Here is a 72,089-nt window from a genome sequence, read left to right as displayed (position 1 = left end):
CTGTGTCTGTTTAAAGGAGCAGTGTCTCTGTGTCTGTTTACAGGGTCAGTGCCTCTGAGTCTGTTTGAAGGGGCAGTGTCTCTGTGTCTGTTTAAAGGGACAGTGTCTCTATGTCTGTTTAAAGGGAGATTGTCTCTGTTTAAAGTGGCAGTGTCTCTGTGTCTGTTTAAAGGGAAAGTGTCTCTGTGTCTGTTTAAAGGGACAGTGTCTCTGTGTCTGTTTAAAGGGATAATAATGTCTCTGTGTCTGTTTAAATGAGCAGTGTCTGAGTCTGTTTAAAGAGGCAGTGTCTCTGTGTCTGTTTAAAGCGGCAGTGTCTCTGTGTCTGTTTAAAGGGGCAGTGTCTCTGTGTCTGTTTAAAGGGACAGTGTCTCTATGTCTGTTTAAAGGGATAATAATGTCTCTGTGTCTGTTTAAATGAGCAGTGTCTGGGTCTGTTTAAAGGGGCAGTGTCTCTGTGTCTGTTTAAAGGGGCAGTGTCTCTGTTTAAACTGTAGTGTCGCTGTGTCTGTTGAAAGGGGCAGTGTCTCTGAGTCTGTTTAAAGGCCCAGTGTCTCTGTGTCTGTTTAAAGGGACAGTGTCTCTTTGCCTGTTTAAAGGGGTATTGTCTCTGCTTAAACGGTAGTTTTGCTGATTCTGTTTAAAGGCCCAGTGTCACTGTGTCTGTTTAAAGGCCCAGTGTCTCTATGTCTGTTTAAAGGGGCAGTTTCTCTGTCACTGTTTAAAGGAGCAGTGTCTCTGTGTCTGTTTAAAGGGGCAGTGTTTCTGTGTCTGTTTAAAGGCCCAGTGTCTCTATGTCTGTTTAAAGGGGCAGTTTCTCTGTCACTGTTTAAAGGAGCAGTGTCTCTGTGTCTGTTTAAAGCGGCGGTGTCTCTGTGTCTGTTTAAAGGGAAAGTGTCTCTGTGTCTGTTTAAAGGGACAGTGTCTCTATGTCTGTTTAAAGGGATAATAATGTCTCTGTGTCTGTTTAAAGGGGCAGTGTCTCTGTGTCTGTTTAAAGCGGCAGTGTCTCTGTGTCTGTTTAAAGGGGCAGTGTCTCTGTTTAAACTGTAGTGTCGCTGTGTCTGTTGAAAGGGGCAGTGTCTCTGAGTCTGTTTAAAGGCCCAGTGTCTCTGTGTCTGTTTAAAGGGACAGTGTCTCTTTGTCTGTTTAAAGGGGCATTGTCTCTGCTTAAACGGTAGTTTTGCTGATTCTGTTTAAAGGCCCAGTGTCTCTATGTCTGTTTAAAGGGACAGCGTCTCTTTGTCTGTTGAATGTGGCATTGTCTCTGCTTAAACGGTAGTGTCACTTTGTGTGTTTAAAGGGGCAGTGTCTCTGTGTCTGTTTACAGGGTCAGTGTCTCCGAGTCTGTTTAAAGGGGCATTGTCTCTGTGTCTGTTTAAAGGAGCAGTGTCTCTCTGCCCGTTTAAAGGGGATGTGTCTCTGCTTCTGTTTAAAGGGACAGTGTCTCTGTTTAAAGGGACAGTGTCTCCGTATCTATTTAAAGGAAGATTGTGTCTGTGTTTGTTTAAAGGGACAATATCACTCTGTCTGTTTTAAGGGGCAGTGTCTCTGTTTAAACTGTAGTGTTGCTGTGTCTGTTGAAAGGGGCAGTGTCTCTGTGTCTGTTTAAAGGGGCATTGTCTCTGCTTGAACGGTATAGTCGCTGATTCTGTTTAAAGGGGCAGTGTCTCTGTGTCTGTTTAAAGACCCAGTGTCTATATGTCTGTTTAAAGGGGCAGTTTCTCTGCATCTGTTTAAACCGGCAGTGTCTCTGTTTAAAGGGGCAGTGTCTCTGTCTGTTTTAAGGGGCAGTGTCTCTGTTTAAACTGTAGTGTCGCTGTGTCTGTTGAAAGGGGTAGTGTCTCTCAGTCTGTTTAAAGGGGCATTGTCTCTGTGTCTGTTTAAAGGGGCAGTGTGTCTGTTTAAAGGGGCAGTGTCTTTGCCTTTTTAAAGGGGCAGTGTCTCTGTGTCTGTTTTAACGGGCAGTCTCTGAGTCTGTTTAAAGGGGCAGTGTCTCTTTCTGTTTTAAGGGGCAGTGTCTCTGTTTAAACTGTAGTGTTTCTGTGTCTGTTTAAAGGGACAGTGTCTCTGTTTAAACTGTAGTGTCACTGTGTCTGTTGAAAGGGGCACTGTCTCTGTGTCTGTTTAAAGGGACAATGTCACTCTGTCTGTTTAAAGGAAACATACATAGAAACATACATAGAAGATAGGAGCAGGAGTAGGCCATTCGGCCCTTCGAGACTGCTCCACCATTCAATGAGATCATGGCTGATCATCCAATTTCAGTATCCTGTCCCTGCCTTCTCCCCATATCCCTTGATCCCTTTAGCCTCAAGAAATATATCCAACTCTTTCTTGAATATATTTAATGAACTGGCCTTCACCGCCCTCTGTGGCAGAGAATTCCACAGGTTCACCACTCTCTGGGTGAAGACATTCCTCCTCATTTCAGTTCTAAATGGCTTACCCCTTATCCTTAGACTATGACCCCTGGTTCTGGACTCCCCGGCCATCAGAAACATCCTTCCTGCATCTAGTCTGTCCAGACCTGACAGAATTTTATAGGTTTCGATGAGATCCCCTCTCAATCTTCTAAACTCCAGTGAGTATAAGCCCAATCGAAACAATCTCTCCTCATACGTCATTCCTGCCATCCCAGGTATCAGCCTGGTGAATCTTTGCTGCATTCCGTCCATGGCAAGAACGTTCTTCCTCAGGTAAGTTGACCAAAACTGCACACAATACTCAAGGTGCGGTTTCACCAAGGCCCTGTACAACTGTAGCAAGACATCCTTGTTCCTGTACTCGAACCCTCTTGCTACGAAGGCCAACATACCATTTGCCTTCTTAACCGCCTGCTGCACCTGCATGCTTACCTTCAGCGACTGGTGCACAATAACACCCAGGTCTCTTTGCACTTCCCCTTCTCTCAATCTATTGCCATTCAAATAATAATCTGCCTTCCTGTTTTTGCCACCAAAGTGGATAACCTCACATTTATCCACATTATAGTGCATTTGCCATGTTTCTGCCCAATCACCCAATCTGTCCAGAAACATGGCAAATGCACTTTAATGTGGGTAAATGTGAGGTTATCCACTTTGGTGGCAAAAGCAGGAAGGCAGATTATTATTTGAATGGAGTGTCTCTGTCTGTTTAAAGGGCAGTGTCCCTGTTTATACGGTAGTGCCACTGTGTCTGTTTAAAGGAGCAGCCTCTCTGTCTGTTTAAAGGGGCAGTATCTGTCTGTTTAAAGGGAGATTGTCTCTGTTTAAAGGGGCAGTGTCTGTCTGTTTAAAGGGAAAGTGTTTCTGTGTCTGTTTAAACAGGTAGTGTCTGAGTCTGGTTAAAGGGACAGTGTCTCTATTGATGTGCCTCAATAATTCCGAGACTCGAAGTTAGCAGAACAAAAACAAGACTTTTATTAACTTAGAAAGTAACACGTAAGAGAGAGAGATGTCTTCCTTCTGGAGACTGAGGCCAGACTGAAGCTAGCTTACAAACGGGGCCAGGTATGGGCGGAGCCCTACACACAGCACATTCCAGTATACAATACAGCACATTCCAGTACACAATACAATGAGGTCTGGGGGAAGGGAAATGACACTGAAACCGATCTCAGTCACAGGCAGTGGTGAATGGAATATTTCATCACATTCACCCCTTCTATAGATTTAGTCTGTTCGGGGGTTTGATAGTCCTCTGCGACCGACGTGGCTGTTGCGGTGCCGCGGGTGTCGGCTGGGTGTCCCCGGTAGCCTCCTGGGTCTCTGCCGGGGGTGCCGCCAGGGTTGTTGGAGGGGTAGTTGGTGGGGGTGCCGTTGGTCGGTGTTCTTCCGGGGGTGATGAAAGAGTAGTGGGTGGGTAAGAGTTGCTGTGATCGTCGTTGCCGCTATTGCCGTGGTTGTTGTCGATGCCGGCTGGGGCGACGTCTTTTATGGACACGGTGTCCTCCCTTCCGTCGGCGTGCCGGACATATGCGTATTGGGGGTTGGCGTGGAGTAGGTGTACTGGCTCCACGAGAGGGTCCGTCTTGTGGCCCCTCACATGCCTTCGCACGAGTACCGGACCTGGGGTGGAGAGCCATGACGGCATGGATACGCCTGAGGTGGATTTCCGGGGAAAGACAAACATTCGTTCATGAGGCGTGGTATTAGTGGCCGTACACAACAGCGACCGTATCGAATGGAGCACATCCGAGAGGACTTCCTGCCAGCGGGAGATAGGGAGGCCCTTGGTCCTTAGAGCTAGAGTGACTGCTTTCCATACTGTCTCGTTCTCTCGCTCCACTTGGCCGTTACCCCGGGGGTTGTAGCTGGTGGTACGGCTCGTGGCGATCCCCTTGGACAGCATGTACTGGCATAGCTCTTCACTCATGAAGGACGCCCCCCTATCCGTATGGATGTAGCTCGGCATACTGAACAGGCAGAACAGGCTGTTGAGGCATTTAATGACCGTGGCGCTGGTCATGTCTGGGCAGGGGAAGGCGAATGGGAACCAGGAGCATTCGTCCACAATGTTCAGGAAGTAAACATTGCGGTCGACGGACGGGAGGGGGCCCTTGAAATCTAAGCTGAGCCGCTCAAAGGGCCGTGTAGCTTTGATTAAGTGGGCTCTATCTGGGCGGTAGAACCGAGGCTTGCACTCAGCGCAAGTGCGGCAGTTCCTGGTCAGGGACCGAACTTCCTCAATCGAGTAGGGTAAGTTACGGGACTTTATGAAGTGGAACAGCCGCGTGACCCCTGGGTGGCAGAGGTCGTTGTGGAGGGTCTGTAGCCGATCCCCGGTGGCGCTGGCACACATCCCTCGTGAGAGGGCATCAGGGGATTCGTTAAGGGCCCCTGGCCGGTAAATGATGTCGTACTCGAAGGTGGAGAGCTCGATCCGCCACCTAAGAATCTTATCATTTTTAATCTTCCCCCTCTGTTTATTATTGAACATAAACGCTACCGACCGCTGGTCGGTAAGTAGGGTGAAGCGTTTGCCGGCTAGGTAGTGGCGCCAGTGGTGCACTGCCTCCACGATGGCTTGGGCCTCCTTTTCCACGGAGGAGTGTCTGATCTCGGGCCCTTGGAGGGTCCTCGAGAAGAAAGCTACGGGCCGCCCCGCCTGGTTGAGGGTGGCTGCCAAGGCGAAGTCAGACGCATCACTTTCCACTTGAAATGGAGTGTTCTCGTCCACTGCCTGTAGCGTGGCCCGCTCAATATCCTGCTTAATGCTTTTGAAGGCGGCGTGGGCCTCAGCAGAGAGCGGGAAAGAGGATGCTTTCAAGAGGGGGCAGGCTTTGTCGGAGTAGTTGGGGACCCATTGGGAATAATAAGAAAATAACACCAGGCACCTTTTCAGGGCTTTGGGAGTGTTGGGCAGGGGCAGCTCCCGTAGGGGGCGCAATCGGTCGGGGTCTGGCCCGATTTCCCCATTCTCCACCACGCTGCCTAGTATGCAGAGGCGCGTGGTGTTGTAAACGCACTTGTCCTCGTTGTAGGTGAGGTTGAGTTTTTGTGCGGTTTTCAGGAACCTCTCGAGGTTCGAGTCGTGATCCTGCTGGTTGTGACCGCAGATGGTGACGTTGTCGAGGTAGGGGAAGGTTGCCTGCAAGTGGTGGTCATCGACCATGCGGTCCATCTCCCTCTGGAAGACCGAGACCCCATTCGTCACCCCAAAGGGGACTCTGAGGAATTGGTAGAGGCGTCCGTTCGCCTCGAAGGCGGTGTACGGGCGGTCCTCTGGTCTGATAGGGAGCTGGTGGTACGCTGACTTGAGGTCGATGGTGGAGAACACCCGGTATTGGGCGATTTGGTTCACCATTTCTGATATGCGGGGTAGCGGGTAGGCGTCTAGTAGGGTGTACCTGTTAATCGTTTGACTATAGTCGATCACCATCCGTTTCTTCTCGCTACCCCTTACTACTACCACTTGGGCGCGCCACGGGCTGTTGCTGCGTTCAATAATGCGCTCTTTCAGGAGCCTGTCTACCTCGGTCACGATAAACCGCCTGTCCTCCCAGCTGTACCTCCTGCTTTTGGTCGCTATTGGCCGGCAGTTAGGGGTAAGGTTCGCGAATAGCGAAGGCGGCTTTACCTTCAGGGTAGCCAGACCGCACACTGTGAGGGGCGGCTGGGACCCACCGTACTTGAGCGTGATGCTTTGGTGGTTGCACTGGAAATCCAGGCCCAAGATTACGCTCGCACATAGGTTCTTCATGATTAATACTTTAAAATTATCATATACAGTTCCGTTAACGCACAATTGTACCGTGCAGTAACCCAGAATGGTCGATGTCTGGGTTTTATCAGCCATAGAGATGGTACCCTGAGTAGGGACCACCTTTAGGGAGAGTTGTTGTGCCAGTTCTGGGTGGATAAAGCTCTCCGTGCTTCCACTGTCAATTAAGCATTTAACCCGGCACCCATTTACCTCGATGTCCACCATTGATCTGGATAGCGGGTGCGGCCTGGTCTGGTCCACTGTGACCGATGCCACTGTAGGGCCCTGATCGATACAAGATGGCGTCCACGCTGTCTGCTCACAAGATGGCGGACCCCACGAGGTCGGGCAAGATGGCGTCCAAGATGGCCGCTCCCACGGCGCACACGCGGCGGTGGCGGGTTTTCCGGCGGTTGGTTTTCCGGCGGGGTTCCCTCTGCACACCTTCCCGAAGTGCCCCTTCTTACCGCACTTAAAGCAGGTGGTGCCTTTCGCCGGGCACAGGTTTCTGGTGTGCTTTGGCTGCCCGCAGAAGTAGCAGTTGGGTCCCTGACGCGTCGCGGCTGTCGTAGGGCTTCTGGGGGGAGAGCGGGGCCCAGCCGGTGTCGGGCTGGGAAGATGCCTTCCAAGATGGCGGCGCCCTCGGTGCACACGTGGCGGTGTGGACGGCGCGGGCTGAAGAGTAGGCGTCCGAGTTTCTCTGGGCCACATCCAGGGATCGCGCGGTGTCCGCAGCCTGTTTCAGGTCCAACCCCGTTTTTTCCAGCAGTCTTTGCCGGATGTAAGTGAAGCTGAGGCCTGTGATGAAGGCATCGCGAACAAGCTCGTCAGTGTACACTGCGGCTTTTACATCTCGGCACTTGCAGTCTTTGCCAAGCATTTTCAGGGTGCTTCGGAACTCCTCCACCGATTCCCCAGGTCGCTGCGCGGGTAGCGAGCAGGTGCCTAGCATACACCTCATTCGTAGGCTGCTGGTAATGCGCCTTTAAGATGTCGCAGGCAGCCAGGTACGTCTCGGCGTCTTGGATGAGGGGGTTAACCCGGTGGCTTACCCAATTCCGCAGAATTCCGAGTCTCATCCTCGCAGCGTCCGTAGCGTCTTTGACGGCTGCGGAATTGTCCAGGAAGAATTCCATACACTCAAACCAGTGTCCGAAGCATGCTGAAGCGTCCGGAGCATGTTGATCCAAATCCAAACGTTCGGGTTTCAGGAGTTGATCCATAGTGTTGAAAAATAAGTTAATAAAATTGATGTGCCTCAATAATTCCGAGACTCGAAGTTAGCAGAACAAAAACAAGGCTTTTATTAACTTAGAAAGTAACACGTAAGAGAGAGAGATGTCTTCCTTCTGGAGACTGAGGCCAGACTGAAGCTAGCTTACAAACGGGGCCAGGTATGGGCGGAGCCCTACACACAGCACATTCCAGTATACAATACAGCACATTCCAGTACACAATACAATGAGGTCTGGGGGAAGGGAAATGACACTGAAACCGATCTCAGTCACAGGCAGTGGTGAATGGAATATTTCATCACACCTATATCTGTTTAAAGGGGCAGTGTCTCTGTGTCTGTTTCTAGGCCCAGTGACTCTGTGTCTGTTTAAAGGAGCTGTGTCTCTGTCTTTTTAAAGGGGCAGTCATAGAGTCATAGAGTCATAGAGTTTTACAGCACAGAAAGAGGCCTTTCGGCCCATCGTGTCTGCGCCGCCCATCCATCCCTGTCCAGTCTAATCCCATTTTCCAGCATTTGGTCCATAGCCTTGTATGCAATGGCATTTCAAGTGCTCATCCAAATGCTTCTTGAATGTTGTGAGGGTTCCTGCCTCCACCACCCTTTCAGGCAGTGAGTTCCACATTCCAACCACCCTCTGGGTGAAAAAGTTCCTCCTCAAATCCCCTCTAAACCTCCTGCCCCTTACCCTGAATCTATGCCCCCTTGTTATTGACCCCCCTACTAAGGGGAAAAATTCCTCTTTATCTACCCTATCTATGCCCCTCATTATTTTGTACACCTCAATCAGGTCCCCCCTCAGCCTTCTCTGCTCCAAGGAAAACAACCCCAGCCTGTCCAGCCTCTCTTCATAGCTGAGGCGCTCCATCCCAGGTAACATCCTGGTGAATCTTCTCTGCACCCTCTCCAAAGCAATCACATCCTTCCTATAGTGAGGCGACCAGAACTGCACACAGTACTCCAGCTGTGGCCTCACCAGCGTTTTGTACAGCTCCATCATAACCTCCCTGCTCTTATATTCTATGCCTCGGCTAATGAAGGCAAGTATCCCATATGCCTTTTTAACCACCTTATCTACCTGCTCCGCTGCCTTCAGGGATCTATGTACATGTACACCAAGGTCCCTCTGACCCTCTGTACTTCCTAGGGTCCTACCACTCATTGTGTATTCCCTTGCCTTATTTGTCCGTCCAAAATGCATCACCTCACACTTTTCAGGGTTAAATTCCATTTGCCACTTTTCCGCCCATCTGACCAACCCGTTTATATCGTCCTGTAGCCGGAGGCTTTCCTCCTCGCAATTTACCACCCCACCAATTTTCGTGTCATCTGCGAACTTACTGATCATACCTTTTACATTCTCATCCAAATCATTTATGTAGATCACAAACAGCAAGGGTCCCAGCACCGATCCCTGAGGTACCCCACTGGACACAGGCTTCCAGTCACAAAAGCAACCTTTGACCATCACCCTCTGCCTCCTGCCACTCAGCCAGTTTAGGATCCAACGCGCCAAGGCACCCTGGATCCCATGGGCTCTTACCTTCTTGACTAGTCTCCTATGCGGGACTTTGTCAAAAGCTTTACTGAAGTCCATGTAAACCACATCCACAGCATTTCCCTCATCCACCCCACTAGTCACCCCCTCGAAAAATTCGATCAGATTTGTTAGACATGATTTACCCTTGACAAAGCCATGCTGACTATCCCCGATTAATCCTTGCCTCTCCAGGTGGAGATTAATTTTGTCCCTCAGAATTTTTTCCAATAATTTCCCCACCACAGATGTTCGACTCACTGGCCTGTAATTCCCTGGTGTCTCTGTTTAAACTGCAGTGTTGCTGTGTCTGTTTAAAGGGGCAGTGTCTCTGAGTCTGTTTAAAGGCCCAGTGTCTCTGTGTCTGTTTAAAGGGACAGTGTCTCTTTGTCTGTTTAAAGGGGCATTGTCTCTGCTTAAACGGTAGTTTCGCTGATTCTGTTTAAAGGCCCAGTCTATGTCTGTTTAAAGGGGCAGTTTCTCTGTCTCTGTTTAAAGGGGAAGTGTCTCTGTGTCTGGTTAAAGGGACAGTGTCGCTGTGTTTATTTATAGGGACAATGTCTCTGTCTGTTTAAAGGGGCAGTGTCTGTGTCTGTTTAAAGGGGCAGTGTCTCTGTGTCTGCTTAAAGGAGCAGTGACTCTTTGCCTGTTTAAAGGGGAAGTATTTCTGTGTCTGTTTAAAGGAGCAGTGTCTCTGTGTCTGTTTAAAGGGATAGTGTCTCTGTGTCCGTTTACAGGGACAGTCTCTCTGTGTCTGTTTAAAGGAGCAGTGACTCTGTTTCTGTTTAAAGGAGCAGTGTCTCTCTGCCCGTTTAAAGGGGAAGTGTCACTGTGTCTGTTTAAAGGGCAGTGTCTCTGTGTCTGTTTAAAGGGGCAGTGTCTCTGTGTCTGTTTAAAGGCCCAGTGTCTCTATGACTGTTTGAAGGGGCAGTTTCTCTTTCTCTGTTTAAAGGGTGAGTGTCTCTGTTTAAAGGGGCAGTGTCTGAGTCTGTTTAAAGGGGCAGTGTCTCTGTCTGTTTTAAGGGGCAGTGTCTCTGTTTAAACTGTAGTGTCACCGTGTCTGTTGAAAGGGGCAGTTTCACTGTGTCTGTTTAAAGGGAGAGTGTCTCTTTGTTGAAAGAGGCATTGTCTCTGCTTAAACGGTAGTGTCGCTGTGTCTGTTCAAAGGGGCACTGTCTCTGTGTCTGTTTTAAGGGACAATGTCACTCTGTCTGTTTAAAGGGGCAGTGTCCCTGTTTATACGGTAGTTTCGCTGTGTCTGTTTAAAGGGGCAGTGTCTCTGTGTCTGTTTAAAGGGGCAGTGTGTCTGTTTAAAGTGTCACTGTCTCTGTTTAAAGGGGCAGTTTCTCTGTGTCTGTTTAAACAGGCAGTGTCTGAGTCTGTTTAAAGGGGCAGTGTCACTGTGTCTGTTTAAAGGAGCTGTGTCTCTGTCTGTTTTAAGGGGCAGCGTCTCTGTTTAAACTGTAGTGTCGCTGTGTCTGTTGAAAGCGGCAGTGTCTCTCTGTCTGTTTTAAGGGGCAGTGCCTCTGTTTAAACTGTATTGTCGCTGTGTCTATTTAAAGGAGCAGTGTCTCTGTGTCTGTTGAAAGGGGCAGTGTCTCTGAGTCTGTTTAAAGGGGCAGTGTCTCTTTCTGTTTTAAGGGGCAGTGTCTCTGTTTAAACTGCAGTGTCTCTGTGTCTGTTTAAAGGGGCAGTATCTCGGTGTCTGTTTAAAGGAGCAGTGAATCTGTGCCCGTTTAAAGGGGAAGTGTCTCTGTGTCTGTTTAAACGGCAATGTCTGAGACTATTTAAAGAGACAGTGCCTCTGTGTCTGTTTAAAGGGGCAGTGTCTCTGTGTCTGTTTAAAGGGGCAGTGTCTCTGTGTCTATTTAAAGGGACAGTGTCACTGTGTCTGTTTAAAGGGTCAGTGTCTCTGAGTCTGTTTAAAGGGGCAGTGTCTCTGTTTAAACTGTAGTGTCGCTGTGTCTGTTGAAAGGGGCAGTGTCTCTGTGTCTGTTTAAAGGGAGAGTGTCTCTTTGTCTGTTGAAATTGGCATTGTCTCTGCTTAAACGGTAGTGTCGCTGTGTCTGTTTAAAGGGGCACTGTCTCTGTGTCTGTTTAAAGGGACAATGTCACTCTGTCTGTTTAAAGGACCAGTGTCTCTGTCTGTTTAAAGGGCAGTGTCCCTGTTTATACGGTAGTGTCACTGTGTCTGTTTAAAGGAGCAGCCTCTCTGTGTCTTTTTAAAGGGAGATTGTCTCTGTTTAAAGGGGCAGTGTCTGTCTGTTTAAAGGGATATTGTCTCTGTTTAAAGGGGCAGTGTCTCTGTATCTGTTTCTAGGCCCAGTGACTCTGTGTCTGTGTAAAGGAGCTGTGTCTCTGTCTTTTTAAAGGGGCAGTGTCTCTGTTTAAACTGTAGTGTCGTTGTGTCTGTTGAAAGGGGCAGTGTCTTTGTGTCTTTTTAAAGGCCCAGTGTCTCTGTGTCTGTTTAAAGGGGCAGTGTATCTGTGTCTGTTTAAAGGGGCTGTGTCTCTGTCTGTTTAAAGGGGCAGTGTCTGTGTCTGTTTAAAGGGACAGTGTATCTGTGTCTGTTTACAGGGTCAGTGTCTCTGTGTCTGTTTAAACGGGCAGTGTATCTGTGTCTGTTTCAAGGGACATCTCTGAGACTGTTTAAAGGGCAGTGTCTCTGTTCAAACGGTAGTGTCGCTGTGGCTGTTTAAAGGGGCATTGTCCCTGTGGCTGTTTAAAGGCCCAGTCTTTCTGTGTCTGTGTAAAGGGACAGTGTCTCCGTTTCTATTTAAAGGGAGATTGTCTCTGTGTTTGTTTAAAGGGATAATATCACTCTGCCTGTTTAAAGGGGCAGTGTCTCTTTATACGGTATTGTCGCTGTGTCTGTTTAAATGGCATTGTCTCTGTGTCTGTTTAAAGGGGCCGTGTCTCTATCTGTTTAAAGGGGCAGTGTCACTGTGTCTGTTTAAAGGAGCTGTGTCTCTGTCTTTTTAAAGGTGCAGTGTCTCTCTGTCTGTTTTAAGGGGCAGTGTCTCTGTTTAATCTGTAGTGTCGCTGTGTCTGTTGAAAGGGTCAGTGTCTCTGAGTCTGTTTAAAGGGGCATTGTCTCTGCTTGAACGGTAGTGTTGCTGATTCTCTTTAAAGGGGCAGTGTCTCTGTGTCTGTTTAAAGGGGCAGTGTCACTGTTTAAAGGGAGATTATCTCTGTTTAAAGGGGCAGTGCATCTGTGTCTGTTTAAAGGCCCAGTGTCTCTATGTCTGTTTAAAGGGGCAGTTTCTCTGTCTCTGTTTAAAGGGTGAGTGTCTCTGTTTAAAGGGGCAGTGTCTCTGTGTCTATTTAAATGGGCAGTGTCTGAGTCTGCTTAAAGGGGCAGTGTCTGAGTCTGTTTTAAGGGGCATTGTCTCTGCTTAAACGGTAGTGTCGCTGTGTCTGTTTAAAGGGGCACTGTCTCTGTGTCTGTTTAACGGGACAATGTCACTCTGTCTGTTTAAAGGAGCAGTGTCTCTGTCTGTTTAAAGGGGCAGTGTCCCTGTTTATATGGTAGTTTCACTGTGACTGTTTAAAGGGGCATTGTCTCTGTGTCTGTTTAAAGGGGCAGTGTCTCTGTGTCTGTTTAAATGGGCAGTGTCTCTGTGTCTGTTTAAACGGGCAGCGTCTGAGTCTGTTTAAAGGGGCAGTGTCACTTTGTCTGTTTAATGGAGCTGTGTCTCTGTCTTTTTAAAGGGGCAGTGTCTCCCTGTCTGTTTTAAGGGACAGTGTCTCTGTTTAAACTGTAGTGTTGCTGTGTCTGTTGAAAGGGGCTGTATCTCTCTGTCTGTTTTAAGGGGCAGTGTCTCTGTTTAAACTGTATATGTCGCTGTGTCTGTTGAAAGGGGCAGTGTCTCTCAGTCTGTTTAAAGGAGCAGTGTCTCTGTGTCTGTTTAAAGGAGCAGTGGCTGGAAGTTTTCGGGACTGGAAGCCTGTGTCCAGTGGGATACCTCAAGGATCGGTGCTGGGTCCCTTGCTGTTTGTGGTCTACATTAATGATTTGGATGTGAATGTAAAAGGTATGATCAGTAAGTTCGCAGATGACACGAAAATTGGTGGGGTGGTAAATAGCGAGGAGGGTAGGCTCAGTGTGCAGGATGATATAAATGGGTTGGTTAGATGGGCGGAACAGTGGCAAATGGAATTTAACCTTGAAAAGTGTGAGGTGATGCATTTTGGAGGATCTAACAAGGTGGGAGAGCAATAGTGGTAGGGGATTGCTATTAAGGGCAAGAGGATAACTAGGGAAAGAGTAGGGCCCATTAGGGACCAAAGTGGCAATCTGTGTGTGGAGCCAGAAGATGTAGGTGGGGTTTTAAATGAACTTATTGCATCTGTGTTCACTATGGAGAAGGACGATGTGGACATAGAAATCGATCAGGAGGGCTGTGATATACTTGAACATATTAGCATCAAGAGGGAGGAGGTACTAGCGGTTTTAGTAGGCTTAAAAGTGGATAAAGCCCCAGGCCTGGGCGAGATGTATCCCAGGCTGCTGTGTGAGGCAATGGAGGAGATTGCAGGGGCTCTGACACAAATTTTCAAAACCTCTCTGGCCACAGGGGATGTGACAGAGGACTGGAGAACAGCTAACATAGTATCATTATTCAAGAAGGATAGTAGGGATAAACCAGGGAATTATAGGCCAGTGAGCCTAACACCAGTGGTAGGGAAATTATTGGAAAAAATTCTGAGGGACAGAATTAGTCTCCACTTGGAGAGGCAAGCATTAACCAGGGATAGTCAGCATGGCTTTGTCAAGGGAAGATCATGTCTGACTAATTTGATTGAATTTTTCGAGGGGGTGACTAGGTGTGTGGATGAGGGTAGTGCAGTGGATGTGGCATACATGGATTTCAGTAAGGCTTTTGATAAAATCCCACATAGGAGACTGGTCAAGAAGGTAAGAGCCGATGGGATCCAGGGTGCCTTGGCACATTGGATCCAAAACTGGCTTAGTGGCAGAAGGCAGAGGGTGATGGTCGAAGGTTGTTTTTGTGACTGGAAGCCTGTGTCCAGTGGGGTACCGCAGGGATCGGTGCTGGGTCCCTTGCTGTTTGTGGTCTACATTAATGATTTGGATGAGAATGTAAAAGGTATGATCAGTAAGTTTGCAGATGACACGAAAATTGGTGGGGTGTTAAATAGCGAGGAGGGTAGTCTCAGTGTGCAGGACGATATAGATGGGTTGGTCAGATGGGCAGAACAGTGGCAAATGGAATTTAACCCTGAAAAGTGTGAGGTGATGCATTTTGGAGGGACTAACAAGACAAGGGAATACACAATGAATGGTAAGACCCTAGGAAATACAGAGGATCAGAGGGACCTTGGTATGCCGTCCCTTGTAACAGGAGCAGAAACACCATCCCCTGTAACAAGTGCATTGACACCATCCCTTGTAACAGGGGCAGAGACAGAGTCCCTTCTAACAGGAGCAGAGACACCATCCCCTGGTACAGGAGCAGAGACACCGTCCCATGTAACATGAGCTAAGACACTGTCCCCTGTAACATCAGCTAAGACACTGTCTCTTGTAACAGGAGCTGAGACACCATCCCCTGTAACAGGAGCAGAGACACCATCCACTGTAACAGGAGCAGAGACACCATCCCTTGTAACAGGAGCAGAGAAACCATCCCTTATAACAGGAGCAGTGACACCGTCCCTTTTAACAGGAGCAGAGACACCATCTCTTGAAACAGGAGCAGTGACACCGTCCCTTGTAACAGGAAAAGAGACACCGTCCCTTGTAACAGGAGCAGATAGACTGTCCCTTGTAACAGGAGCAGACACACCGTCCCCTGTAACAGGTGCAGTGACACCAGCCCTTGTATCATGAGCTAAGACACCGTCCCATGTAGCAGGAGCAGAGACACTACCTCTTGTAACAGGAGCAGTGATTGCATCCCATGTAACAGGAGCAGAGACACTATCCCATGTAACAGGAGCAGAGACATTGTCCCTTATAACAGGAGCAGAGACACCGTCCCTTATAACAGGAGCAGTGACACCGTCCCTTGTAACAGTAACAGAGACACTGTCCCTGGTAACAGGAGCAGTAATTGCGTCCCATGTAACAGGAGCAGAGACATCGTCCGTTGTAACAGGTGAAGAGACGCCGTCCCCTGTAACAGGAGCAGAGACACCGTCCCCTGTAATAGGAGCAGAGACACGATCCCCTGTAACAGGAGCAGAGACACTGTCCCCTGTAATAGGAGCAGAGACACGATCCCCTGTAACAGGAGCAGAGACACCGTCCCCTGTAATAGGAGCAGAGACACGATCCCCTGTAACAGGAGCAGAGACACCGTCCCTTGTAACAGAAGCAGAGACACCGTCTCTTGTAGCAGCAGCAGAGACACCATGCCTTTTATCAGGAGCAGATACACTGTCCCATGTAACAGGAGTAGAGTCACCGTCCCTTGTAACAGGAGCAGAGACACCGTCTCTTGTATCAGGAGCAGATACACCATCCCATGTAACAGGAGCAGAGATACTGTCCCTTGTAACAGGAGCAGAGATGCTGTCCCTTAAAGCAGGAGCAGAGACACCATCCCTTGTAACAGGATCAGAGACACCGTCCCTTGTATCAGGAGCAGATACACCATCCCATGTAACAGGAGCAGAAATACTGTCCCTTGTAACAGGAGCAGAGACGCTGTCCCTTAAAGCAGGAGCAGAGACACCATCCCTTGTAACAGGAGCAGAGACACTGTCCCTTGTAACAGGAGCAAAGACACCGTCCCCTGTAAAAGGAGAATAGACACCATCCCCTTTAACAGGAGCAGAGACACCGTCCTGTGTAACAGGAGCAGAGACACCGTCCCTTGTAACAGGAGCAGAGACACCGTCCCCTGTAAAAGGAGAATAGACACCATCCCCTTTAACAGGAGCAGAGACACCGTCCCTTGTAACAGGAGCAGAGACACCATCTCTTGAAACAGGAGCAGAGACACCATCTCTTGAAACAGGAGCAGTGAAACCGTCCCTTGTAACAGTAACAGAGATACCGTCCCTTGTAACAGGAGCAGTGATTGCGTCCCATGTAACAGGAGCAGAGACACCGTCACTTGTATCATGAGCTAAGACAGCGTCCCATGTAACAGGAGCAGAGACACCGTCCCTTGTAACAGGAGCAGTGAAACCGTCCCTTGTAACAGTAACAGAGACACCGTCCCTTGTAACAGGAGCAGTGATTGCGTCCCATGTAACAGTGGCAGAGACACCGTCACTTGTATCATGAGCTAAGACACCATCCCATGTAACAGTAGCAGAGACACCATCCCTCGATACAGGAGCAGAGACATTGTCCCTTATAACAGGAACAGAGACACCGTCACATGTATCAGGAGCAGAGACACCGTCTCCTCTAACAGGAGCAGAGACACCGTCCCTTGTAACAGGAGCAAAGACACCATCCCTTGTAAAAGGAGAATAGACACCATCCCCTTTAACAGGAGCAGAGACACCATCCCTTGTAACAGGAGCAGAGACACCATCTCTTGAAACAGGAGCAGCGAAACCATCCCTTGTAACAGTAACAGAGACACCGTCCCTTGTAACAGGAGCAGTGATTGCGTCCCATGTAACAGGAGCAGAGACACCGTCCCTTGTAACTGGAGCAGAGAAACCGTCCCTTCTAACAGGAGCAGAGACACCATCCCCTGTAACAGGAGCAGAGACACCGTCACTTGTATCATGAGCTAAGACACCGTCCCTTGTAACAGGAGCAGAGACATTGGCCTAGAAATTCAGTATAGCCACTTTTGGGGCGGTAAAGTCGGGCGGCCGCTAAAGTTTGCGCCCGCCGGAAAGTGGAGGCCACTTCGCCGATATTCAGTAGCTTTGGCCAAGGAGTTTGCTCGAGCGCTAAAACTGGCGTTGCACGGCTATCTTTAGGCGCTAAGCCGGCGGTGCAGACTGATACCGCCGAGGCCGGGCGCAGCGCAGGTGTGGTCATGTTTTGATTGACAGCAGACACCCTGGCGCCGGCCAGCTCTTAAAGGGGGAAGGGTCGAGTTCGTCTGCTGCCACGCCCTGGATACTGCAGCCCTCCAGCTAGGCCTAAACACTGCTGCTGGAGAGAAATAGCGCCAGGAAGGATGCAGAGGGCCCGTGAGCGAGCGCAGCACTTCTCTGCCCATGATTTAAAGGTGCTGGTTAGGGCTTTGGAGAAGAGAAGCCATATCTTGTTCCCGGACAGTGGCAAGAAGCCTCCCAAGAGGGTGTACAGGAGAGCCTGGAGGGAAATCGCCCAGAGGGTCACAGCCACCTGCGATGTCCCCAGGACTGGTGTCCAATGCCGGAAAAAGTTCAATGACCTCACTTGGATTGTCAGGGTGAGTCCCCTTTCCAGTGTCCTCCTCATCCTTGCATGTGCACCTCACATTATGGGCAAAGGGACCTCAAAGGCCTAATGGCCAGCCCTCATCCAGCAGCTATGGCACTGGCATGAACATCAATTGCACTTTCTGCACTTTACACACTGGCCAAGCTATTCGACCATGGGAGGCAGTGCACACAACAACAGGGCACCACACTGTACTTAGCTTTTCGACCATGGGAGGCAGTGCACACAACAACAGGGCACCACACTGTACTTAGAGGCCGTCCTTTCTCTTGCTGGCCCAGAATCTGAAGAGCCGGACTGTCACCGGAGGAGGCCGTGGCCAGTTCCAGCAGCTCAGTGACCTGGAGGAGCGCGTGGGTCGACTCATGGGTGCCCGGGTGATTGGCCCCATTGCAATTGGAGATGCCGACCCTGTGCTGGGCCCCAATGGTAAGGACATGACCATTTGGACCTCTCTCGTTCCCCTTGCGCTTCAGATCTACATCCTTTGCCACTGTCCGACCAATGCGCAGGATGCCACCACTCATGCCTCCCTCGCTGATGCCCTGTCCTACTCTAAAGCTACTCTTGTGCCTTCCTGCTTTCAGCTGGTGAGGAGGAGGTCCCTGAAGCTGCGAGTGTCAGTCCCTCGGAAGAGGAGGATGAGGAGGAGCAAGAGGAAGGCGGCACATCGGGGGAACCCTCATCCGCGCCAGGGGATGGCAATGGAGGGGACACGTCTTCCCTGGAGGAGAGCCAGGGGGAAGTGTTGCAGGGGGGTGTAGCTCCTGTGCCCAGTGGCGCCCAGCCACGCGGGAAGGGTCGGGCAGCACGGCTGCCTTCTCCCCAGAGGGGGGAAGTGTTGCAGGGGAGTGTAGCTCCTGTGCCCAGTGGCGTCCAGCCACGCGGGAAGGGTCGAGCAGCACGGCTGCCTTCTCCCCAGAGGGGGGAAGTGTTGCAGGGGAGTGTAGCTCCTGTGCCCAGTGGCGTCCAGCCACGCGGGAAGGGTCGGGCAGCTCGGCTGCCTTCTCCCCAGAGGGGGGAAGTGTTGCAGGGGAGTGTAGTTGCTGGGCCCAGTGGCGTCCAGCCACGCGGGAAGGGTCGGCCAGCTCGTCGGCCTTCTCCCCAGAGGTAGAGTCCGGCCTCCAGTCCGGAGACGGTCCTCGCCCAGGAGGTGCGCCTCCTTGATCAAATGTCCGCGGACTCGGATCGCCGGCACACCGAGTTCATGGGGGTTGTGGCACGGTTGCCTGAGGCCATCGAGTCCCTGGCTCATAGTGTGTCCGATTTCGGGGCCTCACAGGCCAGGGGTTTTGAACAACTCGCGGCAGCACAGGCCAGGGGTCTTGAACAATTCGGGGCATCACAGGACGCGAGTCGGGCCGAATTCGGGGCATCACAGGACGCGAGTCGGGCCGAATTGACGGCAGCACAGGTCGCGAATCGGGACGAATTCAGGGCAGCACAGGACGCGAGTCGGGACGAATTCAGGGCAGCACAGGCAGCGAGTGGATAGTTGATCAGTGATGCCGTGCAGTCACTGGCTGGTCTGATGCGGGCACAGACCAGGGCAGTACGGGCACTCACTGCTGCCACACTCGCTGTGTCAGGCAGGCATCGCCAGGGCACCCGCCGCACTGCAGCAGCACAGCGGTCTGGCCTTCACCAGATTGCTGCGCTTGCTGCAGTGCCAGCCCATCCGAGTGCCAGTGTCTCAGGTGATCAGCGAGCGCCTGGCATCAGCCAGCTTGCCCCCATTGCTGCAGCCGCCACTGCCACTGCCCCAGCGAAGCTGCGACGAGCTGCTGGAGGGACTGATGCTGCCCAGCCACAGCTGCAGCAGTCAGCAGCCGGCCCCTCGAGGGCCAGAGCTCGTCTAGGCCGACCCCCCAAGGGCATCTGCCGTCACGCAATGTGCCCCTCAGGAGCCTTCCCCCAGCCTTGCAGCACCCACAGGGCCCAGGTTGAGGCGGAGCAGCAGGTCGGCCAGGGGCCGGAAAAGCCAGGACAAGGACTCGCCCTCTCGGCACACAAAATAGAGTGTGTTGCCAAATGTTTTTTATATGGGGGTGGTTCTCTTGTCTATGGGGGGGGTTCTTTTGGTAAGGCCGAGGATGAAGGCAAATGTTTTTTTATATGGGGGTGGTTGTGTTGTGTATGGGGGGGGTTCTTTTGGTAAGGCCGAGGATGAAGGCCATTTGGATGGACAAGTTTTGTTATTCCTCCCCAGGTTGTGGGAGTGAGATATGTATTTGAGTGTTTTTTGGGGGTGTTGCCTGTTTGTGGGTTTCATGTGGGAAGGGCCCTGAGTTTGTTCAATAAAGCTTTTTCTTTATTCAGCTTGTCCATGTGTGATGTTTCAAGTGGTTGTTGCATTAAGCGGCTGAGGGCTTGCGGAGCGGCTGCATTCATGTGCCTTCATTGCCGCAAGCCATTCCCTGGCAGGGGGCCTAGAAGTGTCGTTCAATAAGCCGCCGACGGACGGCCCTTGGACCTTGTGGCTCCCTCCTGGGCTGGTACTCCTCCTCCTCCTCCTCCTCCTCCTCATGGTCCTCCTGCTCGTCCTCCTGAGGTGGTGGTCCAACGTGAGGTGGCAGTGCCTGAGTCCTGCGGATAGCCAGGTTGTGCAGCATGCAGCAAACGACGACGAACTGGGAGACTCTATCCGGCGAATACTGCAGAGATCCGCCGGAGCGATCCAGGCAGCGGAACCATTGCTTGAGGATGCCAATCGTTTGCTCTATGATGTTCCTTGTGGCTTGATGGCTTTCGTTGTATGCCTCCTCAGCAGGGGTCCTGGGCACGCGGAGCGGGGTCATGAGCCATGTACACAAAGGATAGCCTTTGTCCCCGATAAGCCATCCTCTTCGGGGAGGCTGTGCCTGGAACATGTCAGCCACAGTAGTCTGTTGCAGGATAAATGCATCGTGGCTGCTGCCTGGAAAGCGGGCATTGACAGCCAGGATGCGCTGCCTGTGGTCACACACCAGCTGTACATTGAGGGAATGGTAGCCCTTCCGGTTGCGGTAATCCTCGGCATTGTCGATAGGTGCCCGCAAAGCCACATGCGTGCAGTCAATGGCGCCCTGCACCATGGGGAAGTCGGCGATCCTCGCAAATCCAACTGCACGCTGCTCCTGCCTCTCTAGGGTCATGGGGAAGGAGATGAATTGGTGTCTCCTTGTGAAAAGGGCATCGGTGACCTGCCGGATGCAGCGATGCACGGCGAACTGGGAGATGTTAGCTATGTCCCCAGCAGCGGCTTGGAAGGAGCCACTTGCATAAAAGTTCAGAGCCACCGTGACCTTCACTTCCACCGACAGAGACGTCCTGCACATCAGCTGTGGACGCAGATCTCTGTGAAGCAGCTGGCAGATCTCTGCAACCACCTCCCTTCTGAAGCGCAGCCTCTTAACACACTGCGCGGCAGTCATGGTGAGATAGGACACCTGCTGGCGGTATTCCCTGAGTGGGTAAGGCCTACGTTGCCGACGCCTGATGCCCCCTCTGCGTCTAGGCATGGCTGCCCCTCTCACACAGCGTCTGCGAGCCCTTCGCACATAATGCTGGAACTGAGGGTTGGAACCCCATGCAGCCCCCATAATATACTTGCAAACAGTGAAATCACAATGAGTCAAATTTCCAAGCTCTGGCCAGAAGCCAAAAATACCTCTCCTATGTTGGGCCAAATCAGTAAGGTGTCTTCCTTGGTCTCTGTCCAGAAATCCGTTGCACTAAAGTCATTGCAGCAAAATGGCTGGCCTTTATAGTTCAGTCTAAGTGCCCTTTAATTAGCGCTCCCCGAGGCCCGCAGGGCCTCTGCTGCGTTCCACTTCACAGTTCTTAACAGCGCCACGCCCAAATTGGGCGGGCGCCACTGAAGTTCCGGTTTGGGCCCCACAAAGGGCGTTGCACGATGAAATGACGTCATAAGTTGCGCGCGCAGCTGAGCGCGCGCAAACACTTTGCGCCGGCGCTAAAGGTCTACTGAAGTTGGGCGTAGGCGCAAATCGTGCTGCGCCCGGCCGCTAAGTGCCTAGCGCTCGAGATCTACTCCTCCTAAGGCGCTAACGGCTGGCGAACGCAACTGAATTTCTAGGCCATTGTCCCTTATAACAGGAACAGAGACACCGTCACATGTATCAGGAGCAGAGACACCGTCACCTGTTATAGGAGCAGAGACACCATTCCTTGTAACAGGAGCAGAGACACCGTTCCTTGTAACATGAGCAGAGACTCCATCACTTGTAACAGGAAAGGAGACACCGTCCCTTGTAACAGGAGCAGAGACACCATCCCTTCTAACCGGAGCAAAGACACCGTCCCCTGTAAAAGGAGAATAGACACCATCCCCTTTAACAGGAGCAGAGACACCGTCCCTTGTAACAGGAGCAGATACACCATCCCATGTAACAGGAGCAGAGATACTGTCCCTTGTAACAGGAGCAGAGACACCGTCCCCTGTAACTGGAGCAGAGACACCATCCCTTCTAACAGGAGCTGATCCACCATCCCTTGTAACAGGAGCAGAGACACCGTTCCTTGTAACAGGAGCAGAGACTCCGTCTACTTTAACAGGAGCAGAGACACCATCCCTTGTAACAGGAGCAAAGACACCATCCCCTGTAACAGGAGAATAGACACCATCCCCTTTAACAGGAGCAGAGACACGATCCCTTGTAACAGGAGCAGAGACACCATCTCTTGAAACAGGAGCAGAGACACCATCCCTTGTAACAGGAGCAGGGACACCATTGTGGCGACACGCCACCACTGGACATAATCCGCTCACGGCGGCACGGACAGTCTAAGCAGAAGCCCCCAGCCGGGGGCCCTTTCCTCCAGCAACTTGTTTCCCGCAGGGACAGGCTGCCGGGAGCACTTCCTGTCTGGGAAGTATTTAAGTGGATGCGCGGGCTTTTCTAGTTCCTGTTTGCCATGTGGTTAGAATAAAGCAGTTGTGTTTTCAATAGCTCTGGTCTCGACTCCCACGTTTGCCGCGGTATCTCAACACTGGTGACCCCGACGCTCAGGACGAATCCTAAGCTAGCATGGCGGATACAAACGCAGTCACGGTTAAATTACCAGACTTTTGGGAGAACCTCGCCGAAGCCTGGTTCGTTCAAGCTGAGTCCAGATTCCGGCTGAAAGGCATTACAGTCGACGCCACGAAGTACGACTACCTCGTCGCCTCGCTCACCTACGCTACAGTCCCCAAGGTTTGGGGAGCGCTGCAGGATCCACCAACGGATGGCAAGTACGAACATCTGAAGGCTGCGCTACTTAAAAAATTTCAAATGTCCTCTTACCAGCGCCACTGCCAACTCCTGGACCTCCCCGGCCTTGGTGACGCTTCACCATCAGACCTGCTCTCCCACATGCTGTCCCTCTCAGACGACAAAAATCCCGGCGCCCTTTTTCGCACGCTTTTCATTCGGCAGCTCCCCGCCAGCATCCGCCCGCTCATTGTGGAGTCTGGCTCCACGGACCTGAATGATATAGCCGAAAAGGCCGACCGGCTGCTCTCTGCACAGGCCGCTCGCGACGTCGCGCCCGACCTCACGGCAACGACCACGCGGTCTTCCCGGCCCGTTAGGCCCGACCGCCCTACCACTCCGGGTCACTGCTACTACCACACCCGTTTTGGCGCTAGGGCTCAACGCTGCACACCGCCGTGTACCTTCAAAACCCCCCCCGCACCGGCCCCCGCGATGGCCGCGGGGCAGAAGGAGCCCCTACTGTACGTCACTGACGACAGAACCAACCGCCGATTCCTGTGCGACACAGGGGCACAGCACAGCATCACCCCCGCCTCCGCCCTCGAGATCCAACGCGGCACACGGGGTATCACACTGGCTGCAGCCAATGGCTCTGCCATCCGCACATATGGCACCCGCATGGTCACGCTCGACCTCGCGGGCCGCCGCTACAGCTGGGAGTTCCTCACAGCCAAGGTCCTCTGCCCACTCGTCGGCGCCGACTTCCTACGCGCCCACGGCCTCCTCGTCGACATTCCGAGGCACCGCCTCGTCGACATCAACACTATGGCCCCCATCCCCGGCGCCTTTACCCCGGCCCGTTCGGCCGGCCTGACGACCTACTGCCTCGCCAACGCCACGGACGACTACTCGGCACTCCTAGCTGAGTTTCCCGCCCTCACTAACCCGACCTTTTCGGCCAAAGCCGCAAAGCATAGTGTGGAACACTATATCCCCACCACCGGCCCCCGAGTTTCTGCCCACGCCCGCAGACTCAACCCGGCCAAGCTGGAAATCGCGCGGGCCGAGTTCGCCACCATGGAACAACTCGGCATCATCCGCCGCTCCAGCAGCCCTTGGGCCTCGCCCCTCCACATCGCCCCCAAGCCCGGCGGAGGCTGGCGCCCTTGCGGGGACTACCGCCGCCTCAACGACGCCACCACCCCCGATCGACACCCGGTGCCACACATCCCGGACTTCTCGGCCCGACTGGCCGGACGAACCGTCTTTTCCAAAGTCGACCTGGTGCGCGGTTACCACCAAGTCCCCGTACACCCCGCGGACATCCCCAAAACGGCCGTCATCACCCCATTCGGCCTGTTCGAGTTCCTGAGGATGCCCTTCGGCCTCAAGAATGCAGCACAGGCTTTCCAGCGCCTTATGGACTCAGTCCTCCGGGACCTGAACTTCCTATTCGTCTATCTAGACGACATTCTTGTGGCCAGCTCCTCCAAACAGGAACACCTCGAACACCTTCGCATCCTGTTCGGGCGCCTAGCCCAACACGGGCTCATCCTCAGCCCGGCGAAGTGCCAATTGGGCCTCACCGAGATCGATTTTCTCGGTCACCACATCACCCCTGCTGGGGCCGTCCCCCTGCCCAACAAGGTGCAGGCCGTCCAGCAATTTCCCCGCCCCACAACCATCAAGGGCCTCCAAGAGTTCCTCGGGATGGTGAACTTCTACAACAGGTTCATCCCCAGAGCTGCAGCCCTCATGAAGCCCCTATACGACTCCCTCCGAGGAAAATCCAGCAAGATAGACGTAGCCTGGACCACTGACACGGCAGCCGCCTTCGACGCCACCAAAAACGCGCTCGCCGACGCCACTCTGCTCGCGCACCCGAAGGCCGATGCCTGGGTCGCGCTCACAACCGACGCCTCCGACCACGCGGTCGGGGCCGTGTTTGAGCAGTGGGTCAATGGCGCGTGGCAGCCACTTGCCTTCTACAGCCGCCAACTGCGCCCCCCGGAGGTCAAATACTCCACTTTCGACCGCGAGCTTCTCGCGCTCCACCTGTCGGTCCGCCATTTCAGGTTTCTCCTGGAAGGCCGCCACTTCACCGCGTATGTGGACCACAAGCCACTCACGTACACGATGGCCAAGCACACCGAACCCTGGTCCGCTAGGCAGCAACGCCAGCTCGCGGCCGTGTCCGAGTTTACTACGGACATCCAGCACGTCTCCGGTAGAGACAACGTCGTCGCCGACTGCCTTTCCCGTCCCGACGTCTGTGCGAATCACCTCGCGGTCGACTATGCACAACTAGCAGCGGCCCAGCTCACAGACCCAGACCTCCTCTCGGCGGCTACCAGCCTGCCAGGGCTACGCCTAGCCAAGGTCGCGCACGGGCCCGAAGCCACGGCAGTCACTTGCGACGTCTCACTCGGCCAACCCAGGCTGGTCGTCCCTGAGACCTGGCGCCGCCGCGTCTCGACGCGCTCCACGGGCTCTCTCACCCGGGTTCCCGCGCATCCGTCAAACTCCTCTCCAAGCGCTTCGTCTGGCGTGGCCTCAGCAGAGATGTTCGGACTTGGGCCACCTCCTGCCTCGCCTGCCAACGGGCTAAGGTACAGCTGCACACCAAAGCACCCCTGGGAGACTTCGAGGTACCCAGCCGCCGCTTCGACCACGTACACGTCGACATCGTCGGTCCTCTGCCGCCATCGCAAGGCCAAACTTATCTCCTCACGATGGTCGACCGCTACACACGCTCGCCTGAGGCAGTGCCACTGACCTCCACCACCACAGCCGACATCGCCAGGGCGTTCGTTAACACCTGGGTTGCGAGGTTCGGCGTACCGGCCGACATAACCTCCGACAGAGGCGCCCAGTTCACCTCCGAACTCTGGACGGCCACAGCACGCAACCTCGGGGTGACGCTCCACTGCATCACGGCGTACCACCCGCAGGCCAACGGACTTTGTGAATGCTTCCACAGGTCACTCAAGGCCTCACTCCGCGCCGGCCTGCAGGACAGTACCTGGACTGACCGCCTACCATGGGTGCTACTCGGCCTACGCACCGCGGTCAAGGAAGACCTCCAGTCCTCGGCAGCGGAGTTAGTCTACGGACAACCGCTGCGCATCCCAGGCGAATTCCTCCCGGAGCCTAACAAGCCTTGGTTGGCCGAACAGCAGCGGCTCAACTCTTTCTCTTCCGCTCAGCAGTTCGCCCCACTTCCGGTCAACTGACACGGCGAACTCGCACCTCACGTCCCGCCAAATTTACAGCAGGCGCGCTTCGTCTTCGTGCGACACGACGCGCACCGCGGGCCCCTGCGACCCCCGTACGATGGACCGTACGAGGTACTACAAACCGGGGACAAGGTCTTCAAGCTGCAACTCGGCGACAGGGTCGACACAGTCTCCATCGACCGACTGAAACCAGCACACACAGAACCAGGGGAACAGGTCCCCGTGGCCCAGCCTCCAACTAGAGGCCATCCCCCCGGCAAGCCAGCACAGCCGGCGGCGAACCGCCCGACCCAACTAACTAGACCGGCGACCACTCAGAGCCACTGCGGCAGAACCATTAGACCACCGTCACGACTCGTCCACTCCTCCTCAGCGGATTCTGGGGGGAGCTCTGTGGCGACACGCCAGCACTGGACATAATCCGCTCACGGCGGCACGGACAGTCTAAGCAGAAGCCCCCAGCCGGGGGCCCTTTCCTCCAGCAACTTGTTTCCCACAGGGCAGGCTGCCGGGTGCACTTCCTGTCTGGGAAGTATTTAAGTGGATGCGCGGGCTTTTCTAGTTCCTGTTTGCCATGTGGTTAGAATAAAGCAGTTGTGTTTTCAATAGCTCTCGTCTCGACTCCCACGTTTGCCGCGGTATCTCAACACCATCCCCTTTTACAGGAGCAGAGACACCGTCCTGTGTAACAGGAGCAGAGACACCATCCCTTGTAACAGGAGCAGAGACACCGTCCCTTGTAACAGGAGCAGAGACACCGTCCCTTCTAACAGGAGCAAAGACACCGTACCCTGTAAAAGGAGATTAGACACCATCCCCTTTAACAGGAGCAGAGACACCATCCCTTGTAACAGGAGCACAGACACCGTCTCTTCTAACAGGAGCAAAGACACCATCCCCTGTAAAAGGAGAATAGACACCATCCCCTTTTACAGGAGCAGAGACACCGTCCTGTGTAACAGGAGCAGAGACACTGTCCCTTGTAACAGGAGCATAGACGCTGTCCCTTATAACAGGAGCAGAGACACCGTCCCCTGTAACAGGAGCAGAGACACCATCCCTTCTAACAGGAGCTGATCCACCATCCCTTGTAACAGGAGCCGAGACACAGTCCCTTGTAACAGGAGCAGAGACACCGTCCCCTGTAAAAGGAGAATAGACACCATCTCTTGAAACAGGAGCAGAGACACCGTCCCTTGTAACAGGAGCAGAGACACCATCCCCTTTTACAGGAGCAGAGACACCGTCCCTTGTAACAGGAGCAGAGACACCATCTCTTGAAACAGGAGCAGAGACACCGTCCTGTGTAACAGGAGCAGAGACACCGTCACTTGTATCATGAGCTAAGACACCGTCCCATGTAACAGGAGCAGAGACACCGTCCCTTCTAACAGGAGCAAAGACACCGGCCTAGAAATTGAGTGGGCTTAGCGCCCATTTTGCGGCGCTAGAGGGCATTGCGCTGGACTTACAGCCGGTTTTGAAATTGACTGGGGCCCAACATCGGCATTACACCGGTAGCGCTGCGCCGGCACAGATGATGTCATCGGTGTGCGCAGCGTCCCGGTTGCCGTGGTGACGGGCCCCAGCACCGAAATTCAGTTGCGGCCGCCTCGCCCGTGGCAGCCGCAACTAAGACTCTGGCAACAATGTCTTGCACGACTTTGCGCCGGCGCATAAAGGTGGAGCGGCGGCCGGCCGCTTTCCCGCCGGCCGCCTGCCCGCACCTCCCTTCCCGGACTCCCCCACCACCCCCCCGCGGAACAGATGCTTCTCGGCTGCGAGCCCGGCACTTCCCCGAGGTGCCGCGCTCATTTTTGTGAAGATTTTACCGGCCAGCGGGCGGGTGCAGGCAGCTCCTCCTTAACTGAAGGAGGAGGCCTGCACTTCCCGAGCCTGCCGCACCGCATCGGGCGCCGCAGCGCCGGAATAGCGCCGCAATGCGGCGCGTAGCGCCAGTTTTCAGGCGCAAACAGCCTTCAGTAGCGCCGGCAGCCGTTTGGGCGCGGCGCTACTGAATTTTTGGCGCGCACAGCGCGACTTAGCACCTGCGCTAAATTTCCGGCGTTAAGCCCCGGCGCAGCGCAACCTCAATTTCTAGGCCACCATCTCTTGAAACAGGAGCAGAGACATTGTCCCTTACAACAGGAACAGAGACACCATCACATGTATCAGGAGCAGAGACACCGTCTCCTCTAACAGGAGCAGAGACACCGTCACCTGTTATAGGAGCAGAGACACCATTCCTTGTAACAGGAGCAGAGACACCGTCACTTGTAACTGGAGCAGAGACACCGTCCCTTGTAACAGGAGCAGAGACACCATCATGTGTAACAGGAGTAGAGACAACATCCATTGTAAAAGGAGCAAAGACACCGTCCCTTCTAACAGGAGCAGAGACACCATCCCTTCTAACAGGAGCAAAGACACCATCCCCTGTAAAAGGAGATTAGACACCGTCCCTTCTAACAGGAGCAAAGACACCGTCCCCTGTAAAAGGAGAATAGGCACCATCCCCTTTAACAGGAGCAAAGACACCGTCCCCTGTAAAAGGAGAATAGACACCGTCCCTTGTATCAGGAGCAGATACACCGTCCTGTGTAACAGGAGCAGAGACACTGTCCTGTGTAACAGGAGCAGAGACACCGTCCCCTGTAACAGGAGCAGAGACACCATCCCTTCTAACAGGAGCTGATCCACCATCCCTTGTAACAGGAGCAGAGACACCGTCCCTTGTAACAGGAGCAGAGACACCATCTCTTGAAACAGGAGCAGAGACACCGTCCTGTGTAACAGGAGCCGAGACACAGTCCCTTTTACAGGAGCAGAGACACCGTCCCTTGTAGCAGGAGCAGTGACACCGGCCCTTGTAGCAGGAGCTGAGACAGAGTTCCTTGTAACAGGAGCAGAGACACCGTCCCTTGTAACAGGAGCAGAGACACCAGCCCTGTAACAGGATCAGAGACACCGTCTCTTGTAGCAGCAGCAGTGACACCGTGCCTTTTATCAGGAGCAGATTCACTGCCCCATGTAACAGGAGCAGAGTCTCCGTCCCTTGTATCAGGAGCAGGTACACCATCCCATGTAACAGGAGCAGAGATACTGTCCCTTGTAACAGGAGCAGAGACACTGTCCCTTATAACAGGAGCAGAGACACCATCCCTTGTAACAGGATCAGAGACACCGTCCCCTGTAAAAGGAGAATAGACACCATCCCCTTTAACAGGAGCAGAGACACCGTCCCTTGTAACAGGAGCAGAGACACCATCTCTTGAAACAGGAGCAGAGACACCGTCCCTTGTAACAGGAGCAGAGACAACATCCCTTTTTACAGGAGCAGAGACACCGTCCCTTGTAACAGGAGCAGAGACACCATCTCTTGAAACAGGAGCAGAGACACCGTCCTGTGTAACAGGAGCAGAGACACCGTCCCTTGTAACAGGTGCAGAGACAAAGTCCCTTGTAACAGGAGCAGAGACACCATCCCTTCTAACAGGAGCAAAGACACCATCCCCTGTAAAAGGAGAATAGACACCATCCCCTTTAACAGGAGCAGAGACACCGTCCCTTGTTACAGGAGCAGAGACACCATCTCTTGAAACAGGAGCAGTGATTGCGTCCCATGTAACAGGAGCAGAGACACCGTCACTTGTATCATGAGCTAAGATACCGTCCCATGTAACAGGAGCAGAGACACCATCCCTTCTAACAGGAGCAAAGACACCGTCCCCTGTAAAAGGAGAATAGAAACCATCCCCTTTTACAGGAGCAGAGACACCGTCCCTTGTAACAGGAGCAGAGACACCATCTCTTGAAACAGGAGCAGAGACACCATCTCTTGAAACAGGAGCAGTGAGATCGTCCCTTGTAACAGTACAAGAGACACCGTCCCTTGTAACAGGAGCAGTGATTGCGTCCCATGTAACAGGAGCAGAGACACCGTCACATGTATCAGGAGCAGAGACATTGTCCCTTATAACAGGAACAGAGACACCGTCCCCTGTAATAGGAGCAGTGACACCGTTCCTTGTAACTGCAGCAGAGACTCCATCACTTGTAACAGGAGAGGAGACACCATCCCTTGTAACCGGAGCCAAGACACCGTCTGTTGTAACAGGAGCAATACACCATCACGTGTAACAGGAGCAGAGACACGATCCCCTGTAACAGGAGCTGAGACACTGTCCCTTGTAACAGGAGCAGAGACACCATCCCTTGTAACAGGAGCAGAGACAGAGTCCCTTGTAACAGGAGCAGAGACACCATCCCTTGTATAAGGAGCAGATACACCATCCCATGTAACAGGAGCAGAGATACTGTCCCTTATAACAGGAGAAGAGACACCGTCCCCTGTAACAAGAGCAGAGACACCATCCCTTCTAACAGGAGCTGATCCACCATCCCTTGTAACAGGAGCAGAGACACCGTCCCTTGTAACAGGAGCAGAGACACCATCCCCTTTTACAGGAGCAGAGACACCGTCCTGTGTAACAGGAGCAGAGACACCGTCCCTTGTAACAGGAGCAGAGACACCGTCCCTTGTAACAAGAGCAGAGAAACCGTCCCTTCTAACAGGAGGAAAGACACTGTGCCCTGTAAAAGGAGCACAGACACCATCCTTTATAACAGGAGCACAGACACCATCTCTTGAAACAGGATCAGTGACACCATCCCTTGTAAGAGTAACAGAGATACTGTCCCTTGTAACAGGAGCAGAGTCACCGAACCTGTATCAGGAGCAGAGACACCGTCCATTGTATCAGGAGCAGATACACTGTCCCATGTAACTGGAACAGAGATACTGTCCCTTGTAACAGTAGCAGAGATGCTGTCCCTTATAACAGGAGCAGAGACACCATCCCCTGTAACAGGAGCAGATACACCATCCCTTCTAATAGGAGCAGATCCACCGTCCCTTGTAACAGGATCAGAGACACCACTCCTTGTAACAGGAGCAGAGGCTCCATCTATTGTAACAGGAGCAGAGACGCTGTCCCTTATAACAGGAGCAGAGACACCATCCCCTGTAACAGGAGCAGAGACACAATCCCTTCTAACAGGAGCTGATCCACCATCCCTTGTAACAGGAGCAGAGACACCAACGCCTTTTACAGGAGCAGAGACACCGTCCTGTGTAACAGGAGCAGAGACACCGTTCCTTGTAACAGGAGCAGAGACGCTGTCCCTTATAACAGGAGCAGAAACACCGTCCCCTGTAACAGGAGCAGAGACACCATCACTTCTAACAGGAGCTGATCCACCATCCCTTGTAACAGGAGCAGAGACACTGTCCCTTGTAACAGGAGCAGAGACACCATCCCCTTTTACAGGAGCAGAGACACCGTCCTGTGTAACAGGAGCAGAGACACCATCCCCTGTAAGAGGAGCAGTGACACCGTCCCTTGTAACAGAAGCAGAGATACCGTCCCTTGTAACAGGAGCAGAGTCACCATCCCTTGTAACAAGAGCAGAGACACCGTCCCTTGTAACAGGAGCAGAGACACCGTCCCTTCTAAGAGGAGCAAAGACACCGTGACCTGTAACAGGAGCAGATACACTATCCTTTATAACAGGAGCAGAGACACCGTCCCTTGTAACAGGAGCAGAGACACTGTCCCTTCTAACAGGAGCAATGACACCGTCCCCTGTAAAGGAGAATAGACACCATCCCCTTTAACAGGAGCAGAGACACCGTCCCTTGTAACAGGAGCAGAGACACCATCTCTTGAAACAGGAGCAGAGACACCGTCCCTTGTAACAGGAGCAGAGTCACCATTCTCTTTTACAGGAGCAGAGACACCGTCCTGTGTAACAGGAGCAGAGACACCGTCCCTTGTAACAGGAGCAGAGACACCATCCCTTGTAACAGGAGCAGAGATGCTGTCCCTTATAACAGGAGCAGAGACACCGTCCCCTGTAACAGGAGCAGAGACACCATCCCTTCTAACAGGAGCAGAGACACCGTCCCTTGTAACAGGAGCAGAGACACCATCTCTTGAAACAGGAGCAGAGACACCATCCCTTGTAACAGGAGCAGAGACACCATCCCCTTTTACAGGAGCAGAGACACCGTCCTGTTTAACAGGAACAGAGACACCATCCCTTGTAACAGGAGCAGAGACACCGCCCCTTGTAACAGGAGCAGAGGCACCATCCCTTCTAACAGGAGCAAAGACACCGTGGTCTGTAACAGGAGCAGAGACACCATCCTTTATAACAGGAGCAGAGAAACCATCTCTTGAAGCAGGAGTAGTGACACCGTCCCTTGTAAGAGTAAAAGAGACACCGTCCCTTGTAACAGGAGCAGAGTCACCGAACCTGTATCAGGAGCAGAGACACCGTCCCTTGTATCAGGAGCAGATACACCGTCCCATGTAATTGGAACAGAGATACTGTCCCTTGTAACAGTAGCAGAGATGCTGTCCCTTATAACAGGAGCAGAGACACCATCCCCTGTAACAGGAGCAGAGACACCATCCCTTCTAATAGGAGCAGATCCACCGTCCCTTGTAACAGGAGCAGATACACCGTCCCTTGTAACAGGATCAGAGACACCATTCCTTGTAACAGGAGCAGAGGCTCCATCTATTGTAACAGGAGCAGAGACAGCATCCCTTCTAACAGGAGCAGAGACACCGTCCCTTGTAACAGGAGCAGAGACACCGTCCCTTGTAACAGGAGCAGAGACACCATCCCTTGTAACAGGAGCAGAGACACCAACGCCTTTTACAGGAGCAGAGACACCGTCCTGTGTAACAGGAGCAGAGACACAGTCCCTTGTAACAGGAGCAGAGACACCGTTCCTTGTAACAGGAGCAGAGACGCTGTCCCTTATAACAGGAGCAGAAACACCATCCCCTGTAACAGGAGCAGAGACACCATCACTTCTAACAGGAGCTGATCCACCATCCCTTGTAACAGGAGCAGAGACACTGTCCCTTGTAACAGGAGCAGAGACACCATCCACTGTAAGAGGAGCAGTGACACCGTCCCTTGTAACAGAAGCAGAGATACCGTCCCTTGTAACAGGAGCAGAGACACCATCCCCCTTTATAGGAGCAGAGACACCGTCCTGTGTAACAGGAGCAGAGGCACCGTCCCTTGTAACAGGAGCAGAGACACCATCCCTTGTAACAGGAGCAGAGACACCATCCCCTGTAAGAGGAGCAGTGACACCCTCCCCTTGTAACAGGAGCAGAGACACCTTCCCTTGTAACAGGAGCAGAGACACCGTCCCTTGTAACAGGAGCAGAGACACCATCCCCTGTAAGAGGAGCAGTGACACCATTCCTTGTAACAGAAGCAGAGATACCATCCCTTGTAACAGGAGCAGAGTCACCATCCCTTGTAACAAGAGCAGAGACACCGTCCCTTGTAACAGGAGCAGAGACACCATTCCTTCTAAGAGGAGCAAAGACACGGTGACCTGTAACAGGAGCAGAGACACTATCCTTTATAACAGGAGCAGAGACACCGTCCCTTGTAACAGGAGCAGAGACACTGTCCCTTCTAACAGGAGCAATGACACCGTCCCCTGTAAAAGGAGAATAGACACCATCCCCTTTAACAGGAGCAGAGACACCGTCCCTTGTAACAGGAGCAGAGACACCATCTCTTGAAACAGGAGCAGAGACACCGTCCCTTGTAACAGGAGCAGAGTCACCATTCCCTTTTACAGGAGCAGAGACACCGCCCTGTTTAACAGGAGCAGAGACACCGTCCCTTGTAACAGGAGCAGAGATGCTGTCCCTTCTAACAGGAGCAGAGACACCGTCCCTTGTAACAGGAGCAGAGACACCGTCCCTTGTAACAGGAGCAGAGACACCATCTCTTGAAACAGGAGCAGAGACACCATCCCTTGTAACAGGAGCAGAGACACCATCCCTTTTACAGGAGCAGAGACACCATCCTGTGTAACAGGAGCAGAGACACCGTCCCTTGTAACAGGAGCAGAGACGTTGTCCCTTATAACAAGAGTAGAGACACCGTCCCCTTTAACAGGAGCAGAGACACCATCCCTTCTAACAGGAGCTGATCCACCATCCCTTGTAACAGGTGCAGAGACACCATCCCCTGTAACAGGAGCAGAGACACCATCCTTTCTAACAGGTGCTGATCCACCATCCCTTGTAACAGGAGCAGAGACACCATCCCCTTTTACAGAAGCAGAGACACCGTCCTGTGTAACAGGAGCAGAGACACCATCCCTTGTAACAGGAGCAGAGACACCATCCCCTTTTACAGAAGCAGAGACACCATCCCTTGTAACAGGAGCAGAGACACCGTCCCTTGTAACAGGAGCAGAGACACCATCCCTTCTAACAGGAGCAAAGACACCGTGCCCTGTAACAGGAGCAGAGACACCATCCTTTATAACAGGAGCAGAGACACCATCTCTTGAAACAGGAGCAGTGACACCGTCCCTTGTAAGAGTAACAGAGACACCATCCCTTGTAACAGGAGCAGAGACACCGAACCTGTATCAGGAGCAGAGACACCGTCCCTTGTATCAGGAGCAGATACACCGTCCCATGTAACTGGAACAGAGATACTGTCCCTTGTAACAGGAGCAGAGATGCTGTACCTTATAACAGGAGCAGAGACACCGTCCCCTGTAACAGGAGCAGAGACACCATCCCTTGTAACAGGAGCAGTGACACCATTCACTGTAACAGGATCAGACACACCGTCCCTTGTAACATGAGCAGAGACTCCGTCACTTGTAACAGGAGAAGAGACAACGTCCCCTGCAACAGGAGCAGAGTCACCATCCCTTCTAAGAGGAGGAAAGACACCGTGACCTGTAACAGGAGCAGAGACACTATCCTTTATACCAGGAGCAGAGACACCGTCCCTTGTAACAGGAGCAGAGACACTGTCCCTTCTAACAGGAGCAAAGACACCGTCCCCTGTAAAAGGAGAATAGACACCATCCCCTTTAACAGGAGCAGAGACACCGTCCCTTGTAACAGGAGCAGAGACACCATCTCTTGAAACAGGAGCAGAGACACCGTCCCTTGTAACAGGAGCAGAGTCACCATTCCCTTTTACAGGAGCAGAGACACCGTCCTGTGTAACAGGAGCAGAGACACCGTCCCTTGTAACAGGAGCAGAGACACCATCCCTTGTAACAGGAGCAGAGACGCTGTCCCTTGTAACAGGAGCAGAGACACCGTCCCCTGTAACAGGAGCAGAGACACCATCCTTTCTAACAGGAGCAGAGACACCGTCCCTTGAAACAGGAGCAGAGACACCATCCCTTGTAACAGGAGCAGAGACACCGTCCCTTGTAACAGGAGCAGAGACACCATCCCCTTTTACAGGAGCAGAGACACCGTCCTGTGTAACAGGAGCAGAGACGCTGTCCCTTATAACAGGAGCAGAGATACCGTCCCCTGTAACAGGAGCAGAGACACCATCCCTTCTAACAGGAGCTGATCCACCATCCCTTGTAACAGGAGCAGAGACACCATCCCCTTTTACAGAAGCAGAGACACCGTCCTGTGTAACAGGAGCAGAGACACCGTCCCTTGTAACAGGTGCAGAGACAAAGTCCCTTGTAACAGGAGCAGAGACACCATCCCTTCTAACAGGAGCAAAGACACCATCCCCTGTAAAAGGAGAATAGACACCATCCCCTTTAACAGGAGCAGAGACACCGTCCCTTGTTACAGGAGCAGAGACACCATCTCTTGAAACAGGAGCAGTGATTGCGTCCCATGTAACAGGAGCAGAGACACCGTCACTTGTATCATGAGCTAAGATACCGTCCCATGTAACAGGAGCAGAGACACCATCCCTTCTAACAGGAGCAAAGACACCGTCCCCTGTAAAAGGAGAATAGAAACCATCCCCTTTTACAGGAGCAGAGACACCGTCCCTTGTAACAGGAGCAGAGACACCATCTCTTGAAACAGGAGCAGAGACACCATCTCTTGAAACAGGAGCAGTGAGATCGTCCCTTGTAACAGTACAAGAGACACCGTCCCTTGTAACAGGAGCAGTGATTGCGTCCCATGTAACAGGAGCAGAGACACCGTCACATGTATCAGGAGCAGAGACATTGTCCCTTATAACAGGAACAGAGACACCGTCCCCTGTAATAGGAGCAGTGACACCGTTCCTTGTAACTGCAGCAGAGACTCCATCACTTGTAACAGGAGAGGAGACACCATCCCTTGTAACCGGAGCCAAGACACCGTCTGTTGTAACAGGAGCAATACACCATCACGTGTAACAGGAGCAGAGACACGATCCCCTGTAACAGGAGCTGAGACACTGTCCCTTGTAACAGGAGCAGAGACACCATCCCTTGTAACAGGAGCAGAGACAGAGTCCCTTGTAACAGGAGCAGAGACACCATCCCTTGTATCAGGAGCAGATACACCATCCCATGTAACAGGAGCAGAGATACTGTCCCTTGTAACAGGAGCAGAGACGCTGTCCCTTATAACAGGAGAAGAGACACCGTCCCCTGTAACAAGAGCAGAGACACCATCCCTTCTAACAGGAGCTGATCCACCATCCCTTGTAACAGGAGCAGAGACACTGTCCCTTGTAACAGGAGCAAAGACACCATCCCCTCTAAAAGGAGAAAAGACACCATCCCCTTTAACAGGAGCAGAGACACCATCCCCTTTTACAGGAGCAGAGACACTGTCCTGTGTAACAGGAGCAGAGACACCGTCCCTTGTAACAGGAGCAGAGACACCATCCCCTTTTACAGGAGCAGAGACACCGTCCTGTGTAACAGGAGCAGAGACGCTGTCCCTTATAACAGGAGCAGAGATACCGTCCCCTGTAACAGGAGCAGAGACACCATCCCTTCTAACAGGAGCTGATCCACCATCCCTTGTAACAGGAGCAGAGACACCGTCCCTTGTAACAGGAGCAGAGACACCGTCCCTTGTAACAAGAGCAGAGAAACCGTCCCTTCTAACAGGAGGAAAGACACTGTGCCCTGTAAAAGGAGCACAGACACCATCCTTTATAACAGGAGCACAGACACCATCTCTTGAAACAGGATCAGTGACACCATCCCTTGTAAGAGTAACAGAGATACTGTCCCTTGTAACAGGAGCAGAGTCACCGAACCTGTATCAGGAGCAGAGACACCGTCCATTGTATCAGGAGCAGATACACTGTCCCATGTAACTGGAACAGAGATACTGTCCCTTGTAACAGTAGCAGAGATGCTGTCCCTTATAACAGGAGCAGAGACACCATCCCCTGTAACAGGAGCAGATACACCATCCCTTCTAATAGGAGCAGATCCACCGTCCCTTGTAACAGGATCAGAGACACCACTCCTTGTAACAGGAGCAGAGGCTCCATCTATTGTAACAGGAGCAGAGACGCTGTCCCTTATAACAGGAGCAGAGACACCATCCCCTGTAACAGGAGCAGAGACACAATCCCTTCTAACAGGAGCTGATCCACCATCCCTTGTAACAGGAGCAGAGACACCAACGCCTTTTACAGGAGCAGAGACACCGTCCTGTGTAACAGGAGCAGAGACACCGTTCCTTGTAACAGGAGCAGAGACGCTGTCCCTTATAACAGGAGCAGAAACACCGTCCCCTGTAACAGGAGCAGAGACACCATCACTTCTAACAGGAGGTGATCCACCATCCCTTGTAACAGGAGCAGAGACACTGTCCCTTGTAACAGGAGCAGAGACACCATCCCCTTTTACAGGAGCAGAGACACCGTCCTGTGTAACAGGAGCAGAGACACCATCCCCTGTAAGAGGAGCAGTGACACCGTCCCTTGTAACAGAAGCAGAGATACCGTCCCTTGTAACAGGAGCAGAGTCACCATCCCTTGTAACAAGAGCAGAGACACCGTCCCTTGTAACAGGAGCAGAGACACCGTCCCTTCTAAGAGGAGCAAAGACACCGTGACCTGTAACAGGAGCAGATACACTATCCTTTATAACAGGAGCAGAGACACCGTCCCTTGTAACAGGAGCAGAGACACTGTCCCTTCTAACAGGAGCAATGACACCGTCCCCTGTAAAAGGAGAATAGACACCATCCCCTTTAACAGGAGCAGAGACACCGTCCCTTGTAACAGGAGCAGAGACACCATCTCTTGAAACAGGAGCAGAGACACCGTCCCTTGTAACAGGAGCAGAGTCACCATTCTCTTTTACAGGAGCAGAGACACCGTCCTGTGTAACAGGAGCAGAGACACCGTCCCTTGTAACAGGAGCAGAGACACCATCCCTTGTAACAGGAGCAGAGATGCTGTCCCTTATAACAGGAGCAGAGACACCGTCCCCTGTAACAGGAGCAGAGACACCATCCCTTCTAACAGGAGCAGAGACACCGTCCCTTGTAACAGGAGCAGAGACACCATCTCTTGAAACAGGAGCAGAGACACCATCCCTTGTAACAGGAGCAGAGACACCATCCCCTTTTACAGGAGCAGAGACACCGTCCTGTTTAACAGGAACAGAGACACCGTCCCTTGTAACAGGAGCAGAGACACCGCCCCTTGTAACAGGAGCAGAGGCACCATCCCTTCTAACAGGAGCAAAGACACCGTGGTCTGTAACAGGAGCAGAGACACCATCCTTTATAACAGGAGCAGAGAAACCATCTCTTGAAGCAGGAGTAGTGACACCGTCCCTTGTAAGAGTAAAAGAGACACCGTCCCTTGTAACAGGAGCAGAGTCACCGAACCTGTATCAGGAGCAGAGACACCGTCCCTTGTATCAGGAGCAGATACACCGTCCCATGTAATTGGAACAGAGATACTGTCCCTTGTAACAGTAGCAGAGATGCTGTCCCTTATAACAGGAGCAGAGACACCATCCCCTGTAACAGGAGCAGAGACACCATCCCTTCTAATAGGAGCAGATCCACCGTCCCTTGTAACAGGAGCAGATACACCGTCCCTTGTAACAGGATCAGAGACACCATTCCTTGTAACAGGAGCAGAGGCTCCATCTATTGTAACAGGAGCAGAGACACCATCCCTTCTAACAGGAGCAGAGACACCGTCCCTTGTAACAGGAGCAGAGACACCGTCCCTTGTAACAGGAGCAGAGACACCATCCCTTGTAACAGGAGCAGAGACACCAACGCCTTTTACAGGAGCAGAGACACCGTCCTGTGTAACAGGAGCAGAGACACCGTCCCTTGTAACAGGAGCAGAGACACCGTTCCTTGTAACAGGAGCAGAGACGCTGTCCCTTATAACAGGAGCAGAAACACCGTCCCCTGTAACAGGAGCAGAGACACCATCACTTCTAACAGGAGCTGATCCACCATCCCTTGTAACAGGAGCAGAGACACCGTCCCTTGTAACAGGAGCAGAGACACCATCCCCCTTTATAGGAGCAGAGACACCGTCCTGTGTAACAGGAGCAGAGGCACCGTCCCTTGTAACAGGAGCAGAGACACCATCCCTTGTAACAGGAGCAGAGACACCCTCCCCTTGTAACAGGAGCAGAGACACCTTCCCTTGTAACAGGAGCAGAGACACCGTCCCTTGTAACAGGAGCAGAGACACCATCCCCTGTAAGAGGAGCAGTGACACCATTCCTTGTAACAGAAGCAGAGATACCGTCCCTTGTAACAGGAGCAGAGTCACCATCCCTTGTAACAAGAGCAGAGACACCGTCCCTTGTAACAGGAGCAGAGACACCATTCCTTCTAAGAGGAGCAAAGACACGCTGACCTGTAACAGGAGCAGAGACACTATCCTTTATAACAGGAGCAGAGACACCGTCCCTTGTAACAGGAGCAGAGACACCATCTCTTGAAACAGGAGCAGAGTCACCGTCCCTTGTAACAGGAGCAGAGTCACCATTCCCTTTTACAGGAGCAGAGACACCACCCTGTTTAACAGGAGCAGAGACACCGTCCCTTGTAACAGGAGCAGAGATGCTGTCCCTTATAACAGGAGCAGAGACACCGTCCCCTGTAACAGGAGCAGAGACACCATCCCTTCTAACAGGAGCAGAGACACCGTCCCTTGTAACAGGAGCAGAGACACCGTCCCTTGTAACAGGAGCAGAGACACCATCTCTTGAAACAGGAGCAGAGACACCATCCCTTGTAACAGGAGCAGAGACACCATCCCTTTTACAGGAGCAGAGACACCATCCTGTGTAACAGGAGCAGAGACACCGTCCCATGTAACAGGAGCAGAGACACCGTCCCTTGTAACAGGAGCAGAGACGTTGTCCCTTATAACAGGAGTAGAGACACCGTCCCCTTTAACAGGAGCAGAGACACCATCCCTTCTAACAGGAGCTGATCCACCATCCCTTGTAACAGGTGCAGAGACACCATCCCCTGTAACAGGAGCAGAGACACCATCCTTTCTAACAGGTGCTGATCCACCATCCCTTGTAACAGGAGCAGAGACACCATCCCCTTTTACAGAAGCAGAGACACCGTCCTGTGTAACAGGAGCAGAGACACCGTCCCTTGTAACAGGAGCAGAGACACCATCCCCTTTTACAGAAGCAGAGACACCATCCCTTGTAACAGGAGCAGAGACACCGTCCCTTGTAACAGGAGCAGAGACACCATCCCTTCTAACAGGAGCAAAGACACCGTGCCCTGTAACAGGAGCAGAGACACCATCCTTTATAACAGGAGCAGAGACACCATCTCTTGAAACAGGAGCAGTGACACCGTCCCTTGTAAGAGTAACAGAGACACCATCCCTTGTAACAGGAGCAGAGACACCGAACCTGTATCAGGAGCAGAGACACTGTCCCTTGTATCAGGAGCAGATACACCGTCCCATGTAACTGGAACAGAGATACTGTCCCTTGTAACAGGAACAGAGATGCTGTACCTTATAACAGGAGCAGAGACACCGTCCCCTGTAACAGGAGCAGAGACACCATCCCTTGTAACAGGAGCAGTGACACCATTCACTGTAACAGGATCAGACACACCGTCCCTTGTAACATGAGCAGAGACTCCGTCACTTGTAACAGGAGAAGAGACAACGTCCCCTGCAACAGGAGCAGAGTCACCATCCCTTCTAAGAGGAGGAAAGACACCGTGACCTGTAACAGGAGCAGAGACACTATCCTTTATACCAGGAGCAGAGACACCGTCCCTTGTAACAGGAGCAGAGACACTGTCCCTTCTAACAGGAGCAAAGACACCGTCCCCTGTAAAAGGAGAATAGACACCATCCCCTTTAACAGGAGCAGAGACACCGTCCCTTGTAACAGGAGCAGAGACACCATCTCTTGAAACAGGAGCAGAGACACCGTCCCTTGTAACAGGAGCAGAGTCACCATTCCCTTTTACAGGAGCAGAGACACCGTCCTGTGTAACAGGAGCAGAGACACCGTCCCCTGTAACAGGAGCAGAGACACCATCCTTTCTAACAGGAGCAGAGACACCGTCCCTTGAAACAGGAGCAGAGACACCATCCCATGTAACAGGAGCAGAGACACCGTCCCTTGTAACAGGAGCAGAGACGTTGTCCCTTATAACAGGAGTAGAGGCACCATCCCCTTTAACAGGAGCAGAGACACGATCCCTTCTAACAGGAGCTGATCCACCATCCCTTGTAACAGGAGCAGAGACACCATCCCCTTTTACAGGAGCAGAGACACCGTCCTGTTTAACAGGTACAGAGACACCGTCCCTTGTAACAGGAGCAGAGACACCGTCCCTTGTAACAGGAGCAGAGGCACCATCCCTTCTAACAGGAGCAGAGAAAACATCTCTTGAAGCAGGAGTAGTGACACTGTCCCTTGTAAGAGTAAAAGAGACACCGTCCCTTGTAACAGGAGCAGAGACACCGAACCTGTATCAGGAGCAGAGACACCGTCCCTTGTATCAGGAGCAGATACACCGTCCCATGAAACTGGAACAGAGATACTGTCCCTTGTAACAGTAGCAGAGATGCTGTCCCATATAACAGGAGCAGAGACACCATCCCCTGTAACAGGAGCAGAGACACCATCCCTTCTAATAGGAGCAGATCCACCGTCCCTTGTAACAGGAGCAGATACACCGTCCCTTGTAACAGGATCAGAGACACCACTCCTTGTAACAGGAGCAGAGGCTCCATCTATTGTAACAGGAGCAGAGCCGCTGTCCCTTATAACAGGAGCAGAGACACCGTCCCCTGTAACAGGAGCAGAGACACCATCCCCTGTAAGAGGAGCAGTGACACCGTCCCTTGTAACAGAAGCAGAGATACTGTCCCTTGTAACAGGAGCAGAGACACTGTCCCTTGTAACAGGAGCAGAGACACCATCCCTTCTAAGAGGAGCAGAGACACCATCCCTTCTAAGAGGAGCAAAGACACCGTGACCTGTAACAGGAGCAGAGACACTATCCTTTATAACAGGAGCAGAGACACCGTCCCTTGTAACAGGAGCAGAGACACTGTCCCTTCTAACAGGAGCAAAGACACCGTCCCCTGTAAAAGGAGAATAGACACCATCCCCTTTAACAGGAGCAGAGACACCGTCCCTTGTAACAGGAGCAGAGACACCATCTCTTGAAACAGGAGCAGAGACACCATTCCCTTTTACAGGAGCAGAGACACCGTCCCTTGTAACAGGAGCAGAGACACCATCCCTTGTAACAGAAGCAGAGACGCTGTCCCTTATAACAGGAGCAGTGACACCGTCCCCTGTAACAGGAGCAGAGACACCATCCCTTCTAACAGGAGCAGAGACACAGTCCCTTGTAACAGGACCAGAGACACCGTCCCTTGTAACAGGAGCAGAGACACCATCTCTTGAAACAGGAGCAGAGACACCGTCCCTTGTAACAGGAGCAGAGACACCGTCCTGTGTAACAGGAGCAGAGACACCGTCCCATGTAACAGGAGCAGAGACACCGTCCCTTGTAACAGGAGCAGAGACACCATCCCCTGTAACAGGAGCAGACCGTCCCTTGTAACAGGAGCAGAGACACCGTCCCTTGTAACAGGAGCAGAGACTCCATCCCCTGTAAGAGGAGCAGTGACACCGTCCCTTGTAACAGAAGCAGAGATACCGTCCCTTGTAACAGGAGCAGAGTCACCATCCCTTGTAACAAGAGCAGAGACACCGTCCCTTGTAACAGGAGCAGAGACACCATCCCTTCTAAGAGGAGCAAAGACACCGTGACCTGTAACAGGAGCAGAGACACTATCCTTTATAACAGGAGCAGAGACACCGTCCCTTTTAACAGGAGCAGAGACTCTGTCCCTTCTAACAGGAGCAATGACACCGTCGCCAGTAAAAGGAGAATAGACACCATCCCCTTTAACAGGAGCAGAGACAGCGTCCCTTGTAACAGGAGCAGAGACACCATCTCTTGAAACAGGAGCAGAGACACCGTCCCTTGTAACAGGAGCAGAGTCACCATTCCCTTTTACAGGAGCAGAGACACCGTCCTGTGTAACAGGAGCAGAGACACCATCCCTTGTAACAGGAGCAGAGACGCTGTCCCTTATAACAGGAGCAGAGACACCGTCCCCTGTAACAGAAGCAGAGACACCATCCCTTCTAACAGGAGCAGAGACACCGTCCCTTGTAACAGGAGCAGAGACACCGTCCCTTATAACAGGAGCAGAGACACCATCTCTTGAAACAGGAGCAGAGACACCATCCCTTTTTACATGAGCAGAGACACCGTCCTGTGTAACAGGAGCAGAGACACCATCCCATGTAACAGGAGCAGAGACACCGTCCCTTTTAACAGGAGCAGAGACGTTGTCCCTTATAACAGGAGTAGAGACACCGTCCCCTTTAACAGGAGCAGAGACACCATCCCTTCTAACAGGAGCTGATCCACCGTCCTGTTTAACAGGAACAGAGACACCGTCCCTTGTAACAGGAGCAGAGACACCGTCCCTTGTAACAGGAGCAGAGGCACCATCCCTTCTAACAGGAGCAAAGACACCGTGCTCTGTAACAGGAGCAGAGACACCATCCTTTATAACAGGAGCAGAGAAACCATCTCTTGAAGCAGGAGTAGTGGCACTGTTCCTTGTAAGAGTAAAAGAGACACCGTCCCTTGTAACAGGAGCAGAGTCACCGAACCTGTATCAGGAGCAGAGACACCGTCCCTTGTATCAGTAGCAGATACACCGTCCCATGTAACTGGAACAGAGATACTGTCCCTTGTATCAGTAGCAGAGATGCTGTCCCTTATAACAGGAGCAGAGACACCATCCCCTGTAACAGGAGCAGAGACACCATCCCTTCTAATAGGAGCAGATCCACCGTCCCTTGTAACAGGAGCAGAGACTCCATCCCCTGTAAGAGGAGCAGTGACACCGTCCCTTGTAACAGAAGCAGAGATACCATCCCTTGTAACAGGAGCAGAGTCACCATCCCTTGTAACAAGAGCAGAGACACCGTCCCTTGTAACAGGAGCAGAGACACCATCCCTTCTAAGAGGAGCAAAGACACCGTGACCTGTAACAGGAGCAGAGACACCGTCCCTTGTAACAGGAGCAGAGACTCTGTCCCTTCTAACAGGAGCAATGACACCGTCGCCAGTAAAAGGAGAATAGACACCATCCCCTTTAACAGGAGCAGAGACAGCGTCCCTTGTAACAGGAGCAGAGACACCATCTCTTGAAACAGGAGCAGAGACACCGTCCCTTGTAACAGGAGCAGAGTCACCATTCCCTTTTACAGGAGCAGAGACACCGTCCTGTGTAACAGGAGCAGAGACACCATCCCTTGTAACAGGAGCAGAGACGCTGTCCCTTATAACAGGAGCAGAGACACCGTCCCCTGTAACAGGAGCAGAGACACCATCCCTTCTAACAGGAGCAGAGACACCGTCCCTTGTAACAGGAGCAGAGACACCGTCCCTTATAACAGGAGCAGAGACACCATCTCTTGAAACAGGAGCAGAGACACCATCCCTTTTTACATGAGCAGAGACACCGTCCTGTGTAACAGGAGCAGAGACACCATCCCATGTAACAGCAGCAGAGACACCGTCCCTTTTAACAGGAGCAGAGACGTTGTCCCTTATAACAGGAGTAGAGACACCGTCCCCTTTAACAGGAGCAGAGACACCATCCCTTCTAACAGGAGCTGATCCACCATCCCTTGTAACAGGTGCAGAGACACCGTCCCTTGTAACAGGAGCAGAGACACCATCCCCTTTTACAGGAGCAGAGACACCGTCCCTTGTAACAGGAGCAGAGACACCGTCCCTTGTAACAGGAGCAGAGGCACCATCCCTTCGAACAGGAGCAAAGACACCGTGCTCTGTAACAGGAGCAGAGACACCATCCTTTATATCAGGAGCAGAGAAACCATCTCTTGAAGCAGGAGTAGTGGCACTGTTCCTTGTAAGAGTAAAAGAGACACCGTCCCTTGTAACAGGAGCAGAGACACCATCCCCTGTAACAGGAGCAGAGACACCATCCCTTCTAATAGGAGCAGATCCACCGTCCCTTGTAACAGGAGCAGATACACCGTCCCTTGTAACAGGATCAGAGACACCATTCCTTGTAACAGGAGCAGAGGCTCCATCTATTGTAACAGGAGCAGAGACACTGTCCCTTATAACAGGAGCAGAGACACCGTCCCCTGTAACAGGAGCAGAGACACAATCCCTTCTAACAGGAGCTGATCCACCATCCCTTGTAACAGGAGCAGAGACACCATCCCCTTTTACAGGAGCAGAGACACCGTCCTGTTTAACAGGAACAGAGACACCGTCCCTTGTAACAGGAGCAGAGACACCGTCCCTTGTAACAGTAGCAGAGGCACCATCCCTTCTAACAGGAGCAAAGACACCGTGCTCTGTAACAGGAGCAGAGACACCATCCTTTATAACTGGAGCAGAGAAACCATCTCTTGAAGCAGGAGTAGTGGCACTGTTCCTTGTAAGAGTAAAAGAGACACCATCCCTTGTAACAGGAGCAGAGTCACCGAACCTGTATCAGGAGCAGAGACACCGTCCCTTGTATCAGGAGCAGATACACCGTCCCATGTAACTGGAACAGAGATACTGTCCCTTGTATCAGTAGCAGAGATGCTGTCCCTTATAACAGGAGCAGAGACACCATCCCCTGTAACAGGAGCAGAGACACCATCCCTTCCAATAGGAGCAGATCCACCGTCCCTTGTAACAGGAGCAGATACACCGTCCCTTGTAACAGGATCAGAGACACCATTCCTTGTAACAGGAGCAGAGGCTCCATCTATTGTAACAGGAGCAGAGACGCTGTCCCTTATAACAGGAGCAGAGACACCGTCCCCTGTAACAGGAGCAGAGACACAATCCCTTCTAACAGGAGCTGATCCACCATCCCTTGTAACAGGAGCAGAGACACCATCCCCTTTTACATAAGCAGAGACACCGTCCTGTGTAACAGGAGCAGAGACACCATCCCTTCTAACAGGAGCTGGTCCACCATCCCTTGTAACAGGAGCAGAGACACTGTCCCCTTTTACAGGAGCAGAGACACAGTGAGGATTTTGGAGTTTTTGGAGTCAGGATATTGGAGTTTTTGGAGTGAGGAGTGGAGTTTTTGGTGTGAGGATTTGAGTTTCTGGATTGAGGAATGGAGATTTTGGAGTGAGGAGTTTGGAATTTTTTGGGCTGATGAGTGGAGTTTTGGACTGAGGATTTAGGAGTTTTTGGAGTGAGGAGTGGAGTTATTGGAGTGAGGATTTGAGTTTTTGGATTGAGGAATGGAGTGTTCAGAGAGAAGGTTTTGGAGTGAGGAGTGGAGTTTTTGGAGTGAGGATTTTGGTGTTTTTGGAGTTTTTGGAGTGGAGTTTTTGGAGTGCGGATTTTTTGTTCTTGGAATGAGGATTTTGGAGTTTTTGGAGTGAGGAGTGGATGTTTTGGAGTGAACTTTATGGAGATTTTGGAGTGAGGAGTGGAGTTCTTGGAGTGAGGATATTGGAGGTTTTGGATCGAGGAGAGGAGATTTTGGAGTGAGGATTTTGGAGATTTTGGAGTGAGGATTTTGGAGGTTTTGGAGTGCGGAGTGGAGTATTTGGAGTGAGGATTTTGGAGTTTTTAGAGCGAGGAGTGGAGTTTTTGGAGTGAGGATTTTGGAGATTTTGGAGTGAGGATTTTGGAGTTTTTGGAGTGCGGAGTGGAATATTTCGAGTGAGAATTTTGGAGTTTTTGGAGTGGAGTATTTGGAGTGAGGATTTTGGAGTTTTTAGAGTGAGGAGTGGAGTTTTTGGAGTGAGGATTTTGGAGTTTTTGGAGTGATGAGTGGAGGTTTTAGAGTGAGGATTTTGGAGTTTTTGGAGTGAGGAATGGAGTTTTTGGAGTGAGGATTTTGGAGTTTATTTGAGTGAGGGGTGGAGTATTTGGAGTGAGGATTTTGGAATTTTTGGACTGAGGAGTGGAGTTATTGGAGTGAGGATTTTGGAGTTTTTGGATTGATGAGTGGAGTTTTTGGAGTGAGGATTTTGGAGTTTTTGGAGTGATGAATGGAGTTTTTGGAGTGAGGATTTTGGAGTTTTTGGAGTGAGGAGTGAGTTTTTGGAGTGAGATTTTTGGAGTTTTTGGAGTGAGGAGTGCAGTTTTTGGAGTGAGGATTTTGTAGCTTTTGGAGTGGAGTTTTTGGAGTGAGGATATGGAGTTTTTGGAGTGGAGTTATTGGGGTGAGGATTTTGGAGGTTTTGAAGAGGAGTGCAGTTTTTGGAGTGAGGATTTTGGAGTTTTTGGAGTTTTAGTAGTGGAATTTTTGGAGTGCGGATCTTGTGGTTCTTGGAGTGAGGATTATGGAGTTTTTGGAGTGAGGAGTGGATGTTTTGGAGTGAACTTTATGGAGATTTTGGAGTGAGGAGTGGAGTTCTTGGAGTGAGGATTTTGGATGTTTTGGAGCGAGGAGCGGAGTTTTTGGAGTGAGCATTTTGGAGAATTTGGAGTGAGGATCTTGGAGTTTTTGGAGTGAGGAGTGGAGTTTTTCGAGTGAGGATTTTGGAGTTTTTAGAGCGAGGAGTGGAGTTTTTGGAGTGAGGATTTTGGAGTTCTTGGAGTGGAGTTTTTTGGAGCGAGGATTTTGGACTTTTTGGAGGGAGGAGTGGAGTTTTTGGAGTGAAGATTTTGGAGTTTTTGGAGTGAGGAGTGGAGTTTTTGGAGTGAGGATTTTGGAGTTTTTGGGGTGAACAGTGGAGTTTTTGGAGCGAAGATTTTGGATTTTTGGAGTGAGGAGTGGAGTTTTTGGAGTGAGAATTTTGGAGTTTTTGGAGTGAGGGGTGGAGTTTTTGGAGTGAGGATTTTGGAGTTTTTGGAGTGAGGAGTGCAGTTTTTGGAGTGAGGATTTTGGAGTTTTTGGAGTGGAGTCATTGGGGTGAGGATTTTGGAGTTTTTGGAGTGAGGATATTGGAGTTTTTGGAGTGAGGAGTGGAGTTTTTGGTGTGAGGATTTTGGAGTTTTTGGAGTGAGGATTTTGGAGGTTTTGGAGTGAGGAGTGGAGGTTTTGGAGTGAGGATTCTGGAGTTATTCGAGTGGAGTTTTTGGAGTGAGGATTTTGGAGTTTTTGGCAAGAGGAATGTCGTTTTTGGAGTGAGGATTTTGGAGTATTTGGAGTGAGGAGTGGAGTTTTTGGAGTGATGAGTGGAGGTTTTAGAGTGAGGATTTTGGAGTTTTTGGAGTGAGTAGTGGAGTTTTTGGAGTGAGGATTTTGGAGTTTTTGGAGTGAGGGGTGGAGTTTTTGCAGTGAGGATTTTGGAGTTTTTGGATTGAGGAGTGCAGTTTTTGGAGTGAGGATTTTGGAGTTTTTGGATTGGAGTTTTTGGAGTGAGGATTTTGGAGTTTTTGGAGTGGAGTCATTGGGGTGAGGATTTTGGAGTTTTTGGAGTGAGGATATTGGAGTTTTTGGAGTGAGGAGTGGAGTTTTTGGTGTGAGGATTTTGGAGATTTTGGAGTGAGGATTTTGGAGGTTTTGGAGTGAGGAGTGGAGGTTTTGGAGTGAGGATTCTGGAGTTATTGGAGTGGAGTTTTTGGAGTGAGGATTTTGGAGTTTTTGGAGAGAGGAATGTCGTTTTTGGAGTGAGGATTTTGGAGTATTTGGAGTGAGGAGTGGAGTTTTTGGAGTGAGGATTTTGGACTTTTTGGAGTGAGAAGAGTTTATGGAGTGAGGATTTTAGAGTTTTTGGAGTTCAGTTTTTGGAGTGAGGATTTTGGAGGTTTTGGGCTGAGGAGTGGAGTTTTTGGAGTGAGGATTTTTGAGTATTTGGAGTGCAGAGTGGAGTTTTTGGAGTGAGGGGTGGAGGTTTTGGAGTGAGATTTTGTAGTTTTGGAGTGAGGATTGGAGTTTTTGGGTTGAGGATTTTGGAATTTTTGGAGTGAGGATTGGAGTTTTTGGAGTGAGGCTTTTGGAATTTTTGGAGTGAGGGGTGGAGTTTTTGGAGTGAGGATTTGAGATTTTGGAGTGAGGAGTGGAGTTTTTGGAGTGAGGATTTAGAATTTTTTGGAGTGAGGAGTGGAATTTTTGGTCTGAGAATTTAGGAGTTTTTGGAGTGAGGATTGGATTTTTTTGAGTGGGTATTTTGGAGTTTTTGGCTTTGAGTTTTTGGAGTAAGGATTTGGAAGGTTTTGGAGTGAGGAGTTATGTTTTTGGAGTGAGGATATTGGAGTTTTTGGAGTGGAGTTTTTGGAGTGAGGATTTTGGAGATTTTGGAGTGAGGAGTGGAGTTTTTGGAGTGAGGATTTTGGAGTTTTTGGAGTTGAGTTTTTGGAGTGAGGATTTTGGAGGTTTTCGACTGAGGAGTGGAGTTCTTGGAGTGAGGATTTTGGAGTTTTTGGAGTGAGGAGTGGAGTTTTTGGAGTGAGGAGTGGTGGTTTTGGAGTGAGGATTTTGGAATTTTTGGAGTGGGGAGTGGAGTTTTTGGTGTGAGGAATGGAGTATTTGGAGTGAGGATTTTGGAGTTTTTGGAGTGAGGATTGGAGTTTTTGGAGTGAAGAGTGGAGTTTTTGGTGTGAGGATTAGAATTTTTGGATTGAGGAATGGAGTTTTTGCAGTGAGGACCTTGGAATTTTTTGGCGTGATGACTGGAGTTTATGGACTGAGGATTTAGGAGTTTTTGGAGTGAGGAGTGGAGTATTTGGAGTGAGGATATGAGTTTTAGGATTGAGGAATGGAGTTTATGGAGAGAAGGTTTTGGAGCGAGGATTGGAATTTTTTGGAGTGAGGATTTTGGAGTTTTTGGAGAGAGGAGTGGAGTTTTTGGGGTGAGGATTTTGGAGTATATGGACAGAGGAGTGGCGTTTTTGGAGTGGGAATTTTGGAGGTTTTGGAGTGAGTAGTTGAGTTTTGGAGTGAGGATTTTGGAGGTTTTGGAGTGAGGAGTGGAGTTTTTGGAGTGGATTTTTTGGGGTAAGGATTTTGGAGGTTTTGGAGTGAGGAGTGGAGTTTTTGGAGTGAGGATTTTGGAGTTTTTAGAGTGAGGAGTAGAGTTTTTGGAGTGGAGTTTTTGGAGTGAGGATTTTGGAGATTTTGGAATGAGGAGTGGCGTTTTTGGAGTGAAGATTTTGGATTTTTTGGAGTGAGGAGTGGAATTTTTGGAGTGAGGATATTGGAGTTTTTGGAGTGATGTTTTACAGTGAGGATTTGAGTTTTTGGAATGAGGAGTGGAGTTTTTGGAGTGAGGATTTTGGAGTGCGGAGTGGAGATTTTGGAGTGAGATTATTGGAGTTTTTGGAGTGAGGTTTTTGGAGTGAGGATTTTGGAATTTTGGAGTGGAGTTTTTGGAGTGAGGATATGGAGTTTTTGGAGTTGAGTTTTTGGAGTGAGGATTTTGGAGGTTTTCGACTGAGGAGTGGAGTTCTTGGAGTGAGGATTTTGGAGTTTTTGGAGTGAGGAGTGGAGTTTTTGGAGTGAGGAGTGCAGGTTTTGGAGTGAGATTTTGGAGTTTTGGAGTGAGGATTTTGGAGTTTTTGGAGTGAGGATTGGAGTTTTTGGAGTGAGGATTTTGGAATTTTTGGAGTGGGGAGTAGAGTTTTTGGTGTGAGGAATGGAGTTTTTGGAGTGACGATTTTGGAGTTTTTGGAGTGAGGATTGGAGTTTTTGGAGTGAGGATATTGGAGTTTTTGGAGTGAGGATATTGGAGTTTTTGTAGTAAGGAGTGGAGTTTTTGGTGTGAGGATTTGAATTTTTGGATTGAGGAATGGAGTTTATGCACTGAGGACTTTGGAATTTTTTGGCGTGATGACTGGAGTTTATGGACTGAGGATTTAGGGGTTTTTGGAGTGAGGAGTGGAGTATTTGGAGTGAGGATATGAGTTTTAGGATTGAGGAATGGAGTTTATGGAGAGAAGGTTTTGGAGCGAGGATTGGAATTTTTTGGAGTGAGGATTTTGGAGTTCTTGGAGTGGAGTATTTGGAGTGAGGATTTTGGAGTTTTTGGAGTGAGGAGTGGAGTTTTCGGAGTGAAGATTTTGGAGTTTTTGGAGTGATGAGTGGAGGTTTTAGAGTGAGGATTTTGGAGTTTTTGGAGTGAGGAGTGGAGTTTTGGAGTGAGGATTTTGGAGGCTTTGGAGTGAGTAGTTTTGTTTTTGTAGTGAGGATTTTGGAGTTTTTGGAGTGGAGTTATTGTGGTGAGGATTTTGGAGGTTCTGGAGTGAGGAGTGGAGTTTTTGGAGTGAGGATTTTGGAGTTTTTGAAGAGGAGTGCAGTTTTTGGAGTGAGGATTTTGGAGTTTTTGGAGTTTTAGTAGTGGAGTTTTTGGAGTGCGGATTTTGTGGATCTTGGAGTGAGGGTTTTGGAGTTTTTGGAGTGAGGAGTGGATGTTCTGGAGTGAACTTTATGGAGATTTTGGAGTGAGGAATGGAGTTCTTGGAGTGAGGATTTTGGAGGTTTTGGAGGGAGGAGTGGAGTTTTTTGAGTGAGGATTTTGGAGTTTTTGGAGTGGAGTTTTTGGAGTGAGGTATTTGGAGTGTTTAGAGTGAGGAGTGGAGTTTTTGGTGTGAGGATTTTGGAGTTCTTGGAGTGGAGTTTTTGGAGTGAGGATTTTGGAGTTTTTGGAGTGAGGAGTGGAGTTTTTGTAATGAAGATTTTGCTGTTTTTGGAGTGAGGAGTGGAGTTTTTGGAGTGAGGATTTTGGAGTTTTTGGAGTGATGAGTGGAGTTTTTGGAGCGAAGATTTTGGAATTTTTATGAGTGAGGAGTGGAGTTTTTGGAGTGAGGATTTTGGAGTTTTTGGAATGATGAGTGGAGGTTTTAGAGTGAGGATTTTGGAGTTTTTGGAGTGAGGAGTGGAGTTTTTGGAGTGAATATTTTGGAGTTTTTGAAGTGGGGTGGAGTTTTTGGAGTGAGCATTTTGGAGTTTTTGGAGTGAGGAGTGCAGTTTTTGGAGTGAGGATTTTGGAGTTTTTGGAGTGGAGTTTATGGAGTGAGGATCTTGGAGTTTTTGGAGTGGAGTCATTGGGGTGAGGATTTTGGAGTTTTTGGAGTGAGGATATTGGAGTTTTTGGAGTGCAGAGTGGAATCGCCGTGTACTGTCCCAGGTATGGAAGCCAGATAGACAGTCCCAGGGTTGGAACCCCCATGTACAGTCCCAGGGTTGGAATCCCCATGTAGAGTCCCAGGCTTGGAATCCCCATGTACTGACCCAGGATTGGAATCCCCATGTACAGTCCCAGGGTTAGAATCCCCATGTACAGTCCAAGGGTTGGAATCCACATGTACAGTCCCAGGGCTTGAATCTCCATGTACAGTACCAGGGTTCGAATCCCCATATACAGTCCCAGGTTTGGAGTCCCCATGCACATTCCCAGGGCTGGAATACCGGTGTTAAGTCCCAGGGATGGAATCATCATGTACAGTCCCAGGGATAGCATCCACATGTGCAGTCCCAGGGTTGGAATCGCAATGTACAGTCCCAGGGTTGGAATCCCCAAGTACAGTCCCAGGGTTGGAACTCCCATGTACAGTTCCAGGGTTAGAATCCGCATGTACAGTCCCAGGGTAAGTATCCCCATGTACAGTCCAAGGGTTGGAATCCCCACGAACAGTCCCAGGGATGGAATCCTCATGTGCAGTCTCAGGTTTGGAATCCCCATGTACAGTCCCAGGGATGGAATCCCCATATACAGTCCCAGGGTTGGAATCCCCATGTGCCGTCCCAGGGTTGGAATCCCCATGTACAGTCTCAGGTTTGGAATCCCCATGTACAGTCCCAGGAATGGAATCCCCATGTACAGTCCCAGGGTTGGTATCCCCATCTACAGTCCCAGGGTTGGAATCCCCATGTACAGTCCCAAGGCTGGAATCCCCATGTAAAGTCCCAGGGTTGGAATCCCCATGTACAGTCCCAGGGTTGGACTCCCCATGTACAGTCCCATGATAGAAATTCCCAGGTAAAGTCCCAGGGATGGAATCCCCATGTGCAGTCCCAGGGTTGGAATCCCCATGTACGGTCCCAGGGCTGGAATCCCCATGTACAGTCCCAGGGTTGGAATCCCCATGTACAGTCCCAGGGTTGCTATCCCCATGTGCAGTCCCAGGGTTGGAATCCCCATGGACAGTCCCAGGGGTTTGGAATCCCCATGTATAGTCCCATGGGGTTGGAATCCCCATGTACAGTCCCAGGGCTGGAATCCCCATGTACAGCCCCAGGGCTGGAATCCCCATGTACAGTCCCAGGGTTTGAATCCCCATGTACAGTCCCAGGGTTGGACTCCCCATGTACAGTCTCAGGGTTAGAATACCCATGTACAGTCACATGGTTGGAATCCCCCTGTAGTCCCAATGTTCGAATCCCTATGGACAGCCCCAGGGTTGGAATCCTCATGTACAGTCCCAGGGTTTGAAACCCCATTTACAGTCCCAGGATTGGAATCCCCGTGTTCTGTCCCAGGGATGGAATCCACATATACAGTCCCAGGGTTGGAATCCCCATGTACAGTCTCAGGGTTAGAATGCCCATGTATAGTCCCAGGGTTGGAATCCCCAAGTACAGTCCCAGGGATGTAATCCCCATGTACAGTCCAATGATTGGAATCCCCATGTACAGTCCCAGGGATGGAATCCCCATATACAGTCCCAGGCTTGGAATCCCCACAAACAGTCCCAGGGTTGCAATCCCCATGTACAGTCCCAGGGTTGGAATCCCCATGTACAGTTCCAGGGATGGAATCCTCATGTGCAGTCTGAGGTTTGGAATCCCCATGTACAGTCCCAGGGATGGAATCCCCATATACAGTCCCAGGGTTGGAATCCCCATGTGCAGTCCCAGGGTTGGAATCCCCATGTACAGTCCCAGGGTTAGAATGCCCATGTACAATCCCAGGGTTGGAATCCCCAAGTACAGTCCCAGGGATGTAATCCCCATGTACAGTCCCATGATTGGAATCCCCATGTACAGTCCCAGGGTTGGAATCTCCATGTAAAGTTCCAGGGTTAGAATCCGCATGTACAGTCCTACGGTTAGTGTCCCCATGTACAGTCACAGGGATGGAATCCCCATGTGCACTTTCAGGTTTGGAATCCCCATGTACAGTCCCAGGGCTGGAATCCCCATGTACAGTCCCAGGGGGTTGGAATCCCCATGTACAGTCCCAGGGTTAGAATCCCCAAGTACAGTTCCAGGGCTGGAATCCCCATGTACAGTCCCAGAGCTGGACTCCCCGTGTATAGGGTCAGGGTTAGAATGCCCATGTACAGTCCCAGGGTTGGAATCCCCGCGTACAGTCCCAGGGTTGGAATCCCCATGTACAGTCCCAGGGTTAGAATCCCCATGTAGAGTCCCAGGATTGGAATCCACGTGTTCGGTTCCAGGGATGGAATCCACATATACAGTCCCAGGTTTGCAATACCCATGTACAGTCTCAGGGTTAGAATGCCCATGTACAGTCCCAGGGTTGGAATCCCCAAGTACAGTTCCAGGGCTGGAATCCCCATGTACAGTCCCAGGGTTGGACTCCCCATGTACAGGGTCAGGGTTAGAATGCCCATGTACAGTCCCAGGGTTGGAATCCCCGTGTACAGTCCCAGGGTTGGAATCTCCATGTACAGTCCCAGGGTTAGAATCCCCATGTAGAGTCCCAGGATTGGAATCCACGTGTTCGGTTCCAGGTATGGAATCCACATATACAGTCCCAGGTTTGGAATTCCCATGTAGAGTCTCAGGGTTAGAATGCCCATGTACAATCCCAGGGTTGGAATCCCCAAGTACAGTCCCAGGGATGTAATCCCCATGTACAGTCCCATGATTGGAATCCCCATGTACAGTCCCAGGGTTGGAATCCTCATGTATAGTTCCAGGGTTAGAATCCGCATGTACAGTCCTACAGTTAGTATCCCCATTTACAGTCACAGGGATGGAATCCCCATGTGCAGTCACAGGTTTGGAATCCCCATGTACAGTCCCAGGGCTGGAATCCCCATGTACAGTCCCAGGGTTGGAATCCCCATGTACAGTCCCAGGGTTGCAATCCCCATGTACAGTCCCAGGGTTGGAATACCCATGTACTGTCTCAGGGTTGGAATCCCCATGTACAGTCCCAGGTTTGGAGTCCCCATGTACAGTCCCATGATAGGAATCCCCATATACAGTCACAGGGTTGGAATCCCCATGTACAGTCCCAGGGTTGGAATCCCCATGTACAGTCCCAGGTTTGGAATCCCCATGTACAGTCCCAGGGCTGGAATGCCCCTTTACAGTCCCAGCGATGGAATCCCCATGTACAGACCCAGGGTTGGAATCCCCATGCACTATCCCAGGGGTGGACTCCCCATGTACAGTCTCAGGGTTGGAATCCCCATGTACACAGTCACAGGGTTGGAATCCCCCTGTAGTCCCAGGGTTCGAATCCCCATGGACAGGCCCAGGGTTGGAATCCTCATGTACAGTCCCAGGGTTGGAAAACCCATATACAGTCCCAGGGGGTTGGAATCCCCATGCACAGTCCCAAGGGGTTGGAATCCCCATGTACAGTCTCAGGGTTAGAATCCCCATGTACAGTCCCAGGGTTAGAATCCCCATGTATAGTTCCAGGGTTAGAATCCGCATGTACAGTCCTACGATTAGTATCCCCATGCACATTCACAGGGATGGAATCCCCATGTGCCATCTCATGTTTGGAATCCCCATGTACAGTCCCAGGATTGGAATCCCCATGTGCAGTCCCAGGGTTGGAATCCCCATGTACTGACCCAGGGTTGGAAGCCCCATGTACAGTCCCAGGGGGTTGGAATCCCCATGTACAGTCCCAGGGGGTTGCAATCCCCAGGTACAGCCCCAGGGCTGGACTCCCCATGTACAGTCCCAGGGATGGAATCCCCATGTACAATCCCAGGGTTGGACTCCCCATGTACAGGGTCAGAGTTAGAATGCCCATGTACAGTCCCAGGGTTGGAATCCCCGCGTACAGTCACAGGGTTGGAATCCCCATGTACCGTCCCAGGGTTGGAATCCCCATGAAGAGTCCCAGGATTGGAATCACCGTGTACTGTCCCAGGTATGGAAGCCAGATAGACAGTCCCAGGGTTGGAATCCCCATGTACAGTCCCAGGTTTGGAATCCCCATGTACAGTTCCAGGGTGAGAATCCGCATGTACAGTCCGAGGGATAGAATCCCCAGGTACAGACCCAGAGTTGGAATCCCCATGTACAATCCCAGGGTTGGAATCCCCCTGTACAGTCCAAGGGTTGGAATACCCATGTACAGACCCAGGGATGCAATCCCCATGTACCGTCCCATGCTTGGAGTCCCCATGTACAGTCCCATGATAGGAATCCACATGTACAGTCCCAGGGTTGGAGTCCCCATGTACAGTCCCATGATAGGAATCCCCATGAAGAGTCCCAGGATTGGAATCGCCGTGTACTGTCCCAGGTATGGAAGCCAGATAGACAGTCCCAGGGTTGGAATCCCCATGTACAGTCCCAGGGTTGGAATCCCCATGTACAGTTCCAGGGTTAGAATCCCCATGTAGAGTCCCAGGGTTGGAATCCCCATGTACTGACCCAGGATTGGAATCCCCATGTACAGTCCCAGGGTTAGAATCCCCATGTACAGTCCAAGGGTTGGAATCCACATGTACAGTCCCAGGGCTTGAATCTCCATGTACAGTACCAGGGTTCGAATCCCCATATACAGTCCCAGGTTTGGAGTCCCCATGCACATTCCCAGGGCTGGAATACCGGTGTACAGTCCCAGGGATGGAATCATCATGTACAGTCCCAGGGATAGCATCCACATGTGCAGTCCCAGGGTTGGAATCGCAATGTACAGTCCCAGGGTTGGAATCCCCAAGTACAGTCCCAGGGTTGGAACTCCCATCTACAGTTCCAGGGTTAGAATCCGCATGTACAGTCCCAGGGTAAGTATCCCCATGTACAGTCCAAGGGTTGGAATCCCCACGAACAGTCCCAGGGATGGAATCCTCATGTGCAGTCTCAGGTTTGGAATCCCCATGTACAGTCCCAGGGATGGAATCCCTATATACAGTCCCAGGGTTGGAATCCCCATGTGCCGTCCCAGGGTTGGAATCCCCATGTACAGTTCCAGGTTTGGAATCCCCATGTACAGTCCCAGGAATGGAATCCCCATGTACAGTCCCAGGGTGGGAATCCCCATCTACAGTCCCAGGGTTGGAATCCCCATGTACAGTCCCAAGGCTGGAATCCCCATGTAAAGTCCCAGGGTTGGAATCCCCATGTACAGTCCCAGGGTTGGACTCCCCATGTACAGTCCCATGATAGAAATTCCCAGGTAAAGTCCCAGGGATGGAATCCCCATGTGCAGTCCCAGGGTTGGAATCCCCATGTACGGTCCCAGGGCTGGAATCCCCATGTACAGTCCCAGGGTTGGAATCCCCATGTACAGTCCCAGGGTTGCTATCCCCATGTGCAGTCCCAGGGTTGGAATCCCCATGGACAGTCCCAGGGGTTTGGAATCCCCATGTATAGTCCCATGGGGTTGGAATCCCCATGTACAGTCCCAGGGCTGGAATCCCCATGTACAGCCCCAGGGCTGGAATCCCCATGTACAGTCCCAGGGTTTGAATCCCCATGTACAGTCCCAGGGTTGGACTCCCCATGTACAGTCTCAGGGTTAGAATACCCATGTACAGTCACATGGTTGGAATCCCCCTGTAGTCCCAATGTTCGAATCCCCATGGACAGCCCCAGGGTTGGAATCCTCATGTACAGTCCCAGGGTTTGAAACCCCATTTACAGTCCCAGGACTGGAATCCCCGTGTTCTGTCCCAGGGATGGAATCCACATATACTGTCCCAGGGTTGGAATCCCCATGTACAGTCTCAGGGTTAGAATGCCCATGTATAGTCCCAGGGTTGGAATCCCCAAGTACAGTCCCAGGGATGTAATCCCCATGTACAGTCCAATGATTGGAATCCCCATGTACAGTCCCAGGGATGGAATCCCCATATACAGTCCCAGGCTTGGAATCCCCACAAACAGTCCCAGGGTTGCAATCCCCATGTACAGTCCCAGGGTTGGAATCCCCATGTACAGTTCCAGGGATGGAATCCCCATGTGCAGTCTGAGGTTTGGAATCCCCATGTACAGTCCCAGGGATGGAATCCCCATATACAGTCCCAGGGTTGGAATCCCCATGTGCAGTCCCAGGGTTGGAATCCCCATGTACAGTCCCAGGGTTAGAATGCCCATGTACAATCCCAGGGTTGGAATCCCCAAGTACAGTCCCAGGGATGTAATCCCCATGTACAGTCCCATGATTGGAATCCCCATGTACAGTCCCAGGGTTGGAATCTCCATGTAAAGTTCCAGGGTTAGAATCCGCATGTACAGTCCTACGGTTAGTGTCCCCATGTACAGTCACAGGGATGGAATCCCCAAGTTCACTTTCAGGTTTGGAATCCCCATGTACAGTCCCAGGGCTGGAATCCCCATGTACAGTCCCAGGGGGTTGGAATCCCCATGTACAGTCCCAGGGTTAGAATCCCCAAGTACAGTTCCAGGGCTGGAATCCCCATGTACAGTCCCAGAGCTGGACTCCCCGTGTACAGGGTCAGGGTTAGAATGCCCATGTACAGTCCCAGGGTTGGAATCCCCGCGTACAGTCCCAGGGTTGGAATCCCCATGTACAGTCCCAGGGTTAGAATCCCCATGTAGAGTCCCAGGATTGGAATCCCCGTGTTCTGTCCCAGGGATGGAATCCACATATACAGTCCTAGGGTTGGAATCCCCATGTACAGTCTCAGGGTTAGAATGCCCATGTACAATCCCAGGGTTGGAATCCCCAAGTACAGTCCCAGGGATGTAATCCCCATGTACAGTCCCATTATTGGAATCCCCATGAACAGTCCCAGAGTTGGAATCCCCATGTATAGTTCCAGGGTTAGAATCCGCATGTACAGTCCTACGGTTAGTATCCCCATGTACAGTCACAGGAATGGAATCCCCATGTGCAGTCCCATGATAGGAATCCACATGTACAGTCCCAGGGTTGGAGTCCCCATGTACAGTCCCATGATAGGAATCCCCATGAAGAGTCCCAGGATTGGAATCGCCGTGTACTGTCCCAGGTATGGAAGCCAGATCGACAGTCCCAGGGTTGGAATCCCCATGTACAGTCCCAGGGTTGGAATCCCCATGTACAGTTCCAGGGTTAGAATCCCCATGTAGAGTCCCAGGGTTGGAATCCCCATGTACTGACCCAGGATTGGAATCCCCATGTACAGTCCCAGGGTTAGAATCCCCATGTACAGTCCAAGGGTTGGAATCCACATGTACAGTCCCAGGGCTTGAATCTCCATGTACAGTACCAGGGTTCGAATCCCCATATACAGTCCCAGGTTTGGAGTCCCCATGCACATTCCCAGGGCTGGAATACCGGTGTACAGTCCCAGGGATGGAATCATCATGTACAGTCCCAGGGTTAGCATCCACATGTGCAGTCCCAGGGTTGGAATCGCAATGTACAGTCCCAGGGTTGGAATCCCCAAGTACAGTCCCAGAGTTGGAACTCCCATGTACAGTTCCAGGGTTAGAATCCGCATGTACAGTCCCAGGGTAAGTATCCCCATGTACAGTCCAAGGGATGGACTCCCCATGTGCAGTCTCAGGTTTGGAATCCCCATGTACAGTCCCAGGGCAGAAATCCGCATGTACAGTCCCAGGGTTGGAATCCCCACGAACAGTCCCAGGGATGGAATCCTCATGTGCAGTCTCAGGTTTGGAATCCCCATGTGCAGTCCCAGGGATGGAATCCCCATATACAGTCCCAGGGTTGGAATCCCCATGTGCCGTCCCAGGGTTGGAATCCCCATGTACAGTTCCAGGTTTGGAATCCCCATGTACAGTCCCAGGAATGGAAACCCCATGTACAGTCCCAGGGTTGGAATCCCCATGTACAGTCCCAAGGCTGGAATCCCCATGTAAAGTCCCAGGGTTGGAATCCCCATGTACAGTCCCAGGGTTGGACTCCCCATGTACAGTCCCATGATAGAAATTCCCAGGTAAAGTCCCAGGGATGGAATCCCCATGTGCAGTCCCAGAGTTGGAATCCCCATGTACAGTCCCAGGGTTGCTATCCCCATGTGCAGTCCCAGGGTTGGAATCCCCATGGTCAGTCCCAGGGGTTTGGAATCCCCATGTATAGTCCCATGGGGTTGGAATCCCCATGTACAGTCCCAGGGCTGGAATCCCCATGTACAGTCCCAGGGTTTGAATCCCCATGTACAGTCCCAGGGTTGGACTCCCCATGTACAGTCTCAGGGTTAGAATACCCATGTACAGTCACATGGTTGGAATCCCCCTGTAGTCCCAATGTTCGAATCCCCATGGACAGTCCCAGGGTTGGAATCCTCATGCACAGTCCCAGGGTTTGAAACCCCATTTACAGTCCCAGGATTGGAATCCCCGTGTTCTGTCCCAGGGATGGAATCCACATATACAGTCCCAGGGTTGGAATCCCCATGTACAGTCTCAGGGTTAGAATGCCCATGTATAGTCCCAGGGTTGGAATCCCCAAGTACAGTCCCAGAGATGTAATCCCCATGTACAGTCCAATGATTGGAATCCCCATGTACAGTCCCAAGGATGGAATCCCCATATACAGTCCCAGGCTTGGAATCCCCACAAACAGTCCCAGGGTTGCAATCCCCATGTACAGTCCCAGGGTTGGAATCCCCATGTACAGTTCCAGGGATGGAATCCTCATGTGCAGTCTGAGGTTTGGAATCCCCATGTACAGTCCCAGGGATGGAATCCCCATATACAGTCCCAGGGTTGGAATCCCCATGTGCAGTCCCAGGGTTGGAATCCCCATGTACAGTCCCAGGGTTAGAATGCCCATGTACAATCCCAGGGTTGGAATCCCCAAGTACAGTCCCAGGGATGTAATCCCCATGTACAGTCCCATGATTGGAATCCCCATGTACAGTCCCAGGGTTGGAATCTCCATGTATAGTTCCAGGGTTAGAATCCGCATGTACAGTCCTACGGTTAGTGTCCCCATGTACAGTCACAGGGATGGAATCCCCATGTGCACTTTCAGGTTTGGAATCCCCATGTACAGTCACAGGGCTGGAATCCCCATGTACAGTCCCAGGGGGTTGGAATCCCCATGTACAGTCCCAGGGTTGCAATCCCCATGTACAGTCCCAGAGCTGGACTCCCCGTGTACAGGGTCAGGGTTAGAATGCCCATGTACAGTCCCAGTGTTGGAATCCCCGCGTACAGTCCCAGGGTTGGAATCGCCATGTACAGTCCCAGGGTTAGAATCCCCATGTAGAGTCCCAGGATTGGAATCCCCGTGTTCTGTCCCAGGGATGGAATCCACATATACAGTCCCAGGGTTGGAATCCCCATGTACAGTCTCAGGGTTAGAATGCCCATGTACAATCCCAGGGTTGGAATCCCCAAGTACAGTCCCAGGGATGTAATCCCCATGTACAGTCCCATGATTGGAATCCCCATGAACAGTCCCAGAGTTGGAATCCCCATGTATAGTTCCAGGGTTAGAATCCGCATGTACAGTCCTACGGTTAGTATCCCCAGGTACAGTCACAGGAATGGAATCCCCATGTGCAGTCACAGGTTTGGAATCCCCATGTACAGTCCCAGGGCTGGAATCCCCATGTACAGTCCCAGGGTTGGAATCCCCATGTACAGTCCCAGGGTTGCAATCCCCATGTACAGTCCCAGGGTTGGAATACCCATGTACTGTCTCAGGGTTGGAATCCCCATGTACAGTCCCAGGGTTTGAGTCCCCATGTACAGTCCCATGATAGGAATCCCCATGTCCAGTCACAGGGTGGGAATCCCCATGAACAGTCCCAGGGTTGGAATCCCCATATACAGTCCCAGGGTTGGAGTCCCCATGTACAGTCCCAGGGTTGGAATCCCCAAGTACAGTCCCAGGGTTGGAATCCCCATGTACAGTCCCAGGGATGCAATCCCCATGTACAGTCCCATGATAGGAATCCCCATGTACAGTCCCAGGGTTGGAATCCCCATGTACAGTCCCAGGGTTGGAATCCCCATGCACAGTCCCAGGGTTGGAATCCCCATGCACAGTCCCAGGGCTGGAATCCCCATGTACAGTCCCAGGGTTGGAATCTCCATGTACAGTCCCAGGGATGCAATACGCATGTACAGTCCCAGGGCGTTAGAAGCCTTATGTACAGTCCCAGGGTTGGAATACCCATATAGAGGACCAGGGTTAGAATCCCCATGTACAGTCCCAGGGTTGGAATTCCCATGTACCGTCCCAGGGATGGAATCCCCATGTGCAGTCCCAGGGTTGGAATCCCCATGTACAGTCCCAGGGCTGGAGTACCCATGTAGTCCCAGGGTTGGAATCCCCATGTACAGTCCCAGGGTTGCAATCCCCATGTGCAGTCCCAGTGTTGGAATCCCCACGGACAGTCCCAGGGGTTTGGAATCCCCATGTATAGTCCCATGGGGTTGGAATCCCCATGTACAGCCCCGGGGCTGGAATCCCCATGTACAGTCCCAGGGTTGCAATCCCCATGTGCAGTCCCAGTGTTGGAATCCCCACGGACAGTCCCAGGAGTTTGGAATCCCCATGTATAGTCCCATGGGGTTGGAATCCCCATGTACAATCCCAGGGCTGGAATCCCCATGTACAGTCCCAGGGTTGGAATCCCCATGTACAGCCCCATGATAGGAATCCCCAGGTACAGTCCCAGGGATGGAATCCCCATGTGCAGTCCCAGGGTTGGAATCCCCATCTACAGTCCCAGGGTTGGAATCCCCATGTACAGTCCCAAGGCTGGAATCCCCATGTACAGTCCCAGGGTTGGAATCCCCATGTACAGCCCCATGATAGGAATCCCCAGGTACAGTCCCAGGGATGGAATCCCCATGTGCAGTCCCAGGGTTGGAATCCCCATGTACAGACCCAGGGCTGGAATACCCATGTAGTCCCAGGTTTGGAATCCCCATGGACAGTCCCAGGGTTGCAATCCCCATGTGCAGTCCCAGGGTTGGAATCCCCATGGACAGTCCCAGGTGTTTGGAATCCCCATGTATAATCCCATGGGGTTGGAATCCCCATGTACAGTCCCAGGGCTGGAATCCCCATGTACAGTCCCAGGGTTGCAATCCCGATGTGCATTCCCAGGGTTGGAATCCCCATGGACAGTCCCAGGGGTTTGGAATACCCATGTATAGTCCCATGGGGTTGGAATCGCCATGTACAGTCCCAGGGCTGGAATGCCCATGTACAGACCCATGGTTGGAATCCCCATGTACAGTCCCAGGGCTGGAATCCCCATGTACAGTCCCAGGGTTGTAATCCCCAAGTACAGTCCTAGGGTTGGAATCCCCCTGTACAGTCCCAGGGTTGGACTCCCCATGTACAGTCTCAGGGTTAGAATCCCCATGTACAGTCACAGGGCTGGAATCCCCCTGTAGTCCCAGGGTTCCAATCCCCATGGACAGTCCCAGGGTTGGAATCCTCATGTACAGTCCCAGGGTTGGAAACCCCATGTACAGTCCCAGGGGGTTGGAATCCCCATGCACAGTCCCAAGGGGTTGCAATCCCCATGTACAATCCCAGGGTTGGAATCCCCATGAAGAGTCCCAGGATTGGAATAGCCGTGTACTGTCCCAGGGATGGAATCCAGATATACAGTCCCAGGGTTGGAATCACCATGTACAGTCCCAGGGTTGGAATCCCCATGTACAGTTCCAGGGTTAGAATCCGCATGTACAGTCCCAGAGTTGGAATCCCCATGTACAATCCCAGTGTTGGAATCCCCATGTACAGTCCAAGGGTTGGAAACCCCCTGTACAGTCCCAGGGATGGTATCCCCATGTACAGTCCCAGGGTTGGAATCCCCATGTACAGTCCCAGGGTTGGAATACCCATGTACTGTCTCAGGTGTGGAGTCCCCATGTACAGTCCCATGATAGGAATCCGCATGTAGAGTCCCAGGGTTGGAATCCCCATGTACAGTCCCAGGGTAGCAATCCCCATGTACAGTCCCAGGGATGGAATCCCCATGTACAGTCCCATGATAGGAATCCCCTTGTACAGTCCCAGGGTTGGAATCCCCATGTACAGTCCCAGGGTTGGAATCCCGAAGTACAGTCCCAGGGTTGGAGTCCCCATGTACAATCCCATGATAGGAATCCACATGTACAGTCCCAGGGTTGGCGTCCCCATGTACAGTCAAATGATAGGAATCCCCAAGTACAATCCCAGGGTTAGAATCCCCATGTACAGTCCCAGGATTGGAATCCCCGTGTTCTGTCCCAGGGATGGAATCCACATATACAGTCCCAGGTTTGGAATCCCCATGTACAGTCCCAGGGATAGAATGCCCATGTACAGTCCCAATTTGGAATCCCCAAGTACAGTCCCAGGGATGTAATCCCTGTGTACAGTCCAATGATTGGAATCCCCATGTACAGTCCCAGGGTTGGAATCTCCATGTAAAGTTCCAGGGTTAGAATCCGCATGTACAGTCCTACGGTTAGTGTCACCATGTACAGTCACAGGAATGGAATCCACATGTGCAGTTTCAGGTTTGGAATCCCCATGTACAGTCCCAGGGTTGGAAACCCCATGTACAGTCCCAGGGTGTTGGAATCCCCATGAAGAGTCCCAGGATTGGAATAGCCGTGTACTGTCCCAGGGATGGAATCACCATGTACAGTCCCAGGGTTGGAATCACCATGTACAGTCCCAGGGTTGGAATCCCCATGTACAGTTCCAGGGTTAGAACCCGCATGTACAATCCCAGAGTTGGAATCCCCATGTAGAATCCCAGTGTTGGAATCCCCATGTACAGTCCAAGGGTTGGAAACCCCCTGTACAGTCCCAGGGATGGTATCCCCATGTACAGTCCCAGGGTTGGAATCCCCATGTACAGTCCCAGGGTTGGAATACCCATGTACTGTCTCAGGTTTGGAGTCCCCATGTACAGTCCCATGATAGGAATCCGCATGTAGAGTCCCAGGGATGGAATCCCCATGTACAGTCCCAGGGTAGCAATCCCCATGTACAGTCCCAGGGATGGAATCCCCATGTACAGTCCCATGACAGGAATCCCATTGTACAGTCCCAGGGTTGGAATGCCCATGTACAGTCCCAGGGTTGGAATCCCGAAGTACAGTCCCAGGGTTGGAGTCCCCATGTACAATCCCATGATAGGAATCCACATGTACAGTCCCAGGGTTGGCGTCCCCATGTACAGTCAAATGATAGGAATCCCCAAGTACAATCCCAGGGTTAGAATCCCCATGTACAGTCCCAGGATCGGAATCCCCGTGTTCTGTCCCAGGGATGGAATCCACATATACAGTCCCAGGTTTGGAATCCCCATGTACAGTCCCAGGGATAGAATGCCCATGTACAGTCCCAGGGTTGGAATCCCCAAGTACAGTCCCAGGGATGTAATCCCCGTGTACATTCCAATGATAGGAATCCCCATGTACAGTCCCAGGGTTGGAATCTCCATGTATAGTTCCAGGGTTAGAATCCGCATGTACAGTCCTACGGTTAGTGTCACCATGTACAGTCACAGGAATGGAATCCACATGTGCAGTTTCAGGTTTGGAATCCCCATGTACAGTCCCAGGGCTGGAATCCCCATGTACAGTCCCAGGGGGTTGGAATCCCCATGTACAGTCCCAGGGCTACAAATCCCATGTACAGTCCCAGGGTTGGAATCCCCATGTACAGTCCCAGGGCTAGAATCCCCATGTACAGTCCCAGGGCTAGAATCCCCATGTACAGTCCCAGGGCTAGAATCCCCATGTACAGTCCCAGGGTTGGAATCCCCATGTACAGTCCCAGGGTTGAATCCCCATGTAGTCCCAGGGTTCGAATCCGCATGTACAGTCCCAGGGTTGGAATCCCCATGCACAGTCCGAAGGGGTTGGAATCCCCATGTACAGTCCCAGGGCTACAATTCCCATGTACAGTCCCAGGGGTTTGGAATCCCCATGTACAGTCCCAGGGTTGGAATGCCCATGTACTGTCCCAGTGATGGAATCCCCACATACAGTCCCAGGGCTGGAATCCCCATGTACAGTCTCAGGGTTAGAATGCCCATGTGCAGTCCCAGGTTTGGAATCCCTATGTACAGTCCCAGGGATGGAATCCGCATGTACAGTCCCAGGGTTGCAATCCCCATTTACAGTCCCAGGGTTGGAGTCCCCATGTGCAGTTCCAGGGTTGGAGTCCCCATGTACAGTCCCAGAGCTGGAATCCCCATGTACAGTCCAAGGGTTGTAATCCTCATATACAGTCCCAGGGTTGGAATCCCCACGTAGAGTCTCAGGGTTAGAATGCCCATCTACAGTCTCAGGGTTGGAATCCCCATGTACAGTCGCAGGGTTGGATTCCCCATGTATAGTCCCAGGGTTCGAATCCCCATGTACAGTCCCAGGGTTGGAATGCCCATGTACAGTCCCATGGTTGGAATCCCCACGTACAGTCCCAACGGTTTGGAATCCCCATGTGCAGTCCCAGGGGTTTGGAATCCCCATGTACAGTCCCAGCGTTAGAATCCACATGTACAATCCCAGGGTTGGAATCTCCATGTACAGTCCCAAGGCTGGAATCCCCATGTGCAGTCCCGGGCTTGGAATCCCCATGTACAGACCTAGGTTTGGAGTCCCCATGTACAGTCCCATTATTGGAATCCCCATGTACAATCCCAGGGTTGGAATCCCCATTTACAGTTCCAGGGTTTGAATCTGCATGTTCAGTCCCAGGGTTAGAATCCCCATGTACTGTCCCAGGGTTGGAATCCCCATGTACAGTCCCAGGTTTGGAGTCCCCATGTACAGTCCCATGATTGGAATCACCATGTGCAGTCCCAGGGTTGCAATCCCCATGTGCAGTCCCAGGGTTAGAATCCCCATGTGCAGTCTCATGTTTGGAATCACCATGTACAGTCCCAGGGTTGGAATCCCCAGGTATAGTCTCAGGGTTAGAATGCCCATGTACAATCTCAGGGTTGGAATCCCCACGTTCAGCCCCAGGGTCGGAATACACATGTACAGTTCCAGGGTTGGAATCCCCATGTACAGTCCCAGCGGATTGGACACCACATGTACAGTCTCAGGGTTAGAATCCCCATGTACAGTCCCAGAGTTGGAGTCCCCATGTACAGTCCCAGTGTTGGAGTCCCCATGTACAGTCCCATGATAGGAATCCCCATGTGCAGGCCCAGGGGTTTGGAATCCCCATGCACAGTCCCAGGGTTGGAAACCCCATGTACAGTCCCAGGGGGTTGGAATCCCCATGTACAGTCCCAGGGCTACAAATCCCATGTACAGTCCCAGGGTTGGAATCCCCATGTACAGTCCCAGGGCTAGAATCCCCATGTACTGTCCCAGGGCTAGAATCCCCATGTACAGTCCCAGGGCTAGAATCCCCATGTACAGTCCCAGGGTTGGAATCCCCATGTACAGTCCCAGGGTTGGAATCCCCATGTACAGTCCCAGGTTTGGAATCCCCATGTACAGTCCCAGGGGTTTGGAATCCCCATGTGCAGTCCCAGGGGTTGGGAATCCCATGTACATTCCCAGGGTTGGAATACCCATGTACTGTCTCATGGTTGGAATCCCCATGTACAGTCCCAGGGTTGGAATCCCCATGTACAGTCCCAGAGTTGGAGTCCCCATGTACAGTCCCAGTGTTGGAGTCCCCATGTACAGTCCCATGATAGGAATCCCCATGTACAGTCCCAGGGGGTTGGAATCCCCATGTACAGTCCATGGGCTACAAATCCCATGTACAGTCCCAGGGTTGGAATCCCCATGTACAGTCCCAGGGCTAGAATCCCCATGTACAGTCCCAGGGCTAGAATCCCCATGTACAGTCCCAGGGCTAGAATCCCCATGTACAGTCCCAGGGTTGGAATCCCCATGTACAGTCCCAGGGTTGAATCCCCATGTAGTCCCAGGGTTCGAATCCGTATGTACAGTCCCAGGGTTGGAATCCCCATGCACAGTCCGAAGGGGTTGGAATCCCCATGTGCAGTCCCAGGGCTACAATTCCCATGTACAGTCCCAGGGGTTTGGAATCCCCATGTACAGTCCCAGGGTTGGAATGCCCATGTACTGTCCCAGTGATGGAATCCCCACATACAGTCCCAGGGTTGGAATCCCCATGTACAGTCTCACGGTTAGAATGCCCATGTGCGGTCCCAGGGTTGGAATCCCCATGTACAGTCCCAGGGCTAGAATCCCCATGTACAGTCCCAGGGCTAGAATCCCCATGTACAGTCCCAGGGCTAGAATCCCCATGTACAGTCCCAGGGTTGGAGTCCCCATGTACAGTTCCAGGGTTGGAATCCCCATGTACAGTTCCAGGTTTAGAATCTGCATGTACAGTCCCAGGGCTGGAATCCCCATGTACAGTCCCAGGGCTGGAATCCCCATGTACAGTCCCAGTGCTGGAATCCCCATGTACAGTCCCAGTGCTGGAATCCCCATGTACAGTCCCAGTGCTGGAATCCCCATGTACAGTCCAAGGGTTGTAATCCTCATATACAGCCCCAGGGTTGGAATCCCCACGTACAGTCTCAGGGTTAGAATGCCCATCTACAGTCTCAGGGTTGGAATCCCCATGTACAGTCGCAGGGTTGGATTCCCCATGTACAGTCCCAGGGTTCGAATCCCCATGTACAGTCCCAGGGTTGGAATGCCCATGTACAGTCCCATGGTTGGAATCCCCACGTACAGTCCCAGCGGTTTGGAATCCCCATGTGCAGTCCCAGAGGTTTGGAATCCCCATGTACAGTCCCAGCGTTAGAATCCACATGTACAATCCCAGGGTTGGAATCTCCATGTACAGTCCCAAGGCTGGAATCCCCATGTGCAGTCCCGGGCTTGGAATCCCCATGTACAGACCTAGGTTTGGAGTCCCCATGTACAGTCCCATTATTGGAATCCCCATGTACAATCCCAGGGTTGGAATCCCCATTTACAGTTCCAGGGTTTGAATCTGCATGTTCAGTCCCAGGGTTAGAATCCCCATGTACTGTCCCAGGGTTGGAATCCCCATGTACAGTCCCAGGTTTGGTGTCCCCATGTACAGTCTCATGCTTGGAATCACCATGTGCAGTCCCAGGGTTGCAATCCCCATGTGCAGTCCCAGGGTTAGAATCCCCATGTACAGTCCCAGGTTTGGAATCCCCATGTACAGTCCCAGGATTGGAATCCCTGTGTACTGTCCCAGGAATGGAATCCCCATATACAGTCCCAGAGTTGGAATCCCCATGTACAGGCTCAGGGTTAGAATGCCCATGTACAGTCCCAGGGTTGGAATTCCCATATACAGTCCCAGGGTTGGAATCCCCCTGTACAGTCCCAGTGATGAAATCCCCATGCACAGACCCAGGTTTGGCCTCCACATGTACAGTCTCAGGGTTAGAATGCCCATGTACAGTCCCAGGGTTGGCATCCCCATGTACAGTCCCAGGGGTTTGGAATCCCCATGTACAATCCCAGGTTTACCCATGTACTGTCTCAGGGTTGGAATCCCCATGTCGAGTCCCTGGCTTAGAGTCCCCAAATACAGTCCCAGGGTTAGAATCCACGTGTACAATCCCAGGTTTCGAATCCCCATGTACAGTCACAAGGCTGGAATCCCCATCTACAGTCCCATGACTGGAATCCCAATGGACAGTCCCAGGGTTGGAATCCCCATGTACAGTCCCAGGGTTGGAATCAACATGTACAGTCCCAGGGATGGAATCCCCATGTGCAGTCTCAGGTTTGGAATCCCCATGTACAGTCCCAGGGTTGGAATCCCTATGTACAGTCCCAGGGATGGAATCCGCATGTACAGTCCCAGGGTTGCAATCCCCATTTACAGTCCCAGGGTTGGAGTCCCCATGTGCAGTTCCAGGGTTGGTGTCCCCATGTACAGTCCCAGAGCTGGAATCCCCATGTACAGTCCAAGGGTTGTAATCCTCATATACAGTCCCAGGGTTGGAATCCCCACGTACAGTCTCAGGGTTAGAATGCCCATCTACAGTCTCAGGGTTGGAATCCCCATGTACAGTCGCAGGGTTGGATTCCCCATGTATAGTCCCAGGGTTCGAATCCCCATGTACAGTCCCAGGGTTGGAATGCCCATGTACAGTCCCATGGTTGGAATCCCCACGTACAGTCCCAACAGTTTGGAATCCCCATGTGCAGTCCCAGGGGTTTGGAATCCCCATGTACAGTCCCAGCATTAGAATCCACATGTACAATCCCAGGGTTGGAATCTCCATGTACAGTCCCAAGGCTGGAATCCCCATGTGCAGTCCCGGGCTTGGAATCCCCATGTACAGACCTAGGTTTGGAGTCCCCATGTACAGTCCCATTATTGGAATCCCCATGTACAATCCCAGGGTTGGAATCCCCATTTACAGTTCCAGGGTTTGAATCTGCATGTTCAGTCCCAGGGTTAGAATCCCCATGTACTGTCCCAGGGTTGGAATCCCCATGTACAGTCCCAGGTTTGGAGTCCCCATGTACAGTCCCATGATTGGAATCACCATGTGCAGTCCCAGGGTTGCAATCCCCATGTGCAGTCCCAGGGTTAGAATCCCCATGTGCAGTCTCATGTTTGGAATCACCATGTACAGTCCCAGGGTTGGAATCCCCAGGTATAGTCTCAGGGTTAGAATGCCCATGTACAATCTCAGGGTTGGAATCCCCACGTTCAGCCCCAGGGTCGGAATACACATGTACAGTTCCAGGGTTGGAATCCCCATGTACAGTCCCAGCGGATTGGACACCACATGTACAGTCTCAGGGTTAGAATCCCCATGTACAGTCCCAGAGTTGGAGTCCCCATGTACAGTCCCAGTGTTGGAGTCCCCATGTACAGTCCCATGATAGGAATCCCCATGTGCAGGCCCAGGGGTTTGGAATCCCCATGCACAGTCCCAGGGTTGGAAACCCCATGTACAGTCCCAGGGGGTTGGAATCCCCATGTACAGTCCCAGGGCTACAAATCCCATGTACAGTCCCAGGGTTGGAATCCCCATGTACAGTCCCAGGGCTAGAATCCCCATGTACTGTCCCAGGGCTAGAATCCCCATGTACAGTCCCAGGGCTAGAATCCCCATGTACAGTCCCAGGGTTGGAATCCCCATGTACAGTCCCAGGGTTGAATCCCCATGTAGTCCCAGGGTTCGAATCCGCATGTACAGTCCCAGGGTTGGAATCCCCATGTACAGTCCCAGGTTTGGAATCCCCATGTACAGTCCCAGGGGTTTGGAATCCCCATGTGCAGTCCCAGGGGTTGGGAATCCCATGTACATTCCCAGGGTTGGAATACCCATGTACTGTCTCATGGTTGGAATCCCCATGTACAGTCCCAGGGTTGGAATCCCCATGTACAGTCCCAGAGTTGGAGTCCCCATGTACAGTCCCAGTGTTGGAGTCCCCATGTACAGTCCCATGATAGGAATCCCCATGTACAGTCCCAGGGGGTTGGAATCCCCATGTACAGTCCATGGGCTACAAATCCCATGTACAGTCCCAGGGTTGGAATCCCCATGTACAGTCCCAGGGCTAGAATCCCCATGTACAGTCCCAGGGCTAGAATCCCCATGTACAGTCCCAGGGCTAGAATCCCCATGTACAGTCCCAGGGTTGGAATCCCCATGTACAGTCCCAGGGTTGAATCCCCATGTAGTCCCAGGGTTCGAATCCGTATGTACAGTCCCAGGGTTGGAATCCCCATGCACAGTCCGAAGGGGTTGGAATCCCCATGTACAGTCTCACGGTTAGAATGCCCATGTGCGGTCCCAGGGTTGGAACCCCTATGTACAGTCCCAGGGATGGAATCCGCATGTCCAGTCCCAGGGTTGGAATCCCCATTTACCGTCCCAGGGTTGGAGTCCCCATGTACAGTTCCAGGGTTGGAATCCCCATGTACAGTTCCAGGTTTAGAATCTGCATGTACAGTCCCAGGGATGGAATCCCCATG

Source organism: Somniosus microcephalus, chromosome 4, assembly GCF_052327205.1.
Source record: "Somniosus microcephalus isolate GS21.2 chromosome 4, FLI_Smic_1.0, whole genome shotgun sequence".
Taxonomy (NCBI): Eukaryota; Metazoa; Chordata; class Chondrichthyes; order Squaliformes; family Somniosidae; genus Somniosus; species Somniosus microcephalus.
Note: the sequence above shows the minus strand (reverse complement) of the source record.